The sequence below is a fragment of the Macrobrachium nipponense genome, chromosome 12 (genome assembly GCF_015104395.2).
Source record: "Macrobrachium nipponense isolate FS-2020 chromosome 12, ASM1510439v2, whole genome shotgun sequence".
NCBI classification, from domain to species: Eukaryota; Metazoa; Arthropoda; class Malacostraca; order Decapoda; family Palaemonidae; genus Macrobrachium; species Macrobrachium nipponense.
Window position 1 is genome coordinate 105,050,539 of NC_087205.1, and position 68,416 is coordinate 105,118,954.

Here is a 68,416-nt window from a genome sequence, read left to right on the forward strand (position 1 = left end):
TCTATCACCGGGCGCCAGCCCCCGATGCCTTTTCCACTAAGAAAAAAAGGCGGCTGTAAAAGCCCGGTGACCGATCCACTACGACTTCTACAGCTCGTTTGGTCAGCATGGTCTTGATCTCCTGCCGAAGAGCGTCGTCCTTTGAGGATCCCAGAACATATGTCTGCAGATGGACCGGGTGGAGGTGAGGGGTGGCCGAGATTCGAAGGGTAGTAGATATCCCTCCCGAAGGACGTCTACTATCCAGGTCTCGGCACCGTAGCGCTGCCAAGTTGCCCAATGGCTCGCCAGGGCACCCCCCCACTTCCGGCAGCTGGTGAGGGGGAACGCCGTCCCTAGCGTTTCCCACCTCGCTTCGACTTCTTCCCAGCACCTCCTCGGGGAAAGGAGGGCTGGGAGGAGGGCTGGTTACGGCCTCCTTTACCAGAAGTTGAAGCAGGAAGAGTCTTTCCTCGGGGCTTCGATGGAGCAGCCGTCTTAGCAGCCGAGGAAGCTAGCTAAACTCTTAGGCTTAGCCGCAGTTGTACGAGGTTGCCCAGAAACCTTCGTAACTGCCTGGTGAACCAGACGGTCACTGTCATCAGTGCGCCGTCTTTCCACCGCAGCGTCCACCATCTCTCCGGGAAAGAGAGCGGAGGAACTCTTCATTGGTCCGTTACGGAGTCCATTTACCGCCTCACGCCCGGCCCCCTTGGCTACTCGTGTAAGGACAGCGTCCCTACGACGGAGAACCAAGTTGGCCCACAGGTTTGCCGTCTGATGGGCGAGTAGGAGATGGCCCTACCTCCAGACTGGCACAGTCTCCTGAAGTCGGGGTTCGTCTTCGAGGCAGCGCCCCCGGCGTCGGCCGCGACCGTTGGATACTGTGAGGGACCACGATCCAACCAAGAGACTGCCTGGAAAGCCGCCATAGCGGTAGCTTCCAGGCCCAGTGCCTCCTGCTGCGAGAACCACAGGTTCTCCGACAGGAGCTGCTGCAGGGACACCTGGAGTTAGCCTAGCTAGCTCCGGGTTAACCTGTTTGGGCGTATTGGATCCACTGATGGCACGTAGAACTTCCGCTGTCCGCTGCAGAGGAGGAGGAAGTAGCTTGGAAGACCGTCCTGACTTAAGTGAGGTCCTCTCGTCCTGAGACGAAATTCTCCACCTGGTCAAGGACTGAGTCTGCAAGCTCAGATCGCGGCAGTCCCACCGTCAATTTGGGTTCCTCTTCGGGCCCCAAAACCCCAAAAATGACTCGAGCCGGGACGTGGGCTCAGATGGTGGTAGCGGCGATCCTTCCCCCAGGTCGTTGTGCTGACGAATCAGCGCAATAACCTGGGCAAAGTTCCTCTGGATCTCAGGAGTCACAGCGTCCTGAGAGTAGGACCGTCCAGTCCCTCCAACAGGAGCAGCTCTCGAGACCCTCCTCCTTCAGAAGGAGGAACAGCAACAGACCCCTGACGGTCGCCTAACCACTTGCGCGTACGACCTGGCTGGTCCTAAGACCATGCCTGGTTCGTGCGGCGTCGTGGCGGGATCGTGAGCGGCGCACCTCTCACGATCACTCCTAGGTACCTCGCTCTTCCCGGTGTAGCCCGAGGAAGTTGAAGGTATAGGAGAGACAGACCTGACGCTCCCCCCTCGTTCGCTGGCAGGACCAGCGTACGTGGGGGGCTGTAGCCGATCACCAACCCGCGGTGGGGATCGAACTGCAGGCCTGGTCGTGCCGCTCACCTGTGGCGAGCGGCTCGACTGAGCACGTCGACCCCGATCTCGTGCGTCAGACGAGCTGCTGCTGGCCACCGTCTCCGTCCGGTCCCTGTGGGAGCGGCGGTCAGGTGATCTGCAAGAGCTCGCTTTCGCGGTGAGACCGGTGAGCGTCCTCACGGCACGTCAAACCGCTGGTACCAGCCGAAGCTGGTGCCGTTGGTCGAGGGGACCTCTTCCCAGCCTCAACCCGTGGCCGGTCAGAGACCGTCACGTCAACCCGAGGTACCGGCTGGTCGCTACGAGAGCGGCCGCTGGCCTGGCGAGCGTCACTTGCGCGACTCTCGACAGTCTTCTGCTCCGTGCCTCTGTCATGACGGTGAGCAAGCTCAGGCGTCTTGACTTTGGCTGCACGGTCGCCCGAAGGAGACCGTACACTCGGACCTTCTCGCGAACGAGAAGTCGAGCCGGTACCTGGCTTAGCAGCAGTGCTACCAAGACCAGGCGCGGATGTACCAGCAGTAGCCAGCACATCCTTGGTCCCCGTCTTCTTCTTCTTCTCAGAAGAGGAGACGGGGCCCGCCCGTCCCGAGGGAAACAGGAGGACGAGCAGAAGCACCCCCCACCGTACGCCAGGAGCGAGACGGGCCCCGTTCGAAGGTCCCGCAGGAGCCTCTTAGGGGGGGAGGAGGCAGCCTTCTTCTCTTCGGCTTGGAAGCCTTAGAAGGTCGAAGGGGAAGAGGCGGCAAACAGACGACGAAGAAGGACGATGAAGACGACGACGACATCTTCCTCTTTCTTCTTCCTCTTCTTCGTCAGCTCTTCAGGACGGACGTCAGGTGCTTCCATCCACGGAAAAAGTCGGGCCAATTGCCGAAGCAACACGCCCCGACTGATCCTGTCCGGAAAGACCTGAGACGGTGCAGCACCTCCATGACGAGACGCGACGTGGGCAGGGGCAGGCACGGCAGGAGCGGCCAAGGAAAACATCAACAGCAGGACCAGCACCACATCGGGACCAGCACCAGCAGGACCAGCACCAGCAGGACCAGCACCAGCAGGACCAGCACCAGCAGGACCAGCACCAGCAGGACCAGCACCAACAGGACCAGCACCAGCAGGACCAGCACCAGCAGGACCAGCACCCAGCAGACCAGCACCAGCAGGACCAGCACCAGCAGGACCAGCAGCAGGCAGGACCAGCAGCAGCAGGACCAGCACAGCAGACCAGCACCAATAGGACCAGCACCAGCAGGACCAGCAGCAGCAGGACCAGCACCAATAGGACCAGCACCAGCAGGACCAGCAGCAGCAGGACCAGCACCAATAGGACCAGCACCAGCAGGACCAGCTGCAGCAGACCCAGCACCAATAGGACCAGCAGCAGCCAGGACCAGCAGCAGCAGGACCAGCACCAATAGGACCAGCACCAGCAGGACAGCAGCAGCAGGACCAGCACCAATAGGACCAGCAGCAGCAGGACCAGCGAGCAGAAGACCAGCACCAATAGGACAGCAGCAGCAGGACCAGCACCAGCAGGACCATGCACCAGCAGACACAGCAGCAGAGGGCCAGCACCAGCAGACCAGCACAATAGGACCAGCAGCAGCAGGACCAGCACCAACAGGACCAGCAGCAGCAGGACCAGCACCAATAGGACCAGCACCAGCAGGACCAGCACCAGCAGGACCAGCACCAGCAGGACCAGCACCAATAGGACCAGCAGGCAGCAGACCAGCACCAATAGGAGCCAGCAGCAGCAGGACCCAGACACAGCAGGACAGAGCAGCAGGACCAGCACCAAATAGGACCAGCAGCAGCAGGACCAGCACCAATAGGACCAGCAGCAGCAGGACCAGCACCAGCAGGACCAGCACCAGCAGGACCAGCAGCAGCAGGACCAGCACCAATAGGACCAGCAGCAGCAGGACCAGCACCAATAGGACCAGCAGCAGCAGGACCAGCACCAGCAGGACCAGCACCAGCAGGACCAGCAGCAGCAGGACCAGCACCAATAGGACCAGCAGCAGCAGGACCAGCACCAATAGGACCATCAGCAGCAGGGGACCAGCACCAGCAGGACCAGCACCAGCAGGACCAGCACCAGCAGGACCAGCACCAGCAGGACCAGCACCAGCAGGACCAGCAGCAGCAGGACCAGCACCAATAGGACCAGCACCAGCAGGACCAGCACCAATAGGACCAGCAGCAGCAGGACCAGCACCAATAGGACCAGCAGCAGCAGGACCAGCACCAATAGGACCAGCACCAGCAGGACCAGCACCAGCAGGACCAGCACCAATAGGACCAGCACAGCAGGACCAGCACCAGCAGGACCAGCAGCAGCAGGACCAGCACCAATAGGACCAGCAGCAGCAGGACCAGCACCAATAGGACCAGCAGCAGCAGGACCAGCACCAGCAGGACCAGCACCAGCAGGACCAGCAGCAGCAGGACCAGCACCAATAGGACCAGCAGCAGCAGGACCAGCACCAATAGGACCAGCAGCAGCAGGACCAGCACCAATAGGACCAGCAGCAGCAGGACCAGCACCAATAGGACCAGCAGCAGCAGGACCAGCACCAATAGGACCGCACCAATCCAGGCCAAGGACCAGCACCAGCAGGACCAGCAGCAGCCAGGACCAGCACCATAGGCCCAGCAGCCGCCAGGCCCAGGACCAGCACCAATAGGGAACCCAGCAGCAGCAGGAAAAACCAGCACCAGCAGGAACCCCAGCACCAGCAGGACCAGGCAGCCAGCAAGGACCCAGCACCAATAGGAAAAAACCAGCAGCAGCAGGGACAGCACCAATAGGGAACCAGCTAGCAGCAGACAGCAAAACCAAGCAGGACCAGCACCAGCAGGGACCAGCAGCCAGCAGGACCCCAAAGCCCAATAGGACCAGCAGCAGCAAGGACCAGCAAAAAACCAAATAGGTACCAGCACCAGCAGGACCAGCACCAAAGCCCAGGAAAACAGCACCCCAGCAGGACCAGACAGCAGCAGGACCAGCACCCAAATAGGAAAAAACCAGCACCAGCAGGGAAAAACCGCACAAAGCAGGACCAGCCCAGGGCCCAGGCAGACCAGCCAACCAATAGGCCAAAGCAAAACCAGGCCAGGACCAGCACCCAATAGACCAGCACAAAAAGCAGGACCAGCACCAATAGGAAAAAAAAACCAGCACCAGCATGACCCAGCACCAGCAGGAACCAGCACCAGCAGGACCAGCACCAAGCAGAAACAAAGCCCCAGCCAGCCCAGCAGCAGCCAAAGGGAACCCAGCACCCAACCAAGACCAGCAAGGCCAGCAGGCCCAAGCCAAAAAAACCATAGGACCAGCAGCAGCAGGACCAGGCCCCCACCAGCAGAAAACCAGCCACAGGCCCAGGAACCAGCAGCAAGCAAGGACCCAGCACCACCCTAGGGACCAGCAGCAGCCCAGGACCAGCCCAACCAAATAGGACCAGCAGCCAGCAGGAAACCAGGCCCACGGGCCCCAGACCAGCACCCAAAGGCAGGAACCCAATGGCCCCACAGCAGGACCAAGGCCACCAAAAATAGGACCAGCCAGCAGCCAGGGAAACCAGCAACCAATAGGACCAGCAGCCAGCCAGTGGACCGCACCAAGTAGGACCAGCAAGCAGGGCCCAGGAACCCCAAGGCCCAAGCCGCAAGGACCAGCCCAACCAATAGGAAACCAGCAAAGCAGGAAGTGGTGGACCCAGCCCCCCCCCAAAACTTAATAGGACCAGCAGCAGCAGGACCGAGCACCAGGCCAGGACCAAGGCCACCAAAGCAAGGAAACCAGCCAGGCCCAGCAGGAACCAGGCCCACAAAGGGAAAGGACCCAAAAGGCAGGCCCCAAGCAAGGAACCCGCACAATAGGGACCAGCACCAGCCGGACCAGCACAGCAGACCAGCACCCAAAGCAGGGACCAGCACCAGCAGGACCAGCAGTAGGCAGAACAGAACCATAGGAACCAGCCCAAAGGCCCAGCAAAGGCCCAAGGCCAGCAAAGGCCAGGACCAGCACCATAACCACCAATAGGACCACACCAAGCAAATGAACCCAGCACCAAGCTGGACCAGCAGCAGCAAGGACCAGCAGCAGCAGGACCCAGCACCAATAGGACCAGCCAACAGCAGGACCAGCAGCAGCAGGACCAGCACCAAAGGACCAGCAAGCCAGCAGGACCAGCAGCAAGCTAGGACCAGCACCAATCAGGACCAGCAGCCAGCAGGACCAGCAACCAATAGGACCAGCAGCAGCAGGACCAGCACAATAGGCCAGCAGCAGCATAGGACCAGCAGCAGCAGGACCAGCACCAATAGGACCAGCAGCAGCAGGACCAGCACCAATAGGACCAGCAGCAGGAACAGACAAGCACCAGCTTAGGACCAGCAATGCAGCCAGGACCAGCACCAGCAGGACCAGCAGCCAGCAAGGAACCAGCACCAATGGACCAGGACCAGCAGCAGCAGGACCAGCACCAGCAGGGAAACCAGCACCAGCAGGAACCAGCCACCAAAGGACCAGGCAACCAGCCAAGGGACCCCGCCACCAACAGGACCGCAGCAGCAGGGACCAGCACCCAATAGGGGACCAGCAGCACCCAGCACCATGGGACCAGCACCAATAGGAACAGCAGCAGCAGGACCAGCACCAATAGGACCAGCAGCATCAGGACCAGCACCAAAGGCCAGCACCAATAGGACCTAGCAGCAGCAGGTACCATTCACCAATAGGACCAGCAGCAGCAGGAACCAGCACCAATAGGACCAGCAGCAGCAGACCAGCACCAGCAGGCACCAGCAGCAGCAGGACCATCAGCCAGCAGAGGACCAGCACCAATAGGACCAGCACAGCAGGACCAGCACCAAAGGACCAGCACCAGCCGGTAACAAGCACCAAGGAGGACCAGCAGCAGACCAGGACCAGCAGCCATTAGGAGCAGCAGCAGCCAGGACCAAGCACCAATAGACCATCAGCAGCAGGACCAGCAGCAGCAGGGACCAGCACCAATAGGCACCAGCAGGCCAGCCAGGACCAAGGCACCAAAGGACCCAGCAGCAGCGGCCAGGGACCTAGCAGCAGCAGGACCAGCACCAATAGGACCAGCAGCAGCAGGACCAGCACCACCAATAGGACCAGCAGCAGCAGGACCAGCACCAATAGGAACCAGCAGCAGCAGGACCCAGCACCAATAGGACCAGCAGCAGCAGGACCAGCCACCAATGGACCAGCAGCAGGACCAGGACCAGCCAGCAGCCGGGACCAGCATCCTCAGCAGGACAGCAGCCAGCAGACCAGCACCAATAGACCAGCAGCATCCAGGGACAGCAGCAGCAGGACCAGCACCATAGGACCATCAGCAGCAGGACCAGCACCAATATGGACCAGCAGCAGCAGGACCACAAGCAGCCAAGGAGGACCAGCAGCCAGCATGGACCAGCACCAATAGGACCAGTCAGCAGGCAGGACCAGCACAATAGGACCAGCAGCAGCAGGACCAGCACCAATAGGACCAGCAGCAGCAGGACCAGCACCAAATATAGGACCAGCAGCCAGCAGGACCAGCAGCAGCATTGGACCAGCAGCAGCAGGACCAGCACCACCAATAGGACCAGGCAGCAGCAGGGAACCAGCAGCAGCAGGAACCAGCACCAATGGACCAGCAAGCAGCAGGACCAGCACCAATCAGGACCAGCAGCCAGCAGGACCAGCAGCTCAGCAGGACCAGCCCAGCAGCAGACCAGCACCATGGACCAGCACCAGCAGGACCAGCAGACAGCACCAATAGGACCAGCAGCAGCAGGACCAGCACCAATAGGACCCGCAGCAGCAGGACCAGCAGCAGCAGACCAGCACCAATAGGACCAGCAGCCAGCAGGACCAGCACCAATAGGACCATCACCAGCAGCAGGCCAGCACCAATAGGCACCAGACCATCAGCGGCCAGGACCAGCACCAATAGGACCATCAGCAGCAGCCAGGACCAGCAGCTAGGCAGGCACCATAGGAACAGCAGCAGGCGGACCAGCAGGCCAATCAGGACCAGCAGCCAGCAGGACCAGCACCAATAGGACCAGCAGCAGCAGGACCAGCACCTAGCCACAAGCTAGGACCAGCAGCAGCAGGACCAGCCAGCAGCAGGACCAGCACCAATAGGACCAGCACCAGCAGGCCCAGCACCCCGACAGCAGCAGACCAGCACCAATAGGACCAGAGCCAGCGGGACCAGCAGCCTACGACAGGACCAAGCACCAAATAGGAACCAGCAGCCAGCAGGACCAGCACCAAATAGGACCATAGGAACCAGCAGCAGCAGGACCAGCAGCACCTGCAAGCGCAGACCAGCAGCAAGCCAGGACCAGCACAAGACCAGGATCCAGCAGCAGCAGGACCAGCACCAATAGGACCAGCACCCAGCAGACCAGCAGCAGCAGGACCAGCATAGGACCAGGCAGCAGAAGGAACCAGCACCAATAGGACCAGCACCAGCAGGACCAGCACCAATAGGACCAGCAACCAGAGGACCAGCACCCAATAGGACCAGCAGCAGCAGGACCAGCACAGCAGGGACCAGGCACCAATAGGACCAGCAGGCAGCAGGCACCAGAACCAATAGGACCAGCACCAGCAGGACCAGCACCCAATAGGACCAGCAGCCAGCAGGACCAGCAGCAGCAGGACCAGCACCAATAGGACAGCACCAGCAGGACCAGCACCAGGAGGACCCAGCAGCAGCCAGGACGCCAGGAAGCAGGGACCAGCCACCAAATAGGACCAGCAGCAGCAGGACCAGCACCAATAGCCAGCAGGAGCCACGGAACCAGCAATAGACCAGCAGCAGCAGGACCAGCACCCAATAGGACCAGCAGCAAGCGGACCAGGCCACCAATAGGACAGCAGAGAGGACAGGCACCAATAGACAGCCAAGCAGCAGGGACCAAGCACCAAATAGGACCAGCCGCCAGCAGGACCCCAGCACCAGCAGGACCAGAACCAGGCAGGACCAGCAAGAAGAAGGACCAGTCAGCAGCAGGACCAGCACCAAATAGGACAGCACCCAAGAGGCCAGCAGCCAGCAGGACCAGCACCAAAGGACCAGCAGCAGCAGGATCCAGCACCAATAGACCAGCAGCAGCAGGACCAGCCAGCCGCAGGACCAGCCAACCAGCAGGACCAGCAGCCAGCAGGACCCAGCACCAATAGGACCAGCACCAAGCAGGACCAGCAGCAGAAGGACCAGGCAGCCAGCAGACCAGCACCAATAGGAACCAGCAAGCAGGCAGGACCCGCCGCAGCAGGGGACCAGCACCAAATAGGACCAGCAGCAGCAGGAACCAGCACCAATAGGACAGAGCAGCAGGGAACCAGCACAGCAGGACCAATCACCAATAGGACCAAGCAGCAGCAGGACCAGGCACCAATAGGACCAGCACCCGAGGACCCAGCACAGTCAGGACGCACCAGCAGGGCCAGCAGCGGCCAGCAGCCACCAGCGGGACCAGCACCAATAGGACCAGCACCACAGGACCAGCACCAATAGGACCAGCACAGCAGTACCAGCACCCAAAGGACCAGCACCAGCAGGGACCCAGACCAATAGGGACCAGCAGCAGCAGGGACCAGCCACAAATAGGACCAGAAGCAGGAGGACCAGCATTAGGACCAGCACCAATAGGACCAGCAGCATCAGGACCAGCACCAATAGACCAGCAGCAGCAGGACCAGCACCAATAGACCAGGCACCAGGCAGACCAGCACCAATAGGACCAGCAGCAGCATGGACAGCAACAATAGGACCAGCAGCAGCGGCCAGCAGGCAGCAGGAACCAGCCCAATAGGACCAGCCGGCCGCAGGGAACCAGCAGCTAGGCAGGAACCAGCACCAAATAGGACGCACCAGAGGACCAGGCAGCCAGCAGGGCCAGCAGCAGGACCAGCACCAATGGAACAGCAGAGCAGGACCAGCACCAATAGGACCAGCACCAGCAGGACCAGCACCAATAGGACCAGCACCAGCAGACCAGGCACCAATAGGAACCAGCAGCAGCAGGACCAGCACAATAGGCAGGCAGCAGCAGGACCGCAAGCAGCAGGACCAGCACCAATGGACCAGGACCAGCAGGGACCAGCAGGCAGCCAGGACAGCAACCAGCAGGAGGACCAGCACCCAATAGACCAGCACCAGCAGGACCAGCCACCAATAGGACCAGCAGCAGCAGGACCAGCACCAATCAGGACCAGCAGCAGCAGGACCAAGCACCAATTAGGACCAGCACCAGCAGGGACCACACCAATAGGACCAGCAGCAGCAGGACCAGCACCAATAGGACCAGCAGCAGCAGGACCGCACAGCCGGGACCAGCAACCAATAGGACCAGCCAAGCAGCAGGACAAGCAGCAGCAGGACCAGCAGCAGCAAGGACCAGCACCAGCAGGACAGCACCAGCAGGGACCGCACCAGCCAGGGACCGCACCAAGCAGGACCAGCTACCAGGCAGGACCAAGGCAGCAGTAGGACCAGCACCAATAGGACAGCAGCAGGCAGGGACCAGCACCAATAGGACCAGCAGCCAGCAGGGAACCAGCGCAGCCAGGACCAGCAACCAGCAGGGAACCAGCAGCAGCAGGACCGCACCAATGGACCAGCACCAGCAGGACCAGCAAGCCAAGGGACCAGCAGCAGCAGGACCAGCACCAATAGGCCCAGCCAGCAGCCAGGACAGCAGCAGCAGGACCAGCACCAATAGGACCAGCAGCAGCAGCAGGAACCAGCAGCCAGCAGGACCAGCAGCAGCAGACCAGCAGCAGCAGGACCAGCAACCAGAGGACCAGCAGCAGCCCAGGGGCCAGCAGAAGCAGGAACCAGAACCAATAGGACCAGCAGCCAGCAGGGACCAGCAAGCAGCAGGACCCAAGCACCAATAGGACCAGCACCAGCAGGATCCAGCACCAATAGGACAGCAGCAGCAGACCAGCAAAGCAGCAGGGACCAGCACCAATAGGACCACAGCCCCAAGCCGGGACCAGCAGCAGAGGACCAGCAGCAGCCAGGGACCAGCACCAATAGGACCAGTCAGCAGCAGGACCACACCAATAGACAGCAGCAGCAGGACCCAGCACCAAAGGACCAGCAGCAGGGACCAGCACCAGCAGGAACCAGCACCAGCAGGACCAGCACCAATAGGACCCGCAGCCAAGCAAAGGCCAGCAGCAGCAGGGACCAGCCACCAATAGGACCAGCAGCAGCAGGACAGGCCACCATAGGACCAGCCAGCAGGCAGGACCAGCACCAATAGGACCAGCAGCAGCAGGACCAGCACCAATAGGACCAGCAGCAAGCAGGACAAGCCACCAGAGGACCAGCACCAGGAAGGACCAGCAGCAGCAGGACCCAGCACCAAATAGGACCAGCAGCAGCCCAGGACCGCCAGCGCAGGACCAGCACCAAATAAGGACCAGCAGCAGCAGGACCAGCACCAATTAGGACCAGCAGCAGCAGGGGACCAGCACCAATAGGACCAGCAGCAGCAGGACCAGCACCAATAGGACCAGCAGCAGCAGGCCAGGCCACACCAATAGGACCAGCAGCGCAGGGACCAAGCACCAATAGGACCAGCAGCAGGCAGACCAGCAACAAATAGGACCAGCAGCAGCAGGACCAGCAGCAGCAGGGACCAGCACCAGCAGGACCAGCAGCAGCAGGAACCAGCAGCAGCAGGACCAGCACCAAAGGACCAGCGCAGAGGACCAGCAGCAGCAGACCAGCACCAATAGGACCAGCAGCATGCAGGACCAGCACCATAGGGGACCAGCAGCAGCAGGGACCAGCAGCAGCGGACCAGCAGCAGCAGGACCGCACCAGCAGGACCAGCAGCAGCAGGGACCAGCAGCAGCAGACCAGCACCAATAGGACCAGCACCAGCAGGACCAGCACCAGCAGGACCAGCAACAGCAGGACCAGCACCAGCAGGACCAGCAACAGCAGGACCAGCACCAGCAGGACCAGCAACAGCAGGACCAGCACAATAGGACCAGAACCAGCAGGACAGCAGCAGCAAGGACCAGCAAGCAGCAGGACCAGCACCAAATAGGACCCAGCACCAGCAGGACCCCAGCAGCAGCAGGACAGCAGCAGCAGGACCAGCACCAAATAGGACACAGCACCAGCAGGACCAGCAAGCCAGCAGGGACCAGCAGCAGCAGGACCAGCACCAATAGGACCCAGCACCAGCAGGCCAGCAGCAGCAGGACCAGGCAGCAGCAGGACCAGCAGCAGCAGGGACCAGCAGCAGCAGGACCAGCACCAATAGGACCAGCAGCAGCAGGACCAGCAGCAGCAGGGACCGACACCAGCAGGACCAGCAGCAGCAGGACGCAGCACAATAGGACCAGCAGCAGCAGGACCAGCAGCAGCAGGACCAGCACCAGCAGGACCAGCAGCAGCAGGACCAGCACCAATAGGACCAGCACCAGCAGGACCAGCAGCAGCAGGACCAGCACCAGCAGGACCAGCAGCAGCAGGACCAGCAGCAGCAGGACCAGCACCAGCAGGACCAGCAGCAGCAGGACCAGCACCAACAGGACCAGCAGCAGCAGGACCAGCACCAGCAGGACCAGACGCACCAGTAGGACCAGCAACAGCAGGACCAGCACCAGCAGGACCAGCACCAGCAGGACCAGCAGCAGCAGGACCAGCACCAGCAGGACCAGCACCAGCAGGACCAGCAGCAGCAGGACCAGCAGCAGCAGGACCAGCAGCAGCAGGACCAGCACCAATAGGACCAGCACCAGCAGGACCAGCAGCAGCAGGACCAGCAGCAGCAGGACCAGCAGCAGCAGGACCAGCAGCAGCAGGACCAGCACCAATAGGACCAGCAGCAGCAGGACCAGCAGCAGCAGGACCAGCACCAGCAGGACCAGCAGCAGCAGGACCAGCACCAATAGGACCAGCAGCAGCAGGACCAGCACCAGCAGGACCAGCAGCAGCAGGACCAGCAGCAGCAGGACCAGCAGCAGCAGGACCAGCACCAATAGGACCAGCAGCAGCAGGACCAGCAGCAGCAGGACCAAGGCAGCAGCAGGGGGGGGGGACCAGCCAGCAGCAGGACCAGCACCAGCAGGACCAGCAGCAGCAGGACCAGCACCAGCAAGGGACCAGCAGCAGCAGGACCAGCACCAATAGACCAGCAGCAGCAGGGACCAGCACCAGCAGGACCAGCAGCAGCAGGACCCAAGCAGCAGCAGGACAGCACCAATAGGCCAGCAAGCAGCAGGACCAGCAGCAGCAGGACCAGCAGCAGCAGGACCAGCACCAGCAGGACCAGCAGCAGCAGGACCAGCAGCAGCAGGACCAGCACCAGCAGGACCAGCAGCAGCAGGACCAGCACCAATAGGACCAGCACCAGCAGGACCAGCAGCAGCAGGACCAGCAGCAGCAGGACCAGCACCAGCAGGACCAGCAGCAGCAGGACCAGCACCAACAGGACCAGCAGCAGCAGGACCAGCAGCAGCAGGACCAGCACCAATAGGACCAGCAGCAGCAGGACCAGCAGCAGCAGGACCAGCACCAATAGGACCAGCACCAGCAGGACCAGCAGCAGCAGGACCAGACCAATAGGACCAGCACCAGCAGGACCAGCAGAGCAGGCAGAGCCAGCAGCAGCAGACCAGGGACCAGCAGGGGACCAGCAGCAGGACCAGCACAATAGGGACCAGACCAGCAGGACAGCACCAGCAGGACCAGCAGCAGCAGGACCAGCACCAATAGGACCAGCAGCAGCAGGGACCAGCACCAGCAGGAACCAGCAGCAGCAGGAACCACGCACCCAATAGGACCAGCAGCAGCAGGACCAGCAGCAGCAGGACCAGCAGCAGCAGGACCAGCACCAATAGGACCAGCAGCAGCAGGACCAGCACCAGCAGGACCAGCACCCAGCAGCAACATCAACATGAGAGTCCCGCACCGCGCGCTTCGTAGGAGCGGCGAAAAGCGGGGCTGGGCCCAGCAACACTCGCTGCAGGTACGGCAGTACGCATCATAGTCCGGCGTCACAGACCTCTCCATCTCAGCCAAACTCATCATTGGGACGGGCGGTAGATCCAGGGGCGAACTTTTGGTGGCAGCGAAAGTCGGGAGTCGGCAGCACATAAAACCCAGGGGGTGGCGGCGGCACGCCCCTCTTAGGTACGGCAGCGATCGGCCATTTGAATTGATGCCGTTGGAGTCACCGACGCAATGTGTTGCGTATACACCACATGAGGATGGGGCGGCGTACGCTGGTGTTGACACAGTATTGGTCGTTGTTGTAACTACACCATGAGTTACAACTGCCGACCCCGCTAGCCGTTGAATCAAGCCCTGGATACTGGGGGCGCCCTGCAGTCCCAACGACGCCCACACCTGTCCAAGGTCGTCACTCACAGAAGGCACACCCCTGAGGGAGGAACAGTCGGGTCAGTTAGAGGGGCACCCTCGCGCTTGGGGGAGGACGAACCCCCACCCAGAGCGGACGGAAGACCCCGAATACAATTGAACATCCGGGTATCGGGCACCCTCCTCCACACTCGACGGGTCGAGTGAGGAGAAGGACTCCGAAACCCCCCCCCGCAGGGGTAAGGAGCAAATCGTGGGGGGCTGAGCTGGAGACAGGAAGGATGACGAGGTATCCGTAACCAAAGGAGTCGCTGGAGAGCTTTCCGACGACTCCTTGGTCGACCTACGCCTCTTCCTACCCTCGTACAGCACCCACTGCGCCTCGGACCAATTACACACACATTACATGGTTGCGGTTCGGGAGCATCTCGCCCCCGACACCGAAAACATAACTCATGAGGATCAATATCTGGGTAAGAGCGGAATCCGCCGCATTTACGCCCCTCCAGCCCGGACACACTCTACGGGCAGCTGGTGGGGGGGGGGCGCGGCGAAAGCTCTTCTTGATCCATGATTAATTAATTCACTTCACTCAATGAAAAATGAAAAAAAGAGTACTTACAATTTCATTCAAGACCACAAACAAACCAGTCAGAAGAAATTGTAAACATCCAAAGCACACGACGAAATAGCGGGCAGAGCGATGACGAACACGTCCTGTCACACCACGGCCGAAAGCAAAAGTGATTCTTCACCGCCCGCCCCTCAGCGCGCGCCGCACGCGCACGATCGGACAAGCAGTTAACTACCGTTTCTCCCCTTGTTCGAAGCTTACGACCGTCCCAGCTGCCGCTAGTTACCTTCCTATTGTTAAAGGACCGAGGGTTTTTATTACGTATCGGAACAAATTTGTTTTTATTAGGTCTAATTTTATAACAATTTGCAGACATACGACTTGCTTGTTAAGCAAAACAAATAAATAGATAACGCATCTCCTGCCTTATGCCATAAAATATTCAAACCAACTTCAGTATCAAATATCATCAGCATCATCATCACTGGTGGCTGTTCTCCAAATGACAGCAATGATTTCCCCTTCAGTGAGAGTCATGGTGACTGGTAAATCAGAATCTTCTTCCAGCCAAGCATCAGTAATATGATGTAAATTTGAATCATGAACAAAATTTAGTAGTTCCATGTAAGATGCTCAATATTTCCACTCCTTATGAAACTACACATTACTGAATATAACAATTTGTCCAAAATTGCATTTTTCCTAACTATACAAACCTGAGGTCCTTTTACAATAGGAAGGTACTAGCGGCAGCTGGATAGGTCGTAAGCTTTCGAACAAGGGGTTCGGTAGTTAAACTGCTGTCGACAGGCGCGCTTGCGCTGCGACTGGGAGGTAAACAAATCACTTTTGCTTTTGGCCCAAGCAAAAACTGCAGAGTGAGGGGTGGCATGAGGTGGGACTATGTGTAAAAGGACCTCAGGTTTGTATAGTTAGGAAAAATGCAATTTTGGACAAATTGTCATTTGTTCCGACACGGCATACAAACCTTCGGTCCTTTTACAATAGGAAGACTCACTTCTTGGTGGGAGGAATCTGAGTCTTTTGTGAACAGACTGGTGTTCGCCCAACCTTGGAATGCCTCCCTGGTCGTAAGAGCGAGGGAGGGATCCAAGCCTCTGTCCGATTGATCGGGGTGTGCACCGCAGGATCAATGGTCAGACCTCTGGACCAAGTACTAAGAGAGAGGCAAGCGTATCTCTTCGTACCAGCAAACAAGAACAAGTTCCTATTTGCAAAGAGGCAACATAAAAGTTATGGTTTGTCTCTTGTTGGCATCCACTTCCCCCCCCTTGTAGGAGGAAGTGGTGGGATATTCGCTCCCATCCCTAGTGAAAGGGATAGGATGGGGCTCTGTCGAGTAGCTCACCGGCATCTCGTCCTTATCCAGCAAGGTGATGACCGTGTCCCTCTACCCACAGGTAGAGGGGGAGAAAAAGATAGGAAGAGAAGCCAGTCACTCTCTCATTCACTTATCTATTCTTACAGTCACACCAGGACTCGATGCTGTTCAGCCTGCTAGGGTCTGGGTTAGCTACACAACGTGTTGAGCAGCCACCACGGGTCCCAAGGAAAACGATCCAAGGACCTGTGGGCAATATCCAAAAGGTAGAAGGAGGTGCCAGTGGTCTGGTTGTACCAGACCCCTGCCTTCAGTACCTGCGCCACGGAGAAGTTCTTGTGTAACTCGAGGGAGTGTACTTCTAGGTCATCTTGGTGCTGACGAAGAGTCTTCAACACTCAGCCTGGGATGTCGAGTTTCTTCAGAAAGCGCGGTCGCGCTTTCACAGGACAAGCAGCATCTCCTTCGCATCGAAGGCGGTGAAGTCCATTATGGAGGGGATTGTGAAGGACTCTAACCGATCGTCAGGAACCGAAGGGTTCTGAGTCTTCGCTACGAAGTCGGTACGAAATCGAGCGTCACGAATCCCCATCCCCTGGATGCTTGACTTCGCAGGAAAAGTCATGCAATTACCTCAGAGGAAAAGACGGGAATGGTCGTATGACCTATCCCTCTTCTCAACTTCGGTGATGTCCTGTACCCATACTGGTCTATCCGTCTGCAGCGAAGTGTCTCACATTCTCCTATCCCCATGCAGTGAAGTTCTTCTCGGTAGTGGACAGGACACCGACACTCAATTGTGGGTGTCGATGGTATGGGTACTGTGACAAGCCGTTAGGACGAAGAAAAGACTGTTATGGAACAACCGAACTAAGTCCACAGCGAAGTTCGTAACTGACTTGGGCGCTCTGACAGCTGCCGACTGACTGCGTTCGGTAGGAGGCAAGTTGTCCAAGAGCCCGAGCAAGTCACGTGACCTTCGCCTTAAAAGGGTTATGCCAAGAGACTAAACAAATAATTTGTTCGTCACCGATGCCAGAAGGCGAGGTGATGATTCTCTTAAAGCATGTGCCCAACAGGCGAAAGTCAATTGCCTTCTAGAGACTGACGTCCCTGATGGCAAGATATCTCATAGTATAGTTGATTCTCAGCTAAGGAGAAACAACACTATGTGTCGTTGAAGACGAAGGTTGACAGAAAAAGCAACCTACGTCTTCACAGCTGAACCGAGAGAAGGATTCTCAAGATTCTGAACCTGTGCTACAAAGACTGAGAACGCTAACCGCTATTCATTGCTGTCCGGTGAGGATCGTAGTTGCAATAAAAGCGGAGCGCTTTTCAGTAATGAAGACACAGGGAAATATTGCCTGAAGAACTGCTTCTCATGGGCTGAACATTTGGAAGTAGAGCTGTCAGGTCGGAGAGTAGGCGATGTCTTCTGACACATCTGTTAATTCGGGGCGAGCAATGAATAATTGCACACCTACGAAAAAGAGATATTTTGAAGACAAACTCAAATGTCTGCAAAAATCATTCGCATTATCGCGGTGCGATGCAGCGGGAGACTAGTACAGACTTCTGTTACCGTGCGGTAAACAGAAAGATGAAAGAGTCCAAGAGATATCTCTGTTGAAAATTCTCGCAATGTCGAAGGCGATGAAATCGAACGTCACAGCAGTAGATGGTCCTTCATTATTGCGAGAATCCCTGTTAATCAGAGACCTAAGTCCATGATTGTTGGGCAGAGATACGGTTCGGTAGTCAATCAAACCAGGGGAGAGAGAGACGTAACCGACCGTGCATCTCCGAGACCTAACTGATACTGAGCTGCTATCAGGCAGCTCAATACGCAGTAGCTCTCGTGACTCGTCATCCTGAGTTGCCAGGTAATGCATTATTCCACGAAGGAATGCGTTCGGCTAGAACTATCGAGCATAAAGAATACGCTCGAGCAATTATATTTAAAACGAAACGGATTTTCGGTAAATACAAAAGCTGATTTGGTGTTGTCATGACAATACCGAGTATCTAAAATCGAAACTGATAACTGCTGGGAGGTTGCAGGCAACCCCGAGTTGCAGTTCAATAAGATACAATTCGTCTCGGTCACAAACCGTAGAGTTAACTACGGTAGCGCCATACCCCCCGGACAATTCAACTGTTAAAAGAATCATGTTGCGAGGGTAATATACGTAGATATTTGTAGGTTCTGTACCACGACCTCCATCCTAAATTCTTTTCCTCTCGAGGAATGAGAATAAGGATTGGAGATCGACAGCCTTCGTTCTCTAGTCAAGAGAGTGAAGGAGAAGTCTTTCCCAAAGGAAAGCTTCAATGGTGAACAGAATACCGAAGACGATAGTTCAAGCCAAACTGGAAGTTCCGTTCGTTCTTCTCTATTACAGGTTTAATCGCCTACTGTGAGATACTCTTCTTTCAGCAGCAGTCTTCTTCCAAATGCTAGAAATTACAGGAATTCGAGCATAAGCGAGGTTCCCGATTATCGTGTAACAACAATTATCGGGGATTCTCGCTCATTTTGGACCGTGGTCTCGCTAAGTGTTTGGAGATCGTAAAAAAACTCGAAACACCTCTGAGTGCGCTAGAAATTCCGTAGAATTCTAAGCACTCTGCGAAACCCCCCACCGAATTCGTCAAACGATATCGGCTGGTGGTCCTCTCGATTCCAGTAGAAATCGAGAAAGGGGCAGGATCCCTCCTCAACGACCGGGGCTTACGTCAGGTAGGACCCGAAGGTCCCCCCGGTAGCGCAGCCCCTAACGTGGGATCTTACAGAGAAATCTCTGTATGATCCCTCCCCTTTCCCTCGTAGCCGTAAGGAGAGAGGGAATGGGGGAGGAATTAGATACTGGCTCGCCTTCCCAGCGGAACTAGCAGTTGGAGAAGAAAAGGAGCAGCCATCGCCTTACGGCGACGGCCTCTCAGAGCCTGGGGAAAACGTATGTCAGGAGAAAACGTTTTCCCGAGGAGGGTTACGAACTCATACTTGTAGGTAAGGGTCTGCCGCCACTGTGAACGTCGTCTGGGTGGGGCTGATCGACACCTGACAGGAGAGAGCCGATACCGTCCTCGACTCATTCCAGTCCTCGTCGAGGTCGAAACCTCTCAGGAGGACCGAAGGGTATTCAAATACGGTGTCCGAAGACACGTAGAAACGCCTCCTGTCGCAGTAGAGGAGGTGAAGTAGCTTGTTCGACCAGGCCAGACTGAGAGAGCCTTCTTGTCCGGAGACGAGAGACTACCTGGTTCAACACAGTCAGCAAGCTCCGATCGCGGCAGACCCACCGTCGATTTGGGTTCCCTCTCGGGCCCCAAAACGACTCGAGCCGAGACGTGGCTCTGCTGGTGGGAGCGGCGATCCTTCCCCGAGGTCGTTGTGCTGACGAATCAGCGCCATAACCTCGGCAAAGTTCCTCTGGATCCCGGAAGTCACAGCATCTTGCAGAGTAGGGACCGTTAATCCCTTCGAACAAGAGCATATTCGAGAACCTTCCTCCTAAGAAGGGGGAAGACAGCGACAGCCCTCTCGGTCTTCTCCATCCACTTGCGCATACGTCCTGGCCGGTCCAAGAACCGTGCCTGGCACGTAGGGCGTCGTGGTGGGATCATGAGGGGCGCACCCCTCACGATCACTCCTCAATACCTCGCTCCTCCCGGTGTAACCCGAGGAAGTTGAAGGTACTGGAGAGGCAGACCTGACGCTCCCTCCTCGCTCGCTGGCAGAACCAGCAGGCTTGGGGAGCTGCAGGCGATCGTCAACCCGCGGTGGCGATCGAGCTGCAGGCCTGGTCGAACCGTCTCGCTGTGGAGAACGGCTGGACTGAGCACAGCGGCCCCGATCTCAAGTGGTCAGAAGAGCTGGTGCTGGTTGCCGTACCCGATCGCTCTCTGTGAGAGCGACGGTCAGGCGACCTGCAGGCTCCACTGTCACAGTGAGATCGGTGCTTGTCCTCATGGCACGTCACGTCGCTGGTTCCAGCCGTGGCTGGCACCAGCGAACGGGGGGACCTCTCCTCAGCCTCAGCCCGTGGCCGGTCGTGGACCGTCACGTCCCCGGGTAGCCAGCCTGGTCGCCGCGAGAGCGAGAGCTGGTCTGGTGTGAGAGTCGCAAGGTGAGCGGCTGTCACCAGTCTTCCGCCCGTGCCGTGAACCTGACGCTGAGCGGGCTCAGAGGTCTGGTTTCCTGGCTGCACAAGGTCGCTGGTAGGCGACCGTACTCGGTACCTCCCGCGAACGAGAGGCCGAGACGGACCTGATGCAGTGGCAGAACCACTGACCAACCAGGCGAGGAAGTACCGGTGTTAGCCGGTACCCTTCTGGTCCCCGTAGTCCCCTTCTTCCTTGCGGAAAAAGAGACGGGCCCCCGCTCCCGAAGGAGCAGGAGGACCAGCGGAAGGAACCCTCCCGTCCCACCGAAGGTGAGGACGGGTCCCGAGAAGCTCCCGAGGGAGACTTCTTAGGAGGGAGGATGGCAACCTTCTTCTTCCTCGGCTGTGAAGCCTTAGAAGTCGAAGGGGAAGAAGCGGCAGCCGACGACGATGAAGAAGATGAAGACGACGACGACGACACCTTCCTCCTCTTCTTCGTCAGCTTCCTCAGGACAGACGTAAGATCTGCTATCCAGGGCGGAGCTGGGGCTGCTGTAGCCGAAGCCACAGGGCCCGGACGCACCTGTACAGACAGACCAAAGTCTGGGGTAGTACCACCACGAACAGGGACGACGTCAGCAGGTATGGGCATCTCAGGAACAGCAGGCACAGCCCAGCACAGCATCGGTAGGGACAGCCAGCGCAGCAACGGCAGGGCACAGCCAGCGCAGCAACGGCAGGGGGAAAAGGCAGCCAGCGCAGCAACTGCATGGACAGTCAGCCCAGAATCGGCAGGTACGGCAGGCAGCACCGGAAACACAGGAAGTGGAGCAGCAGCCAGCAACATCCTGGTACCGGACGGCAGGTCCAGGGGCGAGCTCTAGGGCAGCGGAAGTGTGGTCGCGGCAGCGCGGCAACCCACGAGCGGCGGCGGCGCTCTCGGTACGGCGAACGCACTTCACAGCTGGCTGTAGGCAAGACTGTTACCACGTGAGGCGAGTACACAGGTGAGGAGGGACGTCGTCACCTGGAGCGTGGGCACCACTCCATGGGTGACCGCAGTAGGCCCCAGAAATAGAACCGCAGCCCCTGGACACTAGCACGCCCTGCAAATGGAAGGACACCCATACCTCACCAAGGTCCACCTGTGGCAGTAGCACCTGCGGGAAATAACAGCAGTAGTGATTAGTGGGGGGGGGGGGGGGGGGGGGAGTCCCTCGCGCGGGGGGGGGGGGGGGGGGGGGGTGGGGGGGGGGGGGGGGGGGGGGGGGGGGTGAGCCCCACACCGAACGAGCGGAAGAACCCGAATACAATTGTATATCGGGCACTGAGCGCCCTCCCCGCGCTCGACGGATCGGGCGAGGAGAAGAACCCAGATAACCTCTCTCTCTCTCTCTCTCCCCCCCCCCCCCCCCCCACGAGGGAAAGGGCCATCTGTGGGGAGCTGAGCGGGGGGGGGGGGGGGGGGGGGGGTGGGGGGGGGGGGGGATTCTCGTTCCCCACCCCCGCACAGCACCCATGTGCCCAACCCTAATAATAAGAGCCCGAGAGCAATCGTGCCCTCGGCCCGAATGCAAGGGGCATTAAGGATCAATACCCTGACTGAGCGGAACTTGAACCAAATAAATATTGATGCAATCAATAATAAAAGGAATAAAATGAAAAAGAATCTTGCATTACGATTCACTTCATAATGAATAAGGGCTCGGATCGAGCGCATTTGCGCCCTCGGTACCGAGCGCAAGGGTAAAAGGATCCATTCCTGATATGAACCCGGAAACCTTGATCATAATGAATTGATGCAATCAAAATATATATGAAAATGAAAAAGAATACTGCGCTTGCAAATTTCACTTCATACAAAATAAAAAGGGAAGGATCAATTCCCGGGAAATAGCGGAAACATTGATCCAAGTAAATAATGCAATCTCAATAAAATATGAAAATGAAAAAAGAACTGCACTTGCGATTTCACTTCATTCAATAAAAAGGGGAAAGGATCAATTTCCGGGTAAGAGCGGAAACTGATCCAAAATTAGTATTGCTTCAATCAAAATAAATATATGAAAATGAAAAAGAATACTGTCCTTGCGATTCCACTTCCATACAGAATAAGTTTTCGTGCCGAGCGCATTCGCTCGGCAACGAGCATACAGGTCAAAAAAAAATATAAATGAAAAGGGCAACTTACTTACGATTTTCATCTACACATTTCCAACCAAAATATAAGCTCGGAGCGAGCGTCTCCGCCCTCGGCACCGAGCATACACAATCCGAGGATCATTTCTGGGAAAAATGAATTCCCGCACTTACGCCCTTCAGTCCCGGCACTCGGGTAATCGAGGGCGAGGGCGTGGAGAAACCAAGATCCTTTAATTCACAATTGAATTCAATGGAAATAAATATGAAATGATTGTACTTACAATTCAGTTTCACTAGATAAATAGAAAAAGAAAAACACAACCATGCGAAAGCAACGACGATGAAGCGGGCAGAGGAGCGACGATACACGTCTACCACGCCAGCAGGCCGAAAGCAAAAGTGATTTGTTTTACCTCACAGTCGCGCGCGCGCGCTGTCGGACAAAGCAGTTAACTACCGAACCCCTTGTTCGAAAGCTTACGACCTATCCAGCTGCCGCTAGTACCTTCCTATTGTAAAAGGACCGAAGGTTTGTATGCCGTGTCGGAACAAACTGCTAATTCACATTCCCAATCAGTAAACATTGCCAGAGGTCACAATTGTTGCCAACACGGCTGAAGTTTCCCTTTTCACAGAGTTCCAGGCATACTCACAGCATAAACTGCATCCCAGACACTGAAAACCTTTTGAAATTCAGGAATGATTCCACCTTCAGAATTTAAAAAATTTATTGCACCACAATAAAATGATATTGTTAAACTACAATAAAGTTTTGTACATACTTACCTGGCAGATATATACTCAGCTATAGTCTCGACGTTCCCATCCCGACAGAATTTCAAATCTCGCGGCACACGCGACAGGTAGGTCAGGTGGTCTACCTTACCCGCCGCTGGGTGGCGGGTGTATGAACCAATCCGCCTCTCCTGCCAGATTTTCTCTTCCACCTGTCTCCTGAGGGGAGGCTGGGTGGGCCATTAGACATATATATCTGCCAGGGAAGTATGTACAAAACTTTATTGTATATAACAATATCATTTTTGTACATGAACTTCCCTGCCAGATATATTACTTAGCTGATTGGCACCCTTGGTGGAGGGTAAGAGACAGCTAAAGTAATAAGGAGAGATAGGAAACAACTGATGTTGTAGGATACAAATAACCTTGGTTCTTACCTGTTCAGGCAGAAGACTTCATTGATACTGTCTCTGAGTCTGCATTGCTTGGAGAGCTACAGCTAGGACGTGACCTGATGCTGAAAGACTCTCGGATCTACCACTGGGATATCTGATCCCTTTGTGTGGTAGAATCCAAGTCGGATCCTGTTAAAGGGAAATCGTCCGCTAGCTTAACAGGTCCTAACCACTACTACTGCAAGGAGCCACATTCATCAGACCACCTAACCAGACTACTAAAGGTTAGTACTACGACCTAAAGAGATGCCTTCATGCATCCTCTTTAAGGCAACCAACAAAAACAAACACAAGACATAAGGGAAAAAATATATACTACTAAAAAGGATGAGTTCCAGCTCCCTGCCCCAGCACCGAATCCGCCGATACGTACGGGCCCAAGGCGAAGCATTTTTCGTAAGTGATTCTCACATCATGTAAGTAGTGGTTCGCGAAAACCGACTGACATCTCCAGAAAGTTGTCTCCATCAGGTTTTGCACGGACATATTCTTGTTGAAAGCAAGAAAAGTCGCTATGGCTCTTACTTTGTGGGCTTTCACTTAAAGAAGCCTAAACTGTTCTTCCTTGCAAGAACCATGTGCTTCTTTGATGAGACTTCTTAAGAAGAAGGACAATGCGTTCTTCGACAAGGGACGAGTAGGGTCCTTTACAGAACACCAAAGGACCTCTTGATTGGCTTTCAGTTGCTCTTTTCTTCTAAGGTAGTATTTTACCATTCTCACTGGGCAAAGAGTTCTCTCTGGTTCTTCTCCTACCAACGAAGATAACCCACGAATCTCGAAGTTCCTGGGCCATGGACTTGATGGGTTTTCATTCTTCGCAAGAAACCCAGGAAGGAAAGAGCAAATGATAGAGTCCTCCTTAAAACCCACATTACCATCAATCGCTTGAAGCTCACTCACCCTTTCGGCAGAAGCTAGAGCCATCAAGAACACAGTCTTCCTAGTAAGGTCTTTGAATGATGCTGAATTAGGGGGTTCAAATCTAGAGGACCCAAGGAATTGAAGGACCACATCTAAATTCCAGCTAGGCGTCTTAGGAGACTGTATTTTCACTGTATCAAAAGACCTAATAAGGTCATGCAGGTCCTTATCCTCCGATAAATTGAGGCCTCTGTGTCTAAAGACAGTCGCCAACATACTGCGATAACCTTTAATCGTTGAAACGACTAGACCACATTCTTGTCTCAGAAATAAAAAGAAGTCCGCAATCTGGGTCACAGAGGTACTGGAAGAGGAAACGTTATTTCTCTTGCACCATCTTCTGAAGACATCCCACTTCAACTGGTACACTCGTAAGGTGGAAGACCTCATAGCTCTAGCGATTGCCTTAGCAGCTGTTGACGAAAAGCCTTTCGCTCTGACCAGTTTCTGGACAGTCTGAAGCCAGTCAGACTGAGAGCGGGGAGGTTTTTGTGGTACCTGTCGAAGCTGCTCTGAGTAGATCGCTCCTTAGAGGAAGCGATCTTGGAAGATCCCCACCCGCCATTCCAGCACCTCTGTGAACCCTTCTTGTGCTGGCCAAAAGGGAGCTATTAATGTCATTCTCGTGGAATCTGACTCTGCAAACTTTTTTAAAGTTAACCCCAGAATCTTGAAGGGGGGAAACGCGTATACGTCGAGTCCTTTCCAATCGAGTAAAAGAGCATCTATCCCTATTGCCCCTGGATCCGAGATGGGCGAGCAATAAAGATCCAGTCTTTTGTTCTTTGAAGTTGCAAACAGGTCTAAGTGAGGCCTGCCCCACAACTTCCAAAGGCTCTGGCATACATCTTGGTGCAGAGTCCACTCTGTGGGAAGGACCTGATCTTTCCTGCTGAGGAGATCTGCCCTTACATTCCTCTCTCCCTGTACGAATCTGGTGAGAAGTTTGATCCTCCTTTCTTCTGCCCACAGAAGAAGATCTCTTGCTGATTCGTACAGAGAGAAGGAATGCGTCCCCCCATTTCCTGATGTATGCCAGAGCCGTGGTGTTGTCCGAGTTTATCTGCACAATTGCTCCTGTTACATCGGACTCGAATTCTTTCAGAGCCAGCCACACGGCCATTAGTTCCTTCCTGTTGATGTGCTAGGAAAACTGGTCCCCCATCCAGGTTCCTGACACCTCCTTGGTTCCCAGAGTCGCCCCCCAACCTGTTTCCGACGTATCGGAGAACAACACCAGGTTGGGGTTCTGGGATTGAAGAGACAGTCCCTGCGAGAACTTGTTGGGATCTGCCCACCATGTTAAATCCTTCTTGATTTGATGCGAAATGGACAGGGAGAACGTCAAATCCTGAGAAGGACGACTCCAATTCCGATGAAGAAAGAATTGAGTGGTCTCAGGTGCAACCTTCCTAGGGAAACAAATTGCTCCAGAGAGGAGAGCGTCCCCAGCAGACTCATCCACTCCCTCACTGTGCATACTTCTTTCCCTAAGAAGGTTGTTACTTTCTCGAGTCCCCGGGCTATCCTCTCCTGAGACGGAAAAGCCCGAAAACTCAGAGAGTTCATCTGGATCCCCAGATAAACACACTCTTGAGCGGGAATCAAACTTGACTTCTGTAGATTGACCAGGAGTCCTAAAGAATACGTCAAATCCAGGGTTTTCTTCAAGTCCTTCAGACAACGATCTCTGGAATTGGCACTTATAAGCCAATCGTCGAGGTACAGCGATATCCTCACCCCTTCTAGATGAAGCCATTGTGCTACATTTCTCATGATGACCGTAAAGACTTGGGGGGCCGTCGAGAGGCCAAAGCACAGGGCCCTGAATTGGAATATTTTCCCCCCCCATCATGAATCTGAGAAACTTCCTCGAGGAGGGATGGATTGGAACGTGGAAGTAAGCGTCCTGTAAGTCCAAGGACACCATCCAGTCCCCTGGACGGAGTGCTGCTAGCACCGAAGCAGTGGTCTCCATCGTGAACTTCTTCTTTTCTACGAAGAAGTTCAGGGCGCTTACGTCCAACACCGGTCTCCATCCTCCTGAGGATTTCGGAACTAGGAAAAGGCGGTTGTAAAAGCCTGCAGAATGATGATCTGCCACTAGTTCAATCGCCTCCTTTTCCAGCATCTGATCTACTGCTAGTTGGAGGGCCTGATTCATGATGGGGTCCCTGTATCGGCAGTCAAACTCCCTCGGGGTAGTCATCAAGGGAGGCCTCGAAGAGAACGGGATGAGGTACCCCTTCCTCACTATTGAAAGGGTCCAGGAATCTGCGCCTTTCTGGGCCCAGACTTCTACAAACTGTAAAAGCCTGGCACCTACAGTTGTCTGAAGGACTCGAGTCTTACTTGGGAGGTTTGACTGACTTCGCAAAAGTCCTCCCTCTTCTATTTGGTTTACGACCTCTGCGAAGTGGATCTAGAGGTAGAAGCCCCTCGAAAGGGTTCCTGAGAGGTCGACTTCGCTTTCTTCGTCTTACTCGAAGGAAGGACGAGGCTTCCTTGCAGACTGTGCTAGAAGGTCCTGCGTAGCTTTGGCTGAGAGAGCCTTCGATATATCTTGAATAAGATGTTTAGGAAATAGCTGCGTGGAGAGAGGAGCAAACAACAAAGACGATCTCTGTGCATGTGAGACAGACTTTGTCAAACAGGAGCAAAATACTGATCTTTTCTTCAAGACCCCTGCCCCAAACAGTGAAGCGATTTCGCTGGCTCCATCCCTCACCGATTTATCCATACAGGATAAAACACAATTCAAATCCTCCGGAGAAAAAGGGTCTGGTCCTTGAGTTTTCTTGGCTAAGACTCCAAGGGACCAATCGAGAAAGTTGAACACCTCCAACACTCTAAAAATGCCCTTTAGAATGTGATCCATCTCGTTCATAGCCCACGTAGTTTTGGCCGAGTTCAGAGCTGATCTTCTAGTGGCGTCTACCAGGGCCAAAAAATCCGCGTCAGCTGAGGACGGGAGGCCCAACCCCAAAGGTTCTCCTGTCTCATACCAAAATCTGGTCCGTCCGGAAAGCTTCAATGGAGGGAAGGCAAACATAGTTTTCCCCGCTTCCTCTTTGGTGCGCATCCAGGAACCGAAGCTCTTGAGCGCTTTTTTCATAGAAAGGGTCGGTTTCATTCTCACACACGAAGACCCTTTCGTTGCCTTCGCCGTGGAGAACAACGAGTGTGGAGAAGGAGGAGCAGTAGGGCTTAGAGACTCCCCGAACTCCTGAAGGAGAAGCTCTGTGAGCTTCTCGTACGAAGAAACTACTGCCGATGCACTCGTTTCTTCCTCAGAGCCTTCCTGGTCTTCTTGAAGAGGAGAACGAGGAGGATCCTTAGATGAATTCCTTGCGGGGGTACAGTGCGATGAAGGAAACAAACGTCTTGAAGGAGGAGAAGTGTCCAAAGGAGAGCGGTGTACAGGAGAGCGACGAGTCAAAACCGAAGGACGCTTTTCCGAAAATTCTTGTCTCATCCCGCAGTACTTCCTAGAAGACGAAATCTTAACAGCAGAAGAGGTAGGACTCCCGTCCCTAGAAAGACCACGTCTATTCACAGGAAGCTTACGAGAGGGAGAGCGCCTACTATAATCCTGGCGCCGATCGTGAGGAGAGCGGCTGCTAGGAGCCGAGCGCCTATCAGGCACATGGCGCTTGGGGGAATCCTGGCGCCTACCAAGCGGAGAAACGTTGCTAAGAGTTGAGCGCCTGTCAGGAGCAGGGCGCTTGTGAGGCTCTTGATGCCTACGAAGCGGAAAGCGGCGGCTATGCTCCAAGCGCTTAATCGGAAAAGGGTGTTCGACAAGATCTTGGTCCTTACCAAGCGGAGAACGTCTGTAAGGCTCCGAGCGCCTAACCGAGGAAGGGCGCTTGAGACGTTCTTGACTTCTAGCAAGAGGGGAACGGTCAGGAGTAGGGAGCCTCGAGAACGAAGAGCGCCTACTAGGAGAACAGCTACTATGAGAAGGACGCCTACCAGGCGCAGGGCTCCTACTAGACTCTTGATGTCTGACAGGCGAGGAGCGAACTCCATGTGAAGAGCACCTACTAGTCACAGGATCCGAAGTACGATAATAGTAGTCGGAAGGAGAAGCGCGCCTACTCTCAGAAGGGCATTCCCTAGGCTCTCGGAGAAGACGAGGAGAGGAACGACGAGACGGAGACGACGAAATAAGCCTTCCTTGACCTGAGCGACTCTCTCCTCTTGAATGAACTCTGGAGGAAGGAGAAAGAGACGGGGCGGAGCGTCTACCGGAGGCAGGAATCCGATCTGGGGAAATACCTTTGTAATCCATTGAGCGTCTATCCGACGATTGGCGCCTCGACACCTCAGAGAGAGAACCAGGGGAGTGGTGCCACTCTCGTGAAATCCTACGATGTGTTAAAGCATCCTCAAAAGAAGGAGATCGCCGATTACAAAGAGAGCATTCTTTCGACGAAAAGCGCCTCGATCTCTTAATAGGAAGAGAAACATCCTTCCTTCTACGGGATCTCGATGCTAAGGAGTCCGCCAGGGCCGAGATCTGAGCTTGTAGGCCCGCCAGCACTCGAGTCGGTGAGTCAACAGGATCTTCTTCCGAAGCAAACTCAGAGCGAGGAGCAAGAGAAGAAGGGCGATCACAGGATCTCCTAGGCTTCTTTGCTTGCAAGGAAGCTACTTCAGAAAAGTCTTCTGGGCTGGACGCTAAAGTACTGAAGGGAGCCTCCGAAGCCCTCTTCAACGGGCGTGAAGCCTCCTTAGAGTTCCAACCACGTTTCGGAGAAGGCGAAGAAGACGACGAGAAACACTGGCGAAGTATCTCCTTCTTCTTATGATCCAAGGCAGCCTGGGTGCGAACTTCAGGATCTGCCGAGGGAACGCCTGACCGGTGGGGGCTCTCCCTAGCCCTCCTGCGGCTTTCGACTTTCCTCCTCCACAGGAACTGGGAGTCTGGAAGAGGTCTAGGCCTGGAGGCTCTAAGGAGGCGGTCAGACGCACCCTCCACATCACTGGGGACACTGCACTTATCATCACTGACACTCTTACCTTGATCAGTTCGAAGAGTCTTGTCTTCCTTAGAACGCAAGGAAGCCTTTGAGGCCGCCGCCTCCGAAGACGAATCTACGGCTTCGGCGCGGGGAGCAGGGGCTGAGGCCTGGGAGGAAGGTTCTAAAACTACATTAATGTTAGTTTCGTTCTCACTCACTCTCGACCTGCTCGAACTCCTAGAAGAAGCCTTACGCACCCTATCTCTTTCAAGTTTTCTAATATAAGAAGAAAGAGCCTTATATTCATCTTTGTTCAAAACCTCACATTCTTGACAAGGGTTACTAAACGAACATTCATTCCCCCTACATTTAACACATAGTGTGAGGGTCAACCGCAGCCTTTGGTAACCTCACCTTACATCCATCAGTCACACATACTCTAAAAAAACCGGAGTTTTGGGAACAGAATCAAGATCAGATATTTTACAAGAAAATCCCGTGCAAAGTCAATAACGGTCCACAATAAGCATATGCCAAGCCAAAATAGAGCAAATACGTCACCAAAAAGGTCCAAATCAATCTCCAGGCAAGCGAGAATCGAAGAATCTATCAGAAGGAAACGACAACAGTTGTTATCGTTTCAAGCGACAGAGAAAATCTGACAGGAGAGGCAGATTGGTTCATACACCCGCCACCCAGCGGCGGGTAAGGTAGACCACCTGACCTACCTGTCGCGTGTGCCGCGAGATTTGAAATTCTGTCGGGAACGTCGGAGACTATAGCTAAGTATATATCTGGCAGGGAAGTTCATGTACAAAAATTGTATATACAGGCGGCCCTCGGTTAGTGGCAGGGGCTCCGTTCCTGGCCGCCGACGCTAGGTGATTTTCGAAGCTAAGCGATTTTAAAGCCTAGAGTCGCAGCACACCTTCTTTTGAAATTCTAGACCAGTTAACAGCGGCCTAGACCAGTCAAACGGCGCCTTAATCCCGCAATGGCGCAATAAGTAAAATTATATCTATGCAGTATAGATCTATAGAATTTACTGTACAGTACAATATATGTAGTATTATAATTACTGTAAAGTGAAAAAAGCCTAGCTTTAATCCCTTGGGTGTCTAGAGCATGTAAAGATATAATAAGGTTTTACGTATACAGTGTACAGGTAGCCGTAGTGTTCAATTCACGATAATTCGTCTTACAATAATCCGATTTTATGAGACAAATTACAATAACCTAACTTTATCCCATCTTCTAGTTACATAAGTTCAAAAACAGCAAAAGAGAATGATGAAAGTATGGTTTTAACTTTATATTCGTTGCAGAAACGTGTACAGTCATGAACAACCAAACGTGAAACAACTTTTTTTTTTTTTTTTAAGTACAACCGATTTCGATAACATCCATTTGGCTTGTATTTCAATCATCGTACTATAGTACACTATTACCGTAGTTGTTATAAATGACGTTATGTAGAATACAACTGAGATATCTTAATGTAATAACTTTATTCGCTATAGATCAAAGATCAATATAGATCAAAGATCAATCGGGAAATATACTGTTAAATTTAAACCTAGTTATAACTGAAGCTGAGAAAACTGTTCAAGCGCTAATGGCTATTATCGTGCATCGGTAACAAGGATAAAACTCCAGTAAACGTATGCCATCAAACACAACCGTAGATAAAATTGATAAAATAATTTTAATCAAAACTACTGGGCTTGAAAGAACACATTTTACTGCTGGTTTCACGCCGATATAAGATAAATAACGTAAAGTTTGTATTACGATAATATAAAGGAAAATTGGGAACAGAATCACATAATTTTTTTACACAATAAACATGCCACCAATATACTTTTAACGAAAAAAAGTTCACAATCCCAACAAGACATATTCAATTCATATTTCCCCCTAAAAACACATTGTATAAGGAAAAATAACCTTGTCTCATATAAGTCAAGTATCTAGATATTCATTTATGTCAACTAGAAGCAAGAAAATTTGCTCAGAATTGCGTTAAATATAGCAAAACAAACTCGTGTTCGACATCAGCTGATTTGAAACCAAAACATTGGCCGCTCCGCGGAATACTAGCTTAGATTTGCGGTAGTATTTTATAATACAATAATATGAGAATACATACAATATTATTGGATACAGTGAAGTAATGTATAACTTTTTAAAGGATTTATGGAAAAGATGCATAAATAATAAAATAACACCATGCATTTTTTTTGAACAGTGGCGGACAAGAACAAGCATGAAAAAACATCCTCTGACAACGTGGAGGGTAGTTACAAAAGCTGCCTTAATTTGTATCATATTTATGTACAAAAATAAAATAAAAATACCCTATACATAATATATTTTCATACGCATTTTAAACATAAGAGCATTCACATTTATAAAATGTGAATCGATCGCTAAATTTGCACTCTTTTTAACTATATTTTCAGAAGAGCGGCAGGCAGCTGCTTACAAGAATGAACATGAAAAAACATTGTATTTGATAACGTAAAGAAGGTCAGTTTCAAAAGCTGCCTTAGTATCATATTTCTGCGCAGAATTAAAAATACCCTATACATAACACATTTGCATACACATTTTAAACATTAAAGCATGAACATTTAGAAATTCGACACATCGATCGCTAAATTTGCACTTTTTTTAACTATATTTTCGGAAGAGCAGCAGGCATCGGCTTACAAGAATGAACATGAAAAAACATATTTGATAACGTGAAGGGCAGTTTCAAAAGCTGCCTTTGTATCATATTTATGTGCAGAAATAAAAATACCTATACGTAATACATTTTCATACAAATTTTAAACATAAAAGCATGAACATTTATAAATCGACACATCCATAGCTAAATTTGCACTCATTTAACTCTATATTTTCGGCATAGAACAGCGTCAGAGGCATATATTTTACCCTAATACCTATGTAATATAACTCTCAATACAATTTTTCTATATCTTTGCATAACCTTTATGGGCTGAATGGTATTTTCTACAAATGTATGTACTCGTTAGACTAACGGTGGACTAGCGGTGCTGTTGCCCGAAAATTGTGCCATCAAAAATACCTTAAAATGCCTAATTTTTTTAATGAATATTTTTTACGACAGCCGTAAAACCGATTCGCCGTTGAGCGACTGCGCCGTTAATGGGCCGCCTGTACTTGCACAATATAGCTATAACTGCTTTATCATGAATATACTTATATAATACCAACAGAAATGAAAAACTCACCTGCCAAGAAACAACCCTTTTTACAGAGGTCACCTATGTAAAAAGTAAGTGTGTGCACTAATATCTGAATAGTATACAGAGCAGAATCCTCAAGTTCTCTGTTGGACTGGAATAACATTACTTCAACCAGAGCACAAATTGCAGACAGAGCTCGTCCAGCGTCATGGGGCATAGAAGCTTTAGCAAGTACTCCGAGACCCCAAAAAATTACTTTATGAAGCTCCCTTCCATTGCTGTTCAGAACACCTGCTAGTGTTTTATTCTGAAATCAAACAAAATGTCATGTTTTAGTTATTTTACAAATGTTTTTCAATAACGCATAGCTAACAAACAACTGGCATGATATTAAAATGATAAATTTAACAGTTGTCCATGCTCCATCTACAGCAGCAGCACTAATCATGAGAAAGGTAGTTTCATGGTCTGAGCACTATCACCCACAATCATGCTATAGATATTGAGACAGCATATAAAAGCAACTAGGAAATGCACATTAATACACTTATACAGCAATGATATACCAAGAAATATCCAAGTAGCCCACTTGCAAAACAACTTAAAAGTTACATATAAATTAAAAGAAGTACCCCAAACTAATAATATTAGTTTTCCCATAGAGAACTTAAACCAGTATTACTTGATCTTACACTAGGCTGGTCTATTCCTTTGGGTTTCAAAGTGCATTTTCCTACTTCTATTTCATCCTTTTTTCAGGTTTCTTTTCCCATAAAAATAATCTTTTCTGGGCTCGGCCGTGTCGCTCCGTGAAATACGTCTCCTTTAGCACTATTTCTGGTAAAATATTGCTATAATACCAGAGAACTGCTAAATTGGACATGTCAGAACTCTCTGACTCGCTCACCTATATAAAACGTGTCGGTATAAACCTGTGGCGAGTGTTAAACACTACCACAGCAACCCCTCCACCCCTTATGCTTACTAGTTATGATGAATGTTTCTTTTCAAATTACTTTGATGAAATTTACCTATGAATTTGCTTACTGTGAAATTCTTTTTTATTGTTCTTACTTTCAATGCTCCACAATTCTTTAAATTCTTCTCTTTCTCATCAAATCTGGAATTTTGTTCATCATTATTAGTTTTATAAATACTATTGCTTAATCATACTAATTTCTGTACACTGTTTACATCATTCTATTTGGAAGTTGTTACTGGTGTTCTCTTCTTGTTCTACTAAAAACAATTGCTGTTTGTATTACAAGTTCAATAATATAAGATTATTTTAAAAAGAAGACCTTTCATCCTGTATCTGACTCCTCCCTATTCTCTTGACTTAAGATATGGCAGGTGACTATTACCACCTTCAACACAGGTTTGACTGTAGCTTTCTTATCACCCAAGGTAAGGCCTTTAGAAGGTGTCTTCCAGAAATGAAGTCTACCACACCACAGACAGAGCCAAAAGCAGAGTTTCATCTGTCTAACAGCTATGAACAATATTTTAACTATATACCATAAAACTTAACCCTATCTTTCTATGTATGTAATGATGTGAAAATTTACATATAAATTTTAACATATAAGAGTAAATTTCATCAGTCTAATGGCTATAAACAATACCTTATCAAATCAAAACACATAGCCTAAGGACTAATGCAAGTGGCTAAGGTAGTATATAGATGTGAAAACAATAATGCTAACAACTTAATCAAAAGACAATTTAGTCAAAATTCTAAGTCCATCTTCAGACAATGCTATATGTAACTACTGGAAAATGTTTCAAAATCATTGTTAAACCATCCAAAAAATTTCTTAAAATTTTATGTATACATCATAAAACCTGATCTGCACTATATACACAAGTAATGATGAGAGAACTTCCATGTAAATTTCAATGAATAACAATATAATATAATAATAATAATAATATGCTTTATTTCAGCTCGGGGCTATATACATTTAATATACAAAATACAGACAGTAACATACACAATCTAGATACATGAGACATGATAAAATAGAGAAAGAAAATGAATAATCAGCACCTATCCACAAAATAGCTGAGGTAGCATAAAAGCTAGTAATCATCATACTGGTAATAACAGTAATAATATTGGTGAGAAAAAAAAATGCATTGAGAGTAATAACAGTTAGTGCACATATTATATAACTTAAATTTCAACTAGAGACCTTAGGTGGTTACAGTAGTCAGATCCAGAGGGCTAAATACATAAATTAAATATAAATAAAACTTTAACTTGATAGTAATCATAGTAATAATAAAAAATTAGAATATCAGCAATAAATGTAATAATGACAAAAACTGCAGATGACATCTTGCCAATACAGAGATTATGTAAACACTATATTATAAAGTATCAAATTGGTTTGGATGCTCAAGTCATTACTTTAACATACGTTATCATGCTTGGTAAAGTTGAACGCAAGTTTAAAACTCACCTGCACAAAAGCACAGGCCTAAGGAGCACACAAGAACAAGACCTAATGTCAATTAAAGGTACCTCTCTTTCCAGTGATTTGCAAAGGAAATTTCTAATATCGTACTGGTACTGTGGCCCAAATTCAAACAATGAAAATGTAATAAAAAATATTTACAGAACAACTTTATGGATGTGTGGAATTATTCTAAAAATCAAATTAACTTTTTTTTTTTAATGCAAATCCATTACTGCACAATAGCCTAATTTGGCATATGTAAAGAAGTAAAAAAGAGGTTGATTCTGTGCTTCTTGAGGATGAAAATATAATTTTTTTCCTTTCATGTATGTTTTGAAGATCATTCTGTAAGACATCAGAATGAGCAACTCTGAAGGAGCCACACAAAGGAATTACAGGGCACTCACTCAAGAACTCTTACCTTTCGAGATTTAATAGTTTTTAAGACTGGGTCTATTTCACACAGAGCAAGGCTATTTATGATGAACAGGTGTGCAAGGACAAAGTCAGTTTAACTTACCTCAAACAAGTCTCCAATGAATTTCAAAGTATGCTCTATCACAATGGGAAGGAAATGAGGAGGATTGGGTTCTATAACCAATCCTTCTTTACAGATGCTTGGGTCATGCACTAATTTCACAATATTTAGAGTTATGTCTCCAATATATCTCGTAACCAAAATGTTAAAATTCTGTTTTCCAAGTGACTTTTCTAGTAATTTATAGCGGCCCTTGGCATTCTTAATCTGTAAAATAAAAAAAAATTAAAAGTTGTAGAAATGCATCTTTCATTTCCAAAAATGTTCATAGCTAAATATTATAAACATAATAACAACATAATACAGGCAGTCCTTGTTTATCAGCGGACTGGTTAATGGCGATACAGTTTTATGGCGCCATAAAATTGCAATTATGGCACCAAAATGGGCCAAGTTCTGGTTTTCGGAGCATAAGAGCAATAAATCGCAGTTTCAGTTAATGGCGGTTTTTGCTTATCAAGCACCCCGCTGATAACTAGAGATTGCCTGTTGTACCAAATTTTCAGAATGAATGGAATAATTTCAACTTCAACAAACACGTTTCAATAACATCACCACAAAAATTAATTTGAAAGCATATCATGTGATCCATTTATTAAAAAAATGGTAGTTAAATACTTTCAAAAAAAAAAAAAAATTGAACAATCTTAACCCTTTGTTAACAATACAAAATTACAAGGGCATGAATTAAAATTCTTACCACCTAGAAAGGTGTCCCACAGGGTTTTGTTTCTCAAAAAACAAAATCAAAATAATACTTAATCTTGAGAATACATTAAGTAAACAGATCTTATTTCTGGATAAATTAAAAATGTTGACGACTTGCATACAATGCAATAAATCTATAAGCAAAAGTTTGTCAATAGTGTTAGCAAAGGACACTAGGCAGTTAAATAATGCTTCATAGATAATGCTCCCCTGGCATTTCTTACAGATAGGGCTTGAGTCATAAAGGGTGGAGATTAAACAGTCGTGTTCAATGGGCAGACAAGGTGCAGCTGTAGTCAAACACAAGGTTATGGAAGACATTTCCAAAGGGGAACATATGCCTAAACCACATTTAATCTTCACTGAAACAAGGAGTTAGCTATTCATGATTACCAAAAACTGGAACAACTATCAACATGAGAGATAACACAACACAAAGAATGATTTTGTTAACCTTTACTGCCGACTGGACGTATTTTACGTCGACATTTTTTGTCTCTCGCTGTGCCGACTGGACGTATTTACGTCGAATTACAAAAGTTTTTTTTTAAATTCGCAGAAAAATACTTATAGGCCTACCAGCCTAAACCTTTTGAATCATGCGCCTTGGGGATGCTGGGAGTTCACGGATCAAGGTGGTTGTTTTGTTTACAATCGTTACACAGGCGCGCATGCGCAAATTTCTTTCTTGCCGCACTAAAAAGTATCTGTGACACATCTCGGAAATTATTTCGTCACTTGACATAATTTTTGTACTATTGTAAATTAGCCGTTACATGAAGATATATATGAAAATGTGCGCACTTTATGTAGAATACAACAATAAAATACTCATGATTGTAGCTTTTATCAGTTTTGAGATATTTTCATATAAATAACGATAATTGCCCAAATTTCAACCTTTGGTCAACTTTGACTCTACTGAAATGGTCGAAAAAACGCAATTGTAAGCTAAAACTCTTATATTTTAGTAATATTCAATCATTTATCTTAATTTTGCAACTAATTGGAAGTCTCTAGCACAATATTTCAATTTATGGTGAATTTATGATAAAACTTTTTCCTTACGTCCGCGCGGTAACTCTTCCGAAAAAAATCATACATGCGAAGTGTGGTAATGTTTGCACCATTTTAAAATTAGCCATTATATAAAGCTTTATATATAAATGTGCACAATTTCATGCACAATACAACTAAAAAAACAACCCATGGTTGTAGCTTTTATCAGTTTTGAGATATTTTCATATAAATAACGATAATTTTGCCAAAATTTTCAACCTTCGGTCAACTTCGACTCTACCGAAATTGTCGAAAAACGCAATTGTAAGCTAAAACGCTTATATTCTAGTAATATTCAAGCATTTACCTTCATTTTGCAACAAATTGGAAGTCTCTAGCACAATATTTCGATTTATGGTGAATTTATGAAAAAAATAACATTTTCTTTACGTCCACGCGTAACTCTTCCGAAAAAATCATACGTGCGATTGTGGTAATGTGTTTGCACCATTTTAAATTAGCCGTTGTATAAAGTTTTATATATGAAAATGTGCGCAATTTCATGTAGAATACAAAAAAAAATAATTGAAGGTTGTAGCTTTTCTCATTTTTTATTTTGAAATATTTGCATATAAATTACGATAAATATTGAAAAAAAACCACGTTCGGTCAACTTTTGACTCTACCGAATGGTTGAAAAACGCAAATGTAAGCTAAAACTCTTACAGTCTAGTAATATCAGTCATTTATCTTCATCTTGAAACAAATTCGAAGTCTCTAGCAAAATATTTAGATTTATGGTGAATTTAAAAAAAAATCTTTCCTTCCCTCCGCGCGCGGATTCTCCGCCACAAATCTCCAAAATGCGTACGGTCCCATTCTCGGAATATTTGCTCGTTTTCATATTAGGCATTTCATAGTGTTTTATATATGAAAATGTGCGCAATTTCATGTAGATAAAACTAAAATATTTGAAGGTTTTGTAGCTTTTTCTTATTTCCAAAATAATTGAATATAAAAAAGAAAAAATATATATAAAATTTTGACATTCGGTCAACTTTAAACTCATCAGATATGGTCGAAAACTGCAATTGTAAGCTAATACTCTTACAGTATAGTAGGGGGTCCTCGAGTTACGACGTTGATCCGTTCTTACGATGCATCGTAACACGATTTTCAGCGTAATTCGGAACATTGAAAAATACCACATGATTTAATTTTGTAAATACCTATCAATAACAACGAGAGAACAATTCCTTACCTTTATTAGTTTGATTGGCTTGCACACTGGAGAGGAAGCTGCGGTGCTGGAGAGACTGGGGGAGGTTAGTGAAGAGAAAAAAGAAAAACCTCCAGAAGTGCTGGAGATGCACCAATAACCTTTCCATTTCAATTATTAGACCACTACGCTGCTTAGTTATCACTGTCGCTTTCATAGGAGCAGATCCTTTCACATGTTCAACGATGCGCTCTTTTATCTTTGATAATGGTAGCAACGGTCGAACGGCTAAGGCCAAGCGAGCGGCCAATGTTTGTTGGCGTTTCTCCCTTCTCAGATCGCTTTATAATGTCCACTTTAATTTCCATGGTGATGGCCTTTCTTTTCTTCGATGCACTACCATCAGAAGAGTCCGCCTTGCGCTTGGGAGCCATAACAAAGAGCAAAAAGTTACAAAAAACGATACAACACGAGGGAGAGAGAGGCAGTGTAAACAACCAAAATGGCGTATGGGCGAGGAATGAGCGTAGCGAAGCGACGCCGTCCTCTCCCCCACAAAGCGTATTCTTCCGCCGTGCGCCTGGAACTAGTTCGCGTTTGTTTACGTTGCTTACGACGCTAAACCGCGTAAGACGGAACGACGCAAAATATTATTTTTTTATATTTTTTGATGGGGGCGCGTTCGTAACACGAAACATCGTAAGTCGAGACCAGCGTAACCCGAGGACTTACTGTAATATTCAATCATTTTTCTTAATTTTGAAAGAAATTGAAAGTCTCTAGGACAATATTTAGATTTATGGTGAATTTTTGAAAAAAATATTTGTTTACGTCCGCGCGTTACGAATTCATGCATTATTTTGTGATAATATCTCGTGTTGCTTTTATCGTTTTTAACGTTTTATGATACCAAAATGATCGCAATTTTAGTGTACATTACAACGAAAAAAAAGTAACTTGTTACCTTTAACCGTTTTGCGGACAGCGCGATTTGAATACAATTATATATGAAATTTCGTTTTTGCTCTATCATATATCGCATTATTTATACATATATGATAATGATAATTTTTTTCATTTCTGATGGTTGCATACTAAACTTCAGCCAATGACAAAAAAAGGAGCCAAAAATGAACTCTTAATCTTGAAAACTAAGCGCACTGTGATTTTTTGAAAAAAATATTTTTTCCGCTTCCGCGCTCACTCTGAAACACCTCCGGCACACAGGAGACAATTTTTTTTTTTACCTCTTCGACATTTAAGGGTTAAGTACCATGCTATGAATGCTTTGTGTCATGAAAAGGGTTAGTTAAGGGAATAGGGTGGGCAGAAGGTGAAGTGTAAAGAAAGCTTTCTAAAAACACGTTAAACAATTAACAGCAAATAAAAGCTCAACAATGCCAAGTGCAGGAGCGTGATAGTGGGAGTACTGGCTGCTTAATTCATTCTTGTGTTAAGTCTACAGCAGGAATGTCAGAACTTCTCACGTCACTTAAGCGCGGAATCATAAACCCCCTGAATCAAGTTACCTATGAATCCCCATGCGCAAGCTTTGGCAAACAGGCGAGAAGAAAGCAATTATAACGAAACGTACAGTTGTTACAAAAGGAGAACATGAATCAGAGAAAGTATGTCATGGTTTTCTGTGGCAACAAGCGTTCCTTCTGTGGCACACTGCAACTTGTAGTAAATGTTAACTGCAGAGTCCCTTTGACTCCAAACTGTTTTGTCTTCTATTGCTTTTAAAGTGCCTACTCTGGTCTCTCCTCCAAATACATATCAAATATTTAACACCTAATTGTAATAAATATCAAACACCACATTTAAGAATAAACCTTTAGGGCAAGCCTTATAAGATTCAAATCAAATAGTAATCTGTTGTCTTGTCTGTTTAAACTATAATTTTTAAAGAACATCCACTATTTCAAGAGGCAATTCAATCCACCTCCTGATGTAAGACACCATCTGTTCCCAGAATCTGATCCTGGTGGCTCAGCTTGTCTGCTATTACATTTCCTTTTCCCCAGATATATCTTAATGTTAAGACTGCATGTTTGTTTTGTGTATAACAACTACTGCTCTAACTAACTAGCCTTTAATTAGAACTAGTCTGCAAAAACCTACCTTTGCATTTTCTATAACATTTTCCAAAGAATAAGTCTCGACAGCAATGTAAGGGAAAATATGGGCCATCAATACTGGAAAATGCTCAATCAAGAGGTCATTTATAGCTTTTTCACTATCAGTGCAAAGAGCTTCCAAAGGCTGTAGAATATTAAACTCTAGCAACACTGGTAAAAGTAGGTCTAAATTCTCTTCTAGGAGTGACTTGAAATTTGTTGTCTCCAAAAGGCATGAAGGGAACATTTGAAAATCTTTTTGATCTTGTAACCATTGTGTTGACAAGTAAGGAAGATGCTGTCTCATGTATAGTTTCAGTGACAGATGCTTAGTGATGAAAAAAACAAAAACAAAATTAATCTCATACTAAATAACAAAACTTACTCTACATAATTCAGCTATCCAATTTTTGTCACTATATTAAAGGAAACCTCTCACTGAAAAGCTACATATTACTTTACGGTCTATGTCTGTTATTCACCGCTTACCAGCACAATATCCTAAAACCACTTTGATAAAAATTTATAATAATGAAAATAAACAAAGGAAAACTCTAACTCTTATAACAATCTGAAGAAATAATAAATTACAGTAAATTAAAATAAAAAATAGCAAAAATTATATCTTCATATTCTGTAAAAATCACAAATTTAAACATTACACAATAACTTTTCTGATTACATGAAATACTTGTCATGGTCATAATACGTACATCCTTACCAAAATTACTGATTTTGGTATGTGGATTACATGACACTGCACTCATCACAATAGGTTCTTTGCAGCAAGGTACGTATACTACTTCCACTCTCTCTACTTTGCCTGTAGTCCCTCTAATCTCTTACTTACTGCCTAGCATCGTTCATTGGGCAGGTTAAAATCTTATATGATATTAATTGTCAACAATAAAATTTACCTATACATATATACTAATTAAGTATTAATGATAAGGACTTCCTTGAAGAAAAGAAAGTTCACCTTTTCTATTGAGTGTTCATAAGACTGAAAAGAGTAGCTTCATACACTCTCGCTCATGACTAATGTATAATATTAATTATTTCAGTGAAAAGCAAATCCACAGTTATTGTGTACATTGAAGATGAGGATAGGAACAAGTCCTAATAATGGTAATAATTGTGTTTAGTTACATTTTTATGTTAAGGCTGGTGAGATGGGGGAAACCTTGGTCCTTAAGTCCCACAGAAAGGGCAAAAATAAAAAACAAAATAAGGAAAACTGTCAAAAAGAAGTTTAACCATAGATATGGCACAAAACAAAAGATATAAAAAACAAAAGGAAGTCTTCAACAAGATGAGTTTACAGGAAAAATCACAGTTTTTGAAAGTAAAATTTATTTTTCCTAACTATACAAACCTGAGGTATTTTACATAAGGAATTACTTCGGCGTAGCTGGAATTACGGCCGTTAAATTCTTGAACAATGTGGTTAGGCAGTAATTACCAGTGTCAGGTGGGGAGAGAGAGAGAGAGAGAGAGGAGACGAGAGAGAGAGAGAGAGAGAGAGAGAGAGCGGAGCGAGAGAGATGAGAGAGAGAGAAGAGAGAGAGAGCGGAGAGAGAGAGAGAGGTCAGCCTCCCGGATGTAAACACTCACCACTTTGCCTTTCGGCCCAGGTTCAGATTGAGGGGTGGCATGAGGTGGGCATATATGTAAAGGACCTCAGGTTTGTACAGTTAGGAAAAATACAATTTACTTTCAAAAATTGTGATTTGTTCCTACAACGATATACAAACCCTTGGTCCTTAACATAAGGAAGATTCACTGATTGGTGTAGGAATATGAGTGAGCCTCTTGAACTGACTCGAGTTCTACACACCTAGGCTACTCCTCCTGGTTGTAAGAGCAAGGAGTGCCCTGCCTCTGACAACTTGATCGGGGTATAGGAGCTGCATGATCAAGAGTCAGGCTTCTGGGCCTTTTCGAAATGAGTGAGGAATTGCAACTCATCCGAAAATGGGCTGTGAAGAATATTTAGAGTCTGAGGCATTTAGCAAAGTTCTGGGAAGGGTTTGCATTATTGCAGTCTCCTTCCTCCCCTTGCTAGAGGAAGGAGCAGGATTGTTTCTATGATTCTGATAAGAGACATAGAAATGAAGCGCTATGTGTAAGCTTATCGCATCAATCGCCCGACCACCCAGTGTAAGTTCGAGTCCTATCCTCAACCTGAAGGAAGAGGAGTGGAAGGATGAGGTAGGGAAGGTGGAGAGGCCAGTCACTCTCACATCCTTCTAACCTCTAGAACTGCACACCATAGGCGAGATGCAACTTGTCCTCTTGAAAGAGCCAGGTAAGCAAACACAACCTGCAAGCATCCACCATCGGTCCAAAGAAATGAGGTTCCAAGGACCTGTGGACAGGCCCGAAGGAAAAAATAAATATGGTCACAATGAGACCTTATCTATCTTCCTGTCTGACATATTCTTCGGAGTGATGATAAGTACTCATCCACTGGACTATCCAACTGCAGAGAAGTCTCTCACGGTCTCATAATACTCGGAGAAAGACGTGTCATCGGACACTTCTGCAATGGCAGTCTGCAGCGGATAAAGACACCGACACTCCATGGTGGGTGTCGATCCTTATGGGTACAGCAACATGCCAATAAGACAAAGTAATGACTGATCTGGATCAACCAATACAAAGTCCACAACGTAGCTCATGACAGTCTCGGACTCTTCAACAGCTGCTGACTGACTGCGCTCAGTGTGAGCCATCATGCATCCGAGACGTAGTCACATGACACTCGTCTTTTTGAAGGGTTATGCCGAGAACAACCATACAAATCGTCTATCTTGTTTACCACCGATATTGGGAGACGAGATGATGATTCTCTCAAGGCATGCCCCCATCAGACGATAGTCAATTGCCTTCTAGATACTGAAGTCCCTGATGGCAAGACAGAAGTTCTCATAGTAGTTGAATCTCAACTAAGGAGAAACAATACTATAAGATAGTGAAAGACTAAGGTGAATGCGGACCTACGTCTTCACAGCTGAATCAAGAGAAGTAAACTCTCAAGATTCTGAACGTAGAAAAAGTCCCGTTGATGACACCAACCAGTGAAGACGCCTTTAATCCCTGTTGTTTTACAGAGGACTGAAAATGCTAAACCACTATTTCATTGCTGTACGGTGAGAAGTCGGAGTTTGCAATAAAAGCGGAGTGTCTTTCAGTAATGAAAACACAGGGATTGTACTGCCTGAAAAACCGCTTCTCATGGGCTGGATCAAAGAGGACATTTCTATTTACCTTGGAAGCAGAGCTGGCAGGGCGGGGAACAGGCGAAGTCTTCCGTTATTCATTTACAATTCAGGGTGAATAAAGAATAATTGCACACTGTACGAATTACGAAATGAATATTAGAAGACAAACTCAGATTGCCTGAAGAATATCATTATGCGTCATTAAAGCTAGGCTACAGACTTCTGTTACCTTGAGGTAAACAGAAAGATGATAACAAGCCTAGTGAGATATCTCTGTCCGAAAATTCTCGCAATGGCAAAAGGCAATGCAAGAGAGATGGTAATACATGTATGCAAGAATTCCAGCCAACCAGAGACCTAAGTCTGTGATTGCCAGGCAGAGATTCAAATCGGTTGGCAACCTCAACAGAGAGACAATTCCAACCGACGTACCTCGGAGAGCAAGCGGTACTGGCTGAGGCAGGCTGGCAGCGGCATACACCGCTAGCTATCGCTAAAGTTGTCATCATCCTGTGTTGCCAGGTATTCCATTCCATGAAGGAATGCGTTCGGCTAGACCATCGAGCGCAAAATGATACACTCGACCATTTGCATTTTAACCGAAATGGGAGGGAAGAAAACCCTCCTATTTGATGAATGCAAATGCTGTGGTGCTGTTGTAAACAATACCAATAGTATCTCAAAATCGAAACCGGTGGCTCTTGGGAGGCTTGCAAGGCAGTACCGAGTTCTAGGTCAATTAAGAGAAGATACTATTCGTCTCGGTCACATACCCATAGAGTTAACTACAGTTATGTGCCTACTGCTCAGACAAATCCACTGATAACAGAAGCATGTCGCGAGAGAAATATAAGAAGTATATCTGTAGGTTCCTGTACATCGACTTTCAGCCTAAATTCTCTTCCATTCGAGGAACAAGAATAAGGACTGGAAGCAGACCTCCTTCATTCCCTAATGAAGAGAGCGAAGGTAAAGTTTTCCCGAAGGAAGACCTCTACGGTGATAACAGGATACCGAAGATGACTAGTTCAAGCCAAACTGGATGTTCCCAAAACAGTAGCACTGGAGGCATTCAAACTCTCGGTGCTATCCATCCTGAACGGATTGACGTACGTTTGGTGAGATCCTAGGATTGAACCAAAAACAGTCTCTTGGGTTCAAATTCCAAGGAGTAAACTCCACCGAATTCCTCTTATTTCCTTGTGTCATTCTGGTATAACCAAGAAGTAAAGGGAAAAAGAGAGGAGGATTGACTGTTACTGCCCGATCTTCTCTGTATCCAGGGGGTGACTGTGTACTGAGGCGACAGACCGTCAGGTCCATCCAGGCTGAGCCCCTCCCGAGATATTCTTCCTTCAGCAGCTAGAAATTCCAGGAATTTAATGGCTTAGCAAGACTCCCGAGTTTGTAATAACAAGTACCGGGAATGTCTGTCTCGACAGTGTGTTTGGAAATTACAGGAAAACCAAAACACTCTTGAGACGCCAGAAATCCCAAGGAATTCAAGCATTCGGCAAGATTCCCGATTAACGTAGTAACAATTATCAGGAATTCTCGTCTCGCCTACTCTAGACCGTGGTCTTGCCCAAGTGTTTGCAGATCGTAGAAGACAAAAACACTTGGAAAGTGCTAGAAATTCTGAAGAATTTTAAGCACTCGGCGAAACCGCCCAAATTTCATCAGACAATCATCGGGTGGTGGTCTTCCTCGATTCCCATAGAAATCGAGGAGGAATGGGCAAGATCCTTCTTCAACGACGTGGATGTACGTCCGGTAGGATCCGAAGGTCCCTCTAGGAACGCAGTCCCCGATGCTGAATCCTACGGAGAGCGCTCTGCAGGATTCCTCCCATTCACCTTGGCCCTCCCGGCGTAGCCATAGGAAGAGAGGGAATGGGAGAGGAAGACTGGACGTTCTCACTCGCCTTGCCAGCAGAACTAGCGGCTGGAGAAGCAAGTCATGGGCAGCCATCAACCTGCGGTGATGGCCGCTCCAAGTCTAGGAAAACGTTACTGTCTGGAGAAAACATTTTCCCCGAGGATGGTTACGAAACTCATACTGGGGGAAACGTCTACTGCCACCGTGACCATTGTCAAGGTGGGGCTGAGCGTGCACCTGGCAGGAGAGAGCCGATACCATCCTCCTACGCGTTCTAGTCCTTGTCGAGGCCGAAACCTTTCAAGAGGACCGTAAGGGGAGCCTAAACCGGTCTGTGTGCGCCGTCCAGTGGAATCGTCACGTGAACAGCAGTGATGGTCACTCCGCGAGTCTAGGAAAGCGTCATCGTCCTTGCCAGTCTCCCCCCCCCCTCCCCATGATCTCCTCCAACCTCTTCAGTGTATGATCTGTTCGGTCCCAAGACTGAACCAGGCTCATAGGCTCTCGTGGCCGGACCGTAAGGAGAGCACTCCTCACGGTCACTCCTGTTCGCCTCACTCCTCCCGGTGTAGCCCGCGGAGGTTGAAGGGACAGGTGAGGTTGACCTGACTCTCCTACCCTGCCTACCAGCAGAACCGTTAGGCTGGGAGGACTGCAGGCGATCACCAACCCGCAGTGGTGATCGAGCTGCAGGTCTGGACCAGCGGTCTCTTTGCAGAGAAGCACTGGACCGATGACAGTAGCATTGGTCTCATGCGTCAGGGGAGCTGCTACCAGCTGTGCGATCTGTCAGGTCCCGATGGGTGTGACGGTTGGGTGACTGGTACGTTTCAACACTCCTACCCTGCCTATCAGCAGAACTGGTAGGCTGGGAGGACTGCAGGTGATCGCCAGGTAGCTTCTACAAACACGGTGAGAGCGAGCACCGTCCTCTGACATGCCATGGTCCCAGAAGTAGCTGAAGCTGTTCCTGGAGACCGGGGGGACCTCTTCCCAGCCTCGCCACATGAATGGTCTGGTGGGAACGTCACGTCAACCCTGGGTACCAAAAGATCGCTGTGTGAGCGATCGCCGGTCTGGCGAGAGTCACCTGAGCAACTCTTACCATCCTTCTGGTCTGTGCCTGGGTCCTAATAGTGAGCGTACTCAGCCGCCTGGGCCTTGGCTGCACAGTCACCCGTAGGTGACCACACACTCAGTGACGCTCGCGAGCGAGCAGCCGAGATGGTTCCCGGTCTGTAGGTGGAACCTCTGGCACCAGGAGCGGAGATAGCAGCAGTGGCTGGTACCATCCACAGTCCCGTCTTCTTCTTCCCTGAGGAAGAGAGACGGGCCCCATTCCTGGGAGAATGGAGGACCAGTGGAAGACCCACCCGTCTCACCGGAGCGAGACTGCTTAAGGGGGGGGGGGGGGGGTGGCGAGGCCACCTTCTTCTTCCTTGTTGGGGGGCCTTGGAAGTCGAAGGGGAAGAGGCGGCAGAAGACAACAATGAAGATGAAGAAGACGACGACGATACCTTCCTCTTCTTCTTCACCAACTTCCTCAGGATGGCAGAAGGTTCTCCCATCCAGGATGGGGCTGTGGCGGCTGCTGAAGCAGCAGGTCCCAGCACAACCTGGGAAGGAGGACCTGACGGAGCAGCAGTGGGGAGAATGCTTCCCCGAGGAGGGTTATGAAACTCTCGTATGGCAGGCAAAGTGTCTGCCACCACCGAGACTGGTTGGTTGCGCAAACGTGACCGTCGTCTGGGTGGGGCTGAGCGTGCACCTGACTGGAGAGAGCCGATACTGTCCTCCGACTCAACCAAGTCCTTGTCAAAGCTGAAACATCTCAAGAGGACTGGATGGGCAGTCTCCACCGGTCTCTGCGTGGACGGTGCCATGGGACCGTCACATCAACCCCGGGAACCGAGCAATCACTGCGAGAGTGATCACCGGCAAGACACGAGTCACCTGAGCGACTCGTTCCTTTCTTCCTCCTCGTCCCTAAGTCATGACAGTGAGCGGACTCAGCATCAACGACCCTGGATGCATGTGAATCCGATGATTGCGTGCACTCGGGGACTCGCGAACGAGTGCCTGACACGGAACTAGTCTTAGGGGCAGAACCTCTAGGACTAGCAGCAGAAGTGCGAACTGAAGTTTGCGCTTCTACGGCTCCCGACGTGCTAGGCCTGGGGACAGAAACAGTTCCTGTTCCAGAAGGAACAGGAGAGCTAGCGGAAGACCCAACCGCCTCCTCAGTTGAGGAGACAGACCCTTAGAAGTCCCTTGACGATACTTCTTAGGGGGGGAGACAACCTTCTCCTTCTATGGCAAAGAGCCTTAGGAGTCAAAGGGGTGGAGACTGATGAGAACATGATAATCTCGAAGAGGAGGATGACAACACTTGACGAGCTCTTTTCCTCTTCGATTCCTCCAAATTCTGAGAGACTTCTACCATCAAGAAAAGTTAAACATCACAGGGCAGCGGCGTAAGCTTTGTCCAGTGACGTAACTCCAGGGTAGTAGTGGTAAATGAATATGATTACCAGCAGGAGATCAGTATACACACTCCAGGATCAGTATCACAACATGCTATGAGTCACAGGTACAATTCCATGGTTAGGATAACCAATACAAAGAGATATCCAACCAATACTGCTGTAAACCCAATCACCACTGTTAGTCTGTAAAATAAAGAAAAAATGATTTAAAGTAATAAGGATATTCCTCTCGCATCCAAGGGCACCGCCCTCCGAAGTAAGAGGAGATCTCCCAAACACCAACACCACAAGCCCCCTCTTCTACCTTCGTACAATAGTAAGTTAAAGTATGAAGAAGAGAAATTACCATAAAAAACAAAACAAAGGACCAACCTCTGAAGTTCCCCTCAGTAATTCCCAAAGCGTAAGCGTAAATTTTGGATGAATACATGTCTCGTTACAGGATCAATATCCCTCACGTTAAATACATGTCTCGTCCTCACGTTAAATACACATCTCGTCCTCATTAAAGAACAAAAGTATGTAAATAATAAAGATGCTGGCATACCTTTGCAACCGACTCTTAACACAAAGTAGAAAGGCGGCTATAAAGGCTATCACAAAAAGTGGGTTTGCATATTAATTAAATTGATTAAATTTAACATTAATATCAAACACTGTATATACATATTCAAAAAACAGAAATAAAAAAGAAAGATCCCATCGGGAAAATGATCAACGGCCTGTCAGCAAGAGCTCACAAACACACGTCTTCATCGGAAGACTGCAGAAGGCAAAGTGGAGTGTTTACTTCCAGGCAGGCTGGCCTACCCGCCTGCCACACGTTAGGTATTGCCTAATCACCTCGTTCAAGAATTTAACGGCTGTAATTCCAGCTACGCCGAAAGTAATTCCTTATGTAAAGGACTGAAGGTTGTATATCGTGTAGGAACAAAGACCATTTAAAAAAAAAAAAAAAAAAAAAAAAAACCTGGAAAAGGGGCATAGATGATGTCCTGGACCCAGTGGGAATTCAAGTAGAAGGCACACAAAACAGAAGTAAAACAATGAAGACCTCACCACATTCTAAACCCTCTAAATGGAAAACTTAACATAAAAACAATAACATTATGTGATGAAGTGTTTCCTTAATTCAGTTCATGCGAGTAATTACAAGACAATCACTACTTATCGGTTCAAAGAAATTTCAATTTAGATTTTAGTACTGTGTGGGAACTTCAAAACTTTGCAACTCAAGACCAACATATCACTGAGATACATCTCTTGATTTTCACTTGCATAAATATAACAGAGGTACAATTTTGAACAACATATATGTTAAAGAAGTGTGGGAGCAGTCCAAAAAGAGAATGGATGAATTGTAATGGACAAAAATCACCGAAAGCTGCAACAGAGAATGAAAAGTAATGCCTAGTGCCCCATGCAAGATGTGTGTACAGCAACCCCTACAAAACCCACTGGTGACTGGGAGACTAGTGTCAAGAAATTTCAAACACAACATTTTAAAAGCACTGTTTCATGCCCATGATAAATGAATAGCTTACCTTCTGATGACTTTAGAAACAACCAGTGGTTCAATGTTACTCTGCACCCAAGAGCTACACAAAGTGCATACAAGCTCTTAGTTTCTAAGTAGGCAGACGTCACAGCAATTATACCCAATGTGAGAAGGTATGTTGCAACTCTAGTGTTGCCTTCATCTGGCTGGAAATCATCAGGAACAGAACCCTGTATGTGATATTTAAATATTCTTAGGATATAAAAGTATTAGTTATAAAAATTTGGTCACTGCCATTTACAGAAGACCAAAATGGTAACTATGATGACTATCTACATAAATCTAAATTTTTAACACAAACCACATCTTTCATAGTGTTCAGATATTACTGATAAATTCTTGCAAAAGTTTTCCCACATATTGTTTGCAGAACACAATTTTATGAAAAGTAAAACATAAAACATCCAATAAAAATTGCACCCTTGAACATAAATGACCAAAATCTGCTACTTCCAATATTTGCAAGTCAACTCTTCTGCTGATGTAACCTACTATATGGGTAAGTGGTTCTTAGGTCACTAAGGAAACAATATTTCTTCAGTGTTATACTGTAAGGAGTTATTTACCAAATGCCACTGGTAACCAAGGACAAAAGACATTGCAAACCTAAAATTAAATAAAAAAATAAAAACATAAAGAAAAACTACATTTTCATAATATTAATAAAGTTTTGTATTAACACTTACCAAGTAATCATAACTAAAAGTTTTTACCTACGGTAGTAGAATAATTCAAACTTCGCAATAGCACTAATTAACTGTTTAAATGTAGGTAACCAGCCCCGCCCACTTTCCGGGTACCAGAAGGAAGAGCTAGGCAAAGCTTCAATTCATTTGTGCCTTTTATGTCCAAGTGAGGGGAGGCAGAAGGACTCTGTTTAATGTAATTAATTGGTAAGTATATATAAAAACTTTATCTATTATAAAAATAACCAATTTTTTAATCAAATTGTATTTTTATAGCTAACAAACCTTCGGTCTTAAACAAACAGGATAATCTAATCTTCTAGTGCCAGCTGGAAACCGGTTAAAAACCAATCAAAGATTGTAAAGCATCGAATCTATGGCATCTGGCAACTCATGTGTATACAAGTGAAAGCTGGTCACCAACTGGGCTTGGAGCCCTGTCACGTCTGTCTTTCTTTGACCGCCTTGGAGAATAGTAGCATTGCGCTCTCCTTCCCAAGCCTGTTGCTTGTTTGTCTTGTATTTCTTTGCATTTTAGCATTTTTAAAGTGTGTGATCATGGATTCCTTCCAGAGTTCCATGCCCCATCAACGTATGTGTCCGGGAGCTCAAGGATTTCCATGTTTCAGGTTTTTTGGCTTCTCTTGTTACAGATCCCCCTTTGACTTACAGTAAGTGCTGTGCAAATTTTTTTGCTATCTCTAATCTGTGCCCAGAATGTCATTCCTGGCCTATATCTCAGGGATGTGTGATCTACAGATCTACAGACACAATATTCCAAATCCTTATTTGAGATAATGATTTTGAACTAGAACAGTTGTCAGCATTTAGACAATGCTTGGTGTTTCATTACCTGACAAGGGAGAAACAATAGAAAAATACTGCTGCTGGTCGATTGCTCCTCTCAACCAGTAGTGGGCATGGGCACATAGCCCCAGAGTCCACCCTACATTAGTGGGAACTTTACAGTGAGGGAAGTACACCTGTGGCTAGCAAAGTAAAAAGATGCTCTTGGCCTGGGCTGAGACCAGATAAAAAATCACAATGCTGTAAAAAACACAGCTACCAAACCACTATGAACAGGTGGGTACTCCATGTTCATCGTGTAGACCAGCTTGGTAGGATAAATCAGTCGCACATACAAAAAACTGACTTTATTTACCTCAGAGATCCAACCTCTCAAGTGCCCACATTATTATGCTTAGTTCCCTTTCCCACTAACATCATAAATAAGCAAACAAACATCACACATAAATCACAAGTGCAAAGCGCAACATCATACACAAACATTCTCAAAAAAGAAAGCAAAAGAAATCTACTTCCAAAGCCACCTCCTCAGACACAACACTGACACTAGGCACTTCACAAATCTTGGCACTAGTCGACTGCTTGACAAAAGCACAAAATGACAATCCAAAATCCATAACAGATTTGGCCAAAAACTCAAATTTCTTGTCCATTTTGGACTCCTCAGATGGCAATGGCGTTAAGAAAAAAGTAGACTTCTTTGCCTCTAAAGGCAAAGGAGTTGCCCTCAACTAGACTTACTTTTGGCCGTAATTAACACTAGATCTTATTTAGCTAACTGGAAGCTAAAACACAGCTAACAATAAACAACCACCAAAAGAGTACTTCACCAAATACGAAGATAAACCACAACGTCGATGAAAAAAAAAAAAAAAAAAAAAAAAAACTGTGAGAACCAATGATGTTAATCCGTGGCTGGCAGAAAAACAATGACACCACTTAGCTCAGTAGTACCAGGTATTCCCGAAAGTGGGCGGGGCCCTTATCACCTACACTAGTGGTGGCAGCAACCCCCCCCTCCCCCGCCACCACCAAATAATTTTAATTTTTATACCAGGTAGGAAAGCTTAAGTTTTTGTAATTTTTAGGTAAGTCACTTGTGTGAAACTGTATCCCTCCAAAGCCTTGAAAATATTCCTGGTCAAGTGGTCAAACCCTGAAGACGATAACATGGCCTTAGCAGCGGAGAAAGCTGCCTGACGGTTCGCACCAACAAGGCTGGAGAAGTTTCACTGGGAGGAGGCAGACACTCCCAGAGAGGAGGGGCCTCCCCCAGTAGCATAGAAATGTAACTCCTCTAGACTAGCTTACAAGGAGGAAAAGCAAAGGTGACTGTACCTAGTTTTCACCTAAAGCCAACCAGCCATCCACTTCATGAAGAGCCTTCTTAACAGAAAATGAAAGCACCAATTTCGGAAGAGCAGTATGATCCAATGGAGTTTTCCTCTTAAGGAAAGTCGACGCAGGAGAGGCTAAGTCTGTAGGAATGAAGAAATCCAGAAAATTGTTGAGGAAGTACCTTAACAACGTACAGTAAGCGTAAGTAGGGGCAGCATCCTGCCCAAAATCTTTAGATGAAACAGTAGAAAACGAAGAAACTTTAGCCTGTTGATAACTGGAATTTTCTTTAAAAATGACAAATTTTGTAACTAATTTGCATTTTTCATAAACTAACAAACCTGAGGTGCTTAACATTAGGATTTACTAGCCGCCAAGCTGGAAACTGGTAGAATTAGAATTAAACTTGTGCGATCCAGGGTACTATTGGTGGCATCTATACCAGGTCACACGGGGCATGTATTGACCCAGAATGCCCTCGGCGTCCTGTGACCCGCCAGTTATACTTCTAACCCAGTTTAGACGCCAGAGGGGTTGTTCAAGGTGGGCCTTAACTGTTAAGACCTCAGATTTGTGAGTTATGAAAAATACAAATTTGTCATTTGTTCATATACGAAACAAACCTTCGGTCTTGACATTAGGATAGACTTACTTATTGGAGGGAGGTACGTCTCTATAACTGACTGGAAGTTTGCCACCTATATCCATTTCCGAATATTAGGAGTACAGGCGGTCCCCGGGTTACGACGGTTCCGGCTTACGACGTTCCGAGGTTATGACGCTTTTTCTTAAATATTCAATGGAAAAATCCGTCCTGGGTTACGACGCTTGTTCCGAGGTTACGACGCTGACGCTTCCGACGCTCCGAGTTAACGACGCTTTTAAAAACTCATACTATGATAAAAATCCTTTATAGTTTAGCACAGTATATTAATATAAATAAGTTTCTGGTTAGATTACAACAAAAATTTTGAGGTTATGATGATTTTCGACACTTTTTATGTCGTATTTTCTATGTTTTTTAGTGACGCCTCATATGCGGAACTAGTTTCCGAGCGCGAATGAATACATACTAGCTTGCGGCGCAAGTTAGTTTACATATAAACAGTCCAAAAGCAACAAATAATGAAAAAAAATCATCGCTTGTTTCCAGTAATAATAACAAAACGAAGTTTCTGGTTAGATTACAATGAGAGAGAGAGAGAGAGAGAGAGAGAGAGAGAGAGAGAGAGAGAGAGGTGTCTTCCGACGCTCGAGTAGGACAGAGAAGTGTTCGTTTCGTTAAACGGCCTCTGACTCATGCCAGTAAATGTTTTGTTGATACTAATAATATAAGCCTATTTAAAGATACGTTTACTTTAATTAGTCTATATGATACGTAAATAGTAATCAACTGTTCTTGTAGCCCTCAAGATTTGGCAAAATCGAAGTATCCAAAGAGAGACATTATCCAGTACACTGGAACCTTGACATACGAATTTAATTTGTTCCGTTACCATCGTCGTATATCAAAACAGTTGTATCTCAAAAGCATTTTTTCCCATTTAAAATAATGTAATGTATGTATTAATCCGTTCTAGCGGTATGAAACCACACCTAAACACAGCAAAATTCTAAATTACATATATACACAATTTATACACAAATAAAACGAGTAATAACACACATAATGATAAAAATAACATAGCAATGTGATAAATGATAATAAATGTTAATAAAATCAATTAAAAAAAGAAAGGAATTTTACTTACCACAACGAAAGTGACGTGAGGCCAGCAGGGGGAAGAGGTAGGGAAGGGTGGCAGGGAACGATTTGTTCTCTTTTTATTTACGTATGTACACTAATAACTACGTAATAAACACAAATGAAATAACATTGCTAAACTAATTTTTATTTTTTTATTTTAACCAGTTTGTAGTTTAGAAATAATGGTGATGCCTTTGGAAGGTTTTATGCTTTGCTATAATTTCAGTTTTGCTTCCATCGAAATAATTTTCTTGGGTTTTTCTTATCACCTGCTTTGTCTTAGCTTTGAGACCCATGGTTAATAATAAAAATAGACAAAATAACACGAAAAATAGGCGCAAATACAACGAACTAAACAACGACGTGTTACATGCAGCACCAACAAACAAACAGACTGAACGCCATTTTTTATCGGTCGCCTATACAACTAACACTCATCGCAAAAATCGTATCTCAAATATTTCGTTGTATATCAAAGCTTATATTTTCGCAAATTTTCTGTTGTATCTCAAAACATTCATATATTAGGGCAATCGTATGTCAAAGTTCCAGTGTAATTTGATCAGAGAGAGAGAGAGAGAGAGAGAGAGCAGAGGCCTTGGCAACAATGGTCACCGTCTCGGGGATTGACGTAACATTTATTTTCTGAACAGATAGGACAGAGAAGTGTTCGTTTCATTAAACGGCCTCTGACTCATAGCAGGAAATGTTTTGTTGATACTAATATATAAGCCTATTTAAAGATATGTTTACTTTAATTAGTCTATATGATACGTAAATAGTAATCAGCTGTTCTTGTAGCCCTCAAGATTTGGCAAAATCACTCCAGGTTGTACATAAAACTTCAAGAATGTAGTGTCACCAGAGGATTAACATGGTTTTTACCTTCAAGAACCAGCATTCTTTTATGAAATAACTCCAGGTTGTACATAAAACTACAGGAAACAACATGTAGTGTAACCAAAGGATTACAAGTAAGGTTTTTATAACTTTTTATTAGTTTAAGACATATTTCCAAGCGTCGTTCCGGCTTACGACGATTTTCGGCTTACGACGCGTCTCAAGAACGGAACCCCCGTCGTAACCCGGGGACTGCCTGTATTCCAAGAGAATGGACTATAAACCCTTGAACCAAAGATATAAGAGAATCTATTGGTTTCCCCCACTGGGTGCTGGTACCATGGCATGGTTTATAAACTTTGGGAAAATAGAGGACCCTCCATTCTCATAAACCACTCTTGTCCCTTGTATCTGGATCTACCATCACCCCTCCCTTCCCTATTACTGAGAGGGGTGTGTTGCTACTGAAAAGTATACTATACTCTAAAATAACTTTACAGTATGGCTGACCACCTCTCCTTCATACTGCCCGTAGGTAAAGGAGTAGAAAGAAAGTAGTAAAGAAAAAAGGAAAAAATACCAGTCCCATCCCGATTTCATTCTACTTTCATACCTTCATCTTAGACTACACAAACTGACCCGCCAGGGGTACTGTATAGCTATACCACTTGCTGGCCTGCCACCACTGGACCCAAGGATCTATGGGCAACATCTTTTAAATAAAAGGAAGTGAAAGTTGTTTGGCGTTTCCAAACACCAGCTTTCAGAATTCTCTCCACAGACATATTCTTTTTGAATGCCAAAGAAGCACTCAAGCCTCTGTCATGAGCCCTACCCCTCTCCTGGCTATCTGACCCCCTGTCTTCTGTCATATGGGCATTCCTGATCGTTTCTCTTAGCCAAAACGATATTGTATTCCTGGAAACTTCCTTTTTGTTCCGTCCTGTACTTACAAACAACCTCCTGCACCCCAGCCTGAGGTGCCTTGTCCTTCTTAAGTACTCTCTTATTACCCTGAAGGGACACAGAAGCATCTCTTTGTTCATTGTCTATGCAAATCTGCCAGAGAAGGTATAGAAAAGGAGTCGAATCTACCGTCCACTATTGATGGGTTTTGAGTTTTGACCACGAATTTTGGAACAAACTCGAATACCATTGACTTCCAACCTCTTGAGTGCTTTACGATATATGACAGGCCATTTAGTTCCCCCACCCTTTTGGTTGAAGCTAGGGCCAATAAGAAGACTCTCTTCAGGGTCAGGCTCCTATCTGTGGACTGCCTTAGTGGTTTGTAGGGGGGTTTTGTCAGACTACTCAGTACCATGGTCAAATCCCAATCTGGGGCTTTTAGTTCTTTTGGCGAACATGACTGCTTAAAGCTCTTCATCAACATGGCCAACTCCCATGAAGATGAAATGTCCACACCTTCCATGCGTAAGACCGAGGCTAGAGCAGCCCTGTGTACTACCGAGTCAGAAAGCGTATTTGAGTCCGGAGGCAGCGAAGTAGACTGAGAAGCAGTAGGTTGTGACGTCATCATGTCTGTCATGTCGGTGTGTGACGTCTGTTGTGACGTCACCAATCTTGTGGGGAGAGACTGGGCGGCTGCTGCTGGCATCCCTGCGTTTGCAGCAAAACTACCTCCAACATTCTGCATCGCTGTAAACATTGAAGATGTCGGCGTAGCCACGGAATTATTTCCCATAATAAGGAATATTCAGCGCTGCCAGACTCTGCTGGAATCGTGACGCCATATAATGCGACAGCAAACCTTCCAAGGTTGGTACGCCTGGTAGGCCAAGCGCCGCCCACATACCTTCCATCCTGTTCACATCGGGAGCCGGCACCTGGAACAAAGATGGCGATGCTCCCCCCTCCCTGCTGGGAACAATGGAGCGTAAATATTATGCATAAAATTACCCAAAACCCCTCCTGGAGTTTCCGACAATGAACCACTAGGAGAAACCGAAGGGGTATGGGACAAATCAAAGGCAGGTGGCGAAACATAGGGAACAGTCTGGTGTATTGCCGATACAAAAGAAGCCAGCAACGCTTGGTCACCCAAAGATGGCGTCGACTCCTTTCTTTTGTACTGGCCTTTTTCATAAAACTTCCTCCACTGTTCCACCGACCAATTACAAGGATTAGTAATTGTACATACATTTACCAAAGTTAGGAATCTTGAACACAGAAAGCCACTGACTCCAGGGCATTTCCTTTGTCTTGTCTTCGAAACGGAAGAAGATCCCGATGGTGACGCAAAAATCTCCATCTCACCACTTACACGCTCTTACAGCTCACACCCACACTGAGCACACACAGAGAAAGAGAATTAATAAGAAAAATTAAATTGAAATGGATAAAAACGGGCAAACTAAAACCAGCTTCAAACAGATAGACAGTAAACACGTCCTATCTTAAAGGCGGTAGAAAGATAACTGGCGGGTCACATGACGCTGAGGGCATTCTGGGTAATACATGCCCCGTGACCTGGTATAGATGCCAATAGTCCCTGGATCGCACAAGTTTAATTTTAATTCAACCAGTTTCCAGCTTGGTGCTAGTAAATCCTAATGTTAAGGGGTGCAAGAGAAGAGTTTTTGTGCCAAAGAATGAGGCTGTGCAAGACCAAAGGTTGGCGCCAACACAGTAAAAGCTGGCACCTGGAGTCCAAAGTCGGAGTCGGGCTGTCAACAGCGGGAGCCTGGCGTGCAAGAGCATGAGTCAAAGGTCGGGAAGGTGAGGAAGACTGGCACGTGAGAGCATGAGTTGAATGTCAAGAAAGCAAGGCGGACTGGCACCCTTGGGAGCCAAAAGTGGATGACCTGGAAATTAAAGTTTCCTGGATGTCCCGAAACAAGCAAGATGGATTTGTTGAAGAAGCAGAAGGCAGAGCAGCGAAACTGCAAGAGGGTTGAGGACTGGAACTAGTGTACTTAGGCCTTTGGTTGGAGGTGGAGAGCTTCAGCACCTATAGAGTGCCTCTTGAGCACGAGCGAAGAGACCTGGTAACAAGGTTGGCATTTCTTGCTTGGACTATCATCTTTGAAATTTAATAAAAGACAATGTGCACTTAAAGAGACACCTTTCCAATGGTACTCTGTCAAAGCCTGGAACAAGCAACAGGCTCAACAGAGGGGGCGACTACCCATGGGCAATCCCTAAGACCTCCCTTGGACTTCCATTGACTTCTTCCTGAAGCAGGGGAGTGGGAAAGGAACCTTCTTCTAGGAGCATCGATGGAACAGATAGCCACATTCTCCACACCTGACACTGAAGATTTTTTCCCAAAAGCACTGAACGAGGAACCCAACTCCATCATTGCTTTGGCCAAAAAACTGAACTTAGAAGAAATCAATCCTCTATTCGAGGTCAGTAATGGTGTTGGGATTGGAAACACAGGAACCTGGAACAGGAATTAATTGCATAGGTGTAAGAGGACTACAGATAAGAGAAACAGGAATGTGAGAAGAAATAACACTAGGTTCTACATTGCTTTTTCCTTAACTATGCTTTAAATTAGTGTTGCTTTCACTTCTAATAGCCGCTTTCCTATTCTTATCTTTATCAAGTTTTTCCAAATGAGAACTGAATACCTTCCACTTTTTCAGATCCCAATGCTGGCATTCTGGACAAGTGTTACCGTTATGGCCATCCTGCTCCCTAAAGTTGATGAAATGAGTATGAGAATCATAACAAGACTTAGATAATCTGGTCTTACACCCACATGAGCAAAACCTAACACTTGAAGCACTAGAGTCAGACATTTTTAAAAGCTAATATTAACCCAGGTTAATAAGAGCCAGGCTATAAAGAACATATGCAGTATCCCAGGCCAGGTAAACTTTGAGGTCCGCCAATTTAAGAAAAAACACATCAATGGTGTATGAAAAAATTTCTCCTTCTCTTTCATAACAAGTTAAAATGACTATTTACAACCCCTTGTGGGGCCTCTTTTATGAGACATTTGTAAATTTTACCAAGTTATACATGTTTTTTCTAATGAATCTTATTTTATTTTGTAACATTATAATTACAGCTCACACAATATCAAAACATAAGAACAAAATCAGTAACAAATTCTAAGTACATATAATTGTTGTAAAATATTTCATAAACTTATTGAGATCGAAGATGCAGTAACTATTTTGGATTTTACATGTTTTTTCTGATATTTCTTTGCACCTTCCTTTGCAAAATTATAATTATAACTGAAAAACTATCATAAAAGATAAGAACTAAAACCAAATAGTACATAAAAAACATCATGTGAGAGAGCGAGGCAGTATATGTCTTGTTGGAGTCAAGTACACAACTAAGTATTGAGCCACCTAGAATCGGCAAGCTAAGCAAAACTGAAACTTGCCATTAGTGAATTTACGGGCTATAGAAGTAACGGAACCTCTTTCCCACCCAATTCCCCCAAATTGATGGTGCATAATATTGATGCTCACCATAGGTGAATCCGTCCACCAAAAACTTGTTATTGCTAGTCTTACGAGTGTATCCGTCCATTAAGGACTAAAGCTAAATGAAGCTAACAAAAACAAAGCTTTAAAAGCTACAATGAAATCCAAGTACTTTACCAAATCAATGGAAAAAGCCATACATAAAATTATGAAGTAGACTGCAGGGAAAACCACCACTGTTGGTTGGGAGCCAACAGCAAACAAATTGAAGATCTCTGCCCAGTTGTTCCTCCTGGTACCCGGAAAGTGAGTGGGGCTAGTTACTCACATTTAAACAGTTAATTAGTGCCACTGCGAAGTTTGAATTTTTAGACTGCCACAGGTAGAAACTTTTAGCTATGTAATCATACTGGTAAGTTTCTTATACAAAATGTAATTTTGCAACACACTTGATTTTTGGGCTATTCAAAGGACATAACAGTGTAGTATCAAAAGTGACAAAAAACAAAAATAAAATGGAGATAAAATTTTATGCCAATAGTAAGCATATTGCTACATCCTTAATTACACTATCTTAACTTTACATATTGTGTCTGGTCTTACCTGACATGAGAGAGGGGAGGTGACTCCATTCCTCATGGGCCCTTCCCTGCTCTTGGCTAAATAATTGTTGTGGGTTATCAAACCTAACAGTCCCCTAGATGTGTTTAAAATCTTGTAATTTACATAAAATAGTATACAAGATCATCTAGTAGGCCATACAAGAGTCTTTTAAGTATTATTCCATAATTTAAGTTAACTACTTTATAACAACAGTAAAACAAATGATCGTTTACACCAGTAATAACAGAACTGGTACTTTTTGCCTTACATTGTAGAATATTATTAATATTATTATTATTATTATTAATATTATTATTATTATTATTATTATTCAATAGATGAAACCTATTCATAAGGAACAAGCTCACAAGGGCCACTAACTTGAAATTCAAGCTTCCAAAGAATAAGGTGTTTATTAGAAGTAATAAGAAAGAATAGCTATTTCTCTTTCTATCTGCATTGCAAACCAACTTCATCTTAAATGATAAATAAGAATTACAAGCTTTAAAAGGAAAACTCACATGAACAGTACAAGCTTCCAGCAGAGTCTGGTAGACAGACTGAAATACATCATCATGATGTTTCGAATCAAGAAAAACACCTTCCATCTGAACAAAAAGCAAATGGATAGACTTGGCAGCCAAAATACGAAGTTCAAGGCTTGAACTGGAAAGCATATTGTAGAGTTCTCCACACTGATTTAATTCTGGAACTGAATCATTGGACCATTCACGTTTTTGGGTCAAGCTGAAATTGAGTTAACTATTGAGGAAATTGTATACACAATTAGCAATATATAATAAGTATTATACTGCACTTGATCTACAACTTACAATAAAAAAATTATGAAAACATCAAGAGAATATCATAGACTTTAATAAGGAGTATATATTAATGTGCTAGTATAGTAAGATCATCTTTAGAACTCCCAATAAAATGTAATTTTCCATTGATAAATTTTTTCAAAGAGATATTTACCCAATACTACAATTCTAGTTATGGAAACACATTTACTAACCTTGACTAGTTCAGCATTAAAGAAAAAAACTGCCTCATCTATGCACTGACAATAATTGTTTTTCAGCTGAACTTGAATGACACCCTTGCACATTTTTAACATGTTGCTTCGATTCACTTCACTGACAGATGCTCCATTTACTAAAGTCAGATCTACAAAAGAAAAATTTAGGTTATAGGAACACTTTGAAAGTTTATAGTAGTTGATTTTTCATCATGTAGAGTTCATGTTATGTATGTGAGTTTAGTGTATTTTTATGCCAGAACTCATGTGCATTGAGAAAAACAGAAGCTCCTAGCCAAAACTAAATTTTTTGCAAAAATTAAAAGCAACTGAATAATCAAAACCTATTATTTAATATGATTTACAATGTTTGGGTATACCATTTCTCCTAATATGTGGGACCATGGTTGATAAAACATTTTGATGATACAAATATGCATTTCACGACCAGCTTCCTTATAAAAATCAATGTATATGGTTGACATATCTACAAGTCTTACCCTTTACTCCTCCAACTTGTATGATTAATTAAACCTTATCAGTAAAATAGACCATCTTAAATGAAATACAAGAGGCAAGAAATAGATAAATTACAATTTACAACTATGAAAAATTGCCTCATTGCAAAGGACACAGGGCTTGCTTTCTCAGATTTTTCCCTCACTGTATTTTAACCCTTAAACGCCTAAGAGGTATATTAAAAATCGTCTCCCGTATGCCTGGGTGGCCTCAGAGTGAGCGTGGAAGCGGAAAAAATATATATTTTTTTTAAATCACAGCATGCTTAGTTTTCAAGATTAAGAGTTCATTTTTGGCTCCTTTTTTTGTCATTGCCTGAAGTTTAGTATGCAACCATCAGAAATGAAAAAAATTATCATTATCATATATAAATAATGTGATATATGATAGCACGAAAACAAAATTTCATATAAATTGTATTCAAATCGCGCTGTGAGCAAAACGGTTAAAGCTAACGAGTTAATTTTTTTTTTGTATTGTACACTAAATTGCAATCATTTTGGTATATAACACATTGTAAAACGATCAAAGCAACACAGAGAAAATATTATCACAAAATGATGCATGAAATCGTAACGCACGGATGTAAAAAAATGTTTTTTTCAAAAATTCACCATAAATCTAAATATTGTTCTAGAGACTTCCAATTTGTTTCAAAATGAAGACAAATGTTTGAATATTACTATACTGTAAGAGTTTTAGTTTGCAGTTTTCGACCATTTCGGACGAGTTAAAGTTGACCGAATGTAAAATTTTTGTTATATTTTTTATTTATATACAAATATTTTAAAAATGAGAAAAGCTACAACCTTCAATTATTTTTTGTTGTATTCTACATGAAATTGCGCACATTTTCATATATAAAACTCTATGAAACGCCTGATATGAAACGGAGCTGATGTTCCGAGAATGACACGTACGCATTTCAGAAATTTGCAGTGGAGAATCTGCACGCGGAGGGAAGGAAAGTTTTTTTTTTTTAAATTCACCATAAATCTAAATATTGTGCTAGAGACTTTGAATTTGTTTTCAAAATGGAAGATAAATGACTGAATATTACTAGACTGTAAGAGTTTTAGCTTACAATTGCATTTTTCGACCATTTCGGTAAAGTCAAAGCTGACCGAATGTGGTTTTTTTTCTATTTATCGTGATTTATATGCAAATATTTCAAAAATGAGAAAAGCTACAACCTTCAATTATTTATTGTTGTATTCTACATTACATTGCACACATTTTCATATATAAAACTTTATATAACGGCTAATTTAAAATGGTGCAAACATTACGACAACCGGACGTATGATTTTTTCGGAAGAGTTACCGCGCGGACGTAAGGAAATTTTTTTTTTTTTTTCATAAATTCACCATAAATCGAAATATTGTGCTAGAGATTTCCAATTTTTTGCAAAATGAAGGTAAATGATTGAACATTACTAGAATATAAGAGTTTTAGCTTACAATTGCGTTTTTCGACCATTTCGGTAGAGTCAAAGTTGACCGAAGGTTGAAATTTTGGCACATCGTTATTTATATGAAAATATTTCAACACTGATAAAAGCTACAACCATGGGGTTGTTTTTAGTTGTATTGTGCATAAAATTGCGCACATTTCCATATACAAAACTTTATGTAACGGCTAATTAAAAATGGTGCAAACATTACAGCAATCGCACATATGATTTTTTCAGAAGAGTTACCGCGCGGTAGTAGTAGGAAAAAGAATAATTTATCTTTTTTGGTCCTTGCCTCAATTACGAAGATGGGTTTGCAAAGTATGAATGCACTTTACATATGCATTTCATAGGTTTGAGCCTAACCTGCATATTAACCCTCTTACCCCGAAGGGGTATAATAAAAATTGTCTCCCGTATGCCGGGGGGTCTCAGAGTGAGCGCCAAAGCGGAAAAAATATTTTTTTCAAAAAATCACAGCACGCTTAGTTTTCAAGATTAAGAGTTCATTTTTGGCTCCTTTTTCTGTCATTGCCTGAAGTTTAGTAACCATCAGAAATGAAAAAATATCATTATCATATATAAATAATGCGATATATGATAGCACAAAAACAAAATTTCATATAATAATTGTATTCAAACGGTTAAAGCTAATGAGTTCATTTTTTTTTATTGCACACTAAATTGCAATCATTTTGGTATATAACACATTGTAAAACAATCAAAGCAACACAGAGGAAAATATTATCACAAAATGATGCATGAATTCGTAATGCACGGATGTAAAAAAATATTTTTTTCAAAAATTCACCATAAATCTAAATATTGTTCTAGAGACTTCCAATTTTGTTCAAAATGAAGATAAATGATTGAATATTACTATACTGTAAGAGTTTTAGCTTACAACTGCAGTTTTCGACCCTTTCGGACGAGTTAAGGTTGACCGAATGTCGAATTTTTTTATATATTTTTTTATATGCAAATATTTCGAAAATGAGAAAAGCTACAACCTTCAATATTTTTTGTTGTATTTTACATGAAATTGCACAAATTTTCATATATAAAACTATGAAACACCTAACATGAAACAGAGCAAATATTACGAGAATGCGACGTATTCATTTCGGAGATTTGCGGCATATCCGTGCGTGGAGGGAAGGAAAGTTTTTTTTTTTTTTTTAATTCACCATAAACCTAAATATTGTGCTAGAGACTTCATATTTGTTTCAAAATGAAGAGAAATGACTGAATATTACTAGACGGCTATTTCGGTAGAGTCAAATTTGACTGAACATGGTTTTTTTCTATTTACAGTAGGGCCTCGTTAATCACGGGGGATAGGGCCCAGAACCCCCCCGTGATAAGTAAATACCCGTGTTATCCTGGTACCCCCGTGATAAGTAAATACCCGTGTTATCCTGGTACCCCCCTGAAAATTGCTTTAAACCACCTACTTTAATAATTAACCCACCCAAGACCACTATTTCAATGTTTATAACTGCCTACTTTAGTTCAAGCACCAAATATTTCTTCAACTATCACCTTAAACTAAATTCAAGACAGTTTTCAAAGTTTTCTTTCTATCTTCAATTTCCCCTGCATCAGATCAGCAAACAAAAATTATAATTACCATAACAATTCCTTTCTATTTTCATGATTTGGCTGCTGCACCAAACTAAAAGTACATAGTATATCTATTTCGTGAATGAACATATTTGATAAAAAAACATGATTTACTGTAATGATTACAGCATCCAACTATAGTATTAATGTATAAACAGCAAAATACCAGCAATAAAAATCTAGTTTTGTCTTTTGTTTATGTTTAGAATCAGCTGATGGACGTTTTATTACCAAAAGATTATTTTTGGAAAACAATTGTTGCTAAAAGAAACGAATTTATTAATGGAATTATTATATTATTAACTTTGTACATAATAGTTTTATGATATTATTGATACAGTAATTCATATTTCATTAGAAGAGAGAGGAGAGAGAGAGAGATAGAGAGAGAGAGGAGCAGCTTGTGACGAGAGTAACTTGAATAGCTTGAGATAGCAGCTTAGGACGAGAATAGCTTGAGAGAGCAGTTTGGACTAGACCATGACTATCTTAGCTCAAGAATAACAATGAAATTTGTATTTTAAACTATTTTATGATGATAAGAAATGAAACATGGATAGTGATAAGATATTCTCTTGTATACTGTTTTATAATGTGTGATAATCATTGAGTCAACTATAAAAGTTGTATTGAAGCACAGTTTCGTAAATCACAGAAAGAATAAAAATATGGCAACACATAATTCTATTCTTTCGGGGACCATCTTGTTCTTTTATTAACGATAATAATAGATCAGTATTATAGTTTTTTTTCTGTAAGTGATGAGAGAGAGAGAGAGAGAGAGAGAGAGAGAGAGAGAGAGATTTTGCTATTTATATTCATAGTATTTGAAAATTTGTGAGTGAGTTTTTTATTCTAAAAATGCATTTAGTCATGAAAAGAAGAAGAAAACAGTAATTAGCGAATCTTGCCCTATGATAAAATTCGTGATTTCGTTAATTTTCCGGAATATACGTAGCATTTGGGCTTCACAAAAAAAGTAAGTAAAGTGATTTTATGACAGAGTTTAGAGGATACTTACGTAAAATACATCGGTACTTTGTAGAACGGTGACGTCACGGTGGTCATATGTATTTTTTTTCGTGAATGAATATACATTTATGATAAAAAAATAGTTACTGTACTGCTTAGAGTACCACACTGTAATATTAATTGATCACATCAGAATAAAGTAAACATTGTTCATTGTATACTGTAAACATTTAAAGTGTATTTTTGTCTTTTGAAAAATGGATTCCCCAAGGAATTATTCCTTGAAGAGGCTTTTTATTATGAAGATATGTCAATAAAATATAAGATTTGCTTTTTATTATGAATATATGACTAATATATGAGGTAAAAATGGTTTTATTACGTTTACGCTTTGTCGCCGATTGCAAACAACATACGATAATCTATGACAATTATCGTTTGTATGACTGCAGTGTTCAGAGAAGTTGATTAAGTTATACCAAAACAATAATGAAGTTCGAATTGAAAATTTATGTTTTCCTAAATTTTATTACTACTGTAATTAAACTACTACTATTAACATTTCTAAATTGTAAAGAATGACAAAGGTGCTGTGAAGTGTAACTCAATGTTTACATTTCTGCTGGCCACTCAACTACAAGTTGATGTCAATGACGTGGAATTATTCCATGAATAGGCTATATATTATGAAGATATGCCAATAATATATTAGGTGAGAATGGTTTTATTACCTTTATTGTCAGTTAATATCATAATGTGAATCTGTTCATGCATTTGTTGGTTATCGGAACCGGACGAGGCTTAGCCTACCACCGACAAGCCAGGATGCTGTGATTCATACCAGCGATATATAGACTGAGAAGTGGTCCAAGGAAAAACCCGTGATTAACTGAATCCGTGATTGCTGATCCGTGACTAAGCGAGGCCCCACTGTATCTTGATTTATATGCAAATATTTCAAAAAAGAGAAAAGCTACAACCTTCAATCATTTTTAATTGTATTCTACATTAAACTGCGCACATTTTCATATATAAAACTCTAATGTAACGGCTAATTTAAAATGGTGCAAACATTACGACAATCGGATGAAAAAATTTCTGATTTTTTTCGGAAAAGTTACCGCGCGGATGTAAGGAAATTTTTTTTTTTCATAAATTCACCATAAATCAAAATATTGTGCTAGAGACTTCCAATTTGTTGCAAAATGAAGGTAAATGATTGAATATTACTAGAATATAAGAGTTTTAGCTTACAATTGCGTTTTTCGACCATTTCGGTAGAGTCAAAGTCGACCGAAGGTTGAAATTTTGGCACTTATCATTATTTATATGAAAATATTTCAACACTGATAAAAGCTACAACCATGGGTTGTTTTTAGTTGTATTGTGCATGAAATTGTGCACATTTCCATATATAAAACTTTATGTAACAGCTAATTTAAAATGGTGCAAACATTACCACAATCGCACGACAAAATTTATCGGAAGAGTTACCGTGCAGACGTAAGGAAAAAGTTTTTTCATAAATTCACCATAAATTGAAATATTCTGCTAGACACGTCCAATTTGTTGCAAAATGAAGGTAAATGATTGAATATTACTAGCATATACGAGTTTTAGCTTACAATTGCGTTTTTCGACCATTTTGGTAGAGTCAAAGTTGACCGAAGGTTGAAATTTTGGCACTTATCGTTATTTATATGAAAATATTTCAAAACTGGTAAAAGCTACAATCATGGGTATTTTTTAGTTGTATTTTACATGAAATTGCACACATTTTCATATATAATACTCCATGTAACGGCTAATTTAAAATGGTGCAAAAATTATGTTAAACTAAATAATTTCTGAGATGTGTCACTGATACTTTTTAGTGCAATAAGAAAGAAATTCGCGCTTGCGCGCCTGCGTAACAATTGTAAACAAAACAACACCTTGATCCGTGAGCTCCCAGCATCCCCCAAGGCACGTGATTCAAAAGTTTTCGCCTGGTAGGCCTATAAGTATTTTTCTGCGAATTTTAAAAAAAACTTTTCTATGTCGACGTACAATACGTCCAATCGGCACCCGACAGACAATTTATCTCGACGTATAATACGTCCAATCGGCATAAGAGGGTTAAGAATTTCATATACTTTATTAAGAAATTGCCTACTCTTCCTACAATTAAACATGTCCTAGGTATGAAGAAAAGAACTTGACCCACCTCTCAAACAATCAATGATAAAAGCAGCAACTCTGGGATCATGTGAGTATCTTTTACCTATGTAGCTAATAATATTAAGTCCATCTTCTGTATTGTCTTCATCATACTCAGCAGTGAATAAAGCACGACTTAAGTGAAGACTCTGCAAGAAAAATTCAGATTAGTTTTATCAAATGTCAATGCGTAACACACAATGTTATTTATTTCATGTCAGTAGTGACATGAAATATTTGTACAACTACATGGAAGTTAAACAATCCAAGAAAAACACCTATTATCACGAGAACACTGTACAGCACTAAATAATTAATAAAACATACAGCTTGGACCACTGATTTGAAATATAATTACTTGTGGAGATATCACAAACAGAAAGGTGAAACCTCTATTGCTACTTTCTTCTTAATGATAAAGAGAAACTTACTAGAGCAATATCAATGAGTTCCAAATTT

The 68,416-nt window shown here is 45.7% G+C and overlaps 1 protein-coding gene and 1 pseudogene across 1 annotated transcript; one reads left to right on the top strand and one right to left on the bottom strand.

Annotated features, from left to right (window-relative positions):
* Positions 1-9,485: 9,485 nt before the first annotated feature.
* LOC135224905 (putative mediator of RNA polymerase II transcription subunit 26) lies at positions 9,486-13,253 on the top strand (annotated as a pseudogene).
* A 1,861-nt stretch (positions 13,254-15,114) lies between these two features.
* On the bottom strand, positions 15,115-43,328 carry LOC135224906 (uncharacterized). Its single transcript, XM_064264230.1, has 5 exons — positions 43,254-43,328; positions 40,598-40,921; positions 35,530-35,754; positions 32,593-32,854; positions 15,115-15,287 (listed from the first exon to the last, which is right to left on the bottom strand). Exons 1-5 carry the CDS (start codon positions 43,326-43,328, stop codon positions 15,115-15,117), a joined length of 1,059 nt encoding a protein of 352 aa, XP_064120300.1.
* Between the last annotated feature and the right edge of the window lie 25,088 nt (positions 43,329-68,416).

Excerpts from the sequence above, each read along its gene's own strand:
- LOC135224906 (XM_064264230.1), bottom strand. The coding sequence starts at position 43,328 with ATGGCTCACACTGAGCGCAGTCAGTCAGCAGCTGTTGAAGAGTCCGAG. Across the intron at positions 40,922-43,253 it reads TGAGCTACGTTGTGGACTTT|CATCTGTCACTGAAACTATA; the intron begins GTATTGGTTGAT and ends TTCATCACTAAG. Across the intron at positions 32,855-35,529 it reads TCATTGGAGACTTGTTTGAG|AATAAAACACTAGCAGGTGT; the intron begins GTAAGTTAAACT and ends GTTTGATTTCAG.